Raw genomic sequence first — 72,089 nt, forward strand, 5'->3', positions numbered from 1 at the left:
CTAAAAATAAATTTAAAAATGAATTGAAAAATGAGAAAGAAAAAACCTAAAAAAATCTTTTTTTTTTTTTTTTGTGTAAGAAATTGAATACATGGGAAATTTTTTTGTAGTTCAATACGTGATTTGATAGTTGTTTAAGTTCAACCACAATTCGATTTCCTATCAACGTTGAAAAATCATTGCCTAATATTTACAAGTTGCTAAAGTACAAACATTTTCATTTTGTATTTTTGGTTCAAATTTCATTTTCTTTTAAGTTTTAGATATTAATTTATTAATTTTCATTTGTTTTTTTATCTTCTTCTATTGTTTTTTTGAAGTTTTAAATTGACATTTCTAAGACATCCCTAGATTTAACGAAAAAGAAAGACGGCGTTAGTGAAAAGTATCAATGGTGCAGCACATTGTTAATTTTAAGAACTATAAAATTAATATGAGAATTTATAGACTAAATTAGAGGTAAAGTTCAAAGACCAGCATTACTACAATTAAGTGTTATTTATTTTCCTTTTTTAGAATATTCATGCTCTCTTGTTTTCTCTCATTCCATTTTTACATTTATATCAATCAACACCTTTTTGTCATTGATGGTTTATTGGAGGATAAAGATTTCTTTCTCGGTCAATATGTTGGGGATAAGGATGAAACAATTACATGAGTATCATAATTTTGTTGTGAGTAGATGAAAAAAAAAACACCCTCCTCAGCACATTGAGCCCCCTGATCGAAGAAAACTATATGGAATTTGTAGTTTGGTTGACGATATCCATCACACTACTACGTAGTGTTACTAATACATAAATGTTTAATAATATAAGTGAGCTACAAAACTAATACTTAATGGACATGAGAATATATAGTATTAAAGAATCAATACACGTGTTATAATTAACAAATATTTTAATAACACTATATAGTGATGTGCAGTGGTGGAGCCACATGGAGGTCATTCTGAAATTTCATCCATTTATATATGATGTCTGCTAGCTTAAATAATAAAAAGTATATGGTTCATTTGTGGAGCAAAAGATTAAAGTTTCCATCAAGTGGTTTGAGACTTAAAATCATTCTATAACTAGCCTTTTATTTTACCATATAAGCCTTCTGATACCAACAAGCTTTTGATTTTTTTAAACCAACTTTTTCTTGTCAATTCATATAATACAAGATCCATATAATCTAGAGAAAAAAGTTAGTCATGATCTTAAATTTTTGTTCGAATCTAATTAACCATTTTTTATTAAAGCTCGAAACAAGCTTGTTTCTTTTGATATAATCATCTCAATACAAATTTTACAGCTTCATCAACTTGCTTGATTGAAATTTTCTGACAATACAAAGTAAAAAATAAAACCTTTGATTGTTCTCCAACTAATTATACTTGTAACTATTTTTTCTAATTTATTTCATTTGAAATAATAGCCTCTCCTGCAATGGGTTTATGACTCCGTCACTTGGTGATGTGACATTTACCTGCACTGAAATTTTCTTCCCGAGTTTAGTGGCGTCTACGACAAACGGGCAAAACCTGCAAGAAGAAAGATTGATGGAGAGGTTGAAAGTATTGTGTGAATTAAACATACAAGTCCCGTAAATATGCAGGAAACCCAAAAATGATTGAAGAATTAAACAAGGAAAGTTAGGCATACGAACATGGAGAAATCAATCGAAATTGATCATATAATACCGCATATAATAATGCTTGAAAAGCAAGTTAAACGTGGAAAACATATTTTCGCTGAAATTTGGTTCAACCGCTGTTGGATGGGTGACTAAATTGATACGTGAATGAAGGAAAATCATAGCTAGCTGTAAATGATGTGCTCAGCAAAGTCCATACTGAATGCTAGCAAGGACGATATGATAGTCGGCATGGACATTTAGGGTTATATTACAAGTCAAACACCTTATCTCTGAGGTTGAATTACAAGACAAACAAAGCATGACTATTGATTCATGAAGACCGGTAGTATGAGGACTTTTGGGTAGGTCCAGGGACGAGCAAGAGATTTTGTTGAATAGGGGCATGTTCAAATAGTACAGTGATAAAAAAGATCTAATGAATATGGATAAAAGTCGGACTACTCGGTAGTTTAGGCTATTGAAGACAATCCATCAATATCATCAAATACATCTACCTTTGTATGTAATCATGTGAACATTCATATTTATCTTCCATCTAATTTCACAATCATTCTATAATTTCTTTTGAATCTTTGTATGTGGGCAGTGGGGGTAGTCATTAATCCTGGGTGAGGTGTTAAAAAAAAAAAAAGAGTGGGGCATCTGTGTTCTCACCCCCACCACCCCCCCCCCCCCCCCCCCAACACCACAAATTGAGCTTATAGTAGCTCCGTCAATGGGCATGTTCAATCATTAGGGTTTTTTTAAATAACTAATTCACTTTTCAATTTTAGCAAAAAATTAAAATCAAGACGAATTTATAAAATTCAACAAAAAGTGGCTTGCATTGATAATAGTTATTAAACCAGTTTTTATTTTTTTTTAAGTGTAAACAAAATTAAAACTGAAAACGAAATAATTATCAAACTCATTCTTAACTTGTCGATTGTTGCTGAGAAGTGTAACACATTTAAGGATTTACTCATCGCTTTCTAGTTACGAATGAGTACTCGTTTTTTGGTGGCATTGCTTGTCATTAATTAAGAATAGGAAACATAATATGGATCTCAATTGATTAATTCTACACCAAATCTAGTCTCTAGATGCAAACATGTCTTCCTATTTACGTTTCTTATTGGATTTGGATGCATTTAAACGAATGAGGATTCTCACCGGATTCTCTTTGTGAGGATCCCCAACTCACATTTGTTCATCGTACATCATACGATCAGAAATTATTGTAAATTTTTTTATTTAAAATTGAATATAAACAATACCTGATGAAAACTGATCACATAATATACGATAAATGGATTTGATTAAAGGATCTTTGAAATCCTCACAAAGAGAACTTGACGAGGATCTCCTCTCCATTTAAACTCCTACATGGCTAGCAAAGCTGACTACAGACTAACCAAATCTGCTAGAATTTCGAGTAATGGCCCTATGGTTTTGTTAACAAGACCCACTGTGCCATGAAGCTCTATAGTCCATAGGCCCGTTGCCATGAGTGACTGTTGCTATCGTACTCGTACTAAAATTTAATATTTTATAATTTTCAAGCATACAAATGAAGAGTTTTTTTAACAAACAATATTATTTATACTAAAGGGGGAATGATGAGCTTAGCTTTACAATAAGTTAGCAATAATGTGGTATTCGTCTTTGGCGAGAATCGAATTTACATCTCATTTACAAGTAAAGAGGAATACTATTAGATCATAGTACTAAGTGACAGCACACATATGAAGTGTTAGACACTAACGAATGACCTGGTTATGATTATCTAGATCAGAATGTGAATTAGCCAAAAATATTTCAGCCGCGGCGTTATTGTTGTGAAAAGAATAAAACAAATTACGACCAAGAGGTGCTCTGCCAATTAACCCACAGTAGGCCATGAGAAAACTCAAAATGGCAAAAGAAGACAGAGACTCAATTTCAGTTACCGCGTATAAGCCCAATAAAATTGGAGATAGCCAAAGCCCATTCAACAAAAGGTAAAACAATAAAATAAAATAAAAATCCTAAATTTTATCCACAAAACGCGGCTATTGCCGCCAAAAATACCACCTCGCCAGCGGCCACATGGGTAGTTGCTCGTAGAAAACCAACTCCGCTTTGAAGTCGACAAAGGCATCGCATCACAACATTTTATAACCCACACCAAAGTGATCTATCCAACCAAATTTTAGCACCAAAACCGTCACATCGGAGAAGAGACCACATAAGAACCACCAACACATGCCCGAGCAAGTAGAGTCAAAAACCGAAACAACAGGGAAGGACATGGGGCTAAGGGGGCTTCTAAAACACCCTCGCTTTGGGCTTGGCCCCAATTTTCAGCATGTCAGCTCGGTGCGGAGCCGTGCAGGGAAGGTTTAGATTCGACGACTAAAACAGGTGTGCTGCTCCTAGCTTTGAGAAGGAGTAAATGAAGAAGATGGAAGAAGATGAGTGATAGGGTTTGAAAGAGGAGGATTGCAGGAAGAATGCCACGAAGCGGCAAAAAGTGCTAGGAAATCAAGTCGTGACCGCCCGAACTGACAGCCATGGGCGACGGAAGAAAAGAGGAAAAAGCAATAACAAGGAGGTTGCAGCTGACCCAACCAAAAGGAGTAGTTTGGGGCGGCGAGATGGAACTTTGGGCATGTGCGAGAGAGAAAAGGAAGGGAAGATGTACAAAGCCACCATGGCCGTTCTGTTAATATAAAATTAATAACATTAATTAGGTTGAAAATTATTCTTAATATTTGTTGAAGCCAAATGATTTGTCGCGTACACTGGTGGTCAATGGTAGCTACAATATAATTACTAATTAGACGTGTCAACCGCTAAGAAATTAGATTTCAAACATGAAACCTAAATTGCCTGACGACAATGTTGACCTATGGTCAAACATCCCATGTGACATGTTAGGAAAAGTTCTTGAGCATAAACCTAATCAACTATTTAACTACGTATTAACAGATTAATTATATATCATATGTCCTCTTCAAAAGCAGTAAACACACTGCAACTTTAAGATACAAACAATCACATCCATCACGGACATGCTAAATCTATAAAAAACAAAATGGGAAAAATATATAAAAACAAGATAACAACCAACAAAATTAAACAAGAGGTGTAGGGCGAGAAAAAGAGTGGACGGGTTTCATTTCACTAGTTATAAGGGATGACACGAAGAATAAGCAAGATTATTAAAATAAAATAAACTAAATAATTAATAGGGTATAGACATGTACAGTTCTCCAAGCCTGTGATTTTTTAAGGCTAAATGAAAGAAATTTACAAGTGAAAATTGCATCACTGGCAAAAATAACTCCCTACCCTCCTCTTCACTCTTCCCTTTGCTCTCTTCATTCATATAAATACTTAAGTTTGGTATTTTGATCACATAATTTGTGCAATAAGTTACTCTTCCTCGGATGCTTTGATGCTTTTATATCGATAATGTCGAAAAAGGGCAGGAAAAAGAGAGAGTATACTGCTGAGTGTGATTTAGATCACTCAAAAGTTTGAGTATGTATGAATGTGGTTTTTTTAAGTTTTGTAACTTTTTACCTATGCTCTCTTCTTCTGCTGTTGCAGTAGCTGCTGCTTATTTTGGTACAGCTTTACTAGGAGCTCGGCATAGAGAACCTCATTCCAAGCGTCTGGAACACCAGGAAGGCACCAATGGCTGCAGTCCTGGAAGCTTGTAGGTGATCTCCTTTCTTCCTCGGACAGTTTTTGCTTCCGGTAGATTGATGGGTGGCCATCCTTCCGAAAATCTGTCATTCTTGTAATATTGAGATATGTGACATGGGTTTTCATGTTTCTCAACACCTTCTCCAGTACCACCATTTTGGGCAGGTACGGCCTCAGATACGACTCATTGAAGATGGGAACTGTCTCACTGTCACATTGGCCACCAGAATTCCACTGCCCACCACTGTAGGATGAAAAATAAATACAAATCTCCATTATTTTCATGTACGTAAAGCTTGAAGAGTCACTTAATTTTAACAAATCTCGAAGGAGACAGCAATGAACATATTCATGCACATTTCTTTACTTTTCAATTGGTAATGTTGATGAAATATCATAAGCAATTAAGCATCGGCATGAAAATAAGAATGCCTAATCTCTTTAGTTTGAAGTTGAACCAAATCATAGAAGGCAAGATATACTGCAACGCATTATCACTACACTATCTAGGTTAAACTATGATTGCATCAAGTTTACCTGAAATGGGAAGCAGAATAGCCCCGAAAGAAGACGATACTTTTCTTCGGATCAACTTTGGCATCAACCCATCTAGCCCATGTAGTTAATGCTTTCCGAAACGCCTCAAGAACATTCAGTTCACCATAAACATGGCTACCTTCTTGGTAATAGTCTTTCCTGCAAATTTTATGCTATTTTAGTTCCAATGGCCAGAGTTTAAACAACAAATTTAGATGCTAAAAAAAAATTGAATCAAAATAGTAATAAAATCACCCTTTGGAGGTTTTCTCATGAGTCCACCAGTGTCCGGTGTTGAAGATGACGACATCAGCATCTTTATATAGTTCAGAAGATCTCCCTACCAAGTCAAGACGAAGTGTTTCTCTCTTTGATCCATCTTTTTCCGGCATTTCCCATTCTCGAACTAAGAAGGGAGACACAAAAAACTCCACTGTGCAGTTATAATCCTGCCAATCCATTCGTTCCAAACAGGAAATGGAGCACATAAGCTTCACTAACTTGAGGAAATGTTGCTTCCATCTAATATAAGATTAAGTTGAACAAATGCTTAATCGAATTATCCTACCTTGAATATGAAGGAGTATGAAGCCTCCCCACGAAAATGGGTTCTCCCATTTGCTTCGAAAACCTTGCTCTTATCTTTCGCTGAGTTTCTGAGGATGCAAACCAGAGATTCCCACATATTTCTGTTCAGAGAATCACCAACAAATACCAGGCGCTTTCCTCTCAACAACTCCAACATATGACTTCCGTCCAACCTGGTCATAAAAACCATTTCATATTATTAAGTCTTCGTCAAGCAAAACCCTTATAAGGCTGAGTCATGGATCATTTTCAATGCTAAAACCAGAACCAAATTTCCAATACCTAAAGCCGAAAATCGACAACAGATCAACATGAATTTCGATTAATCAAAACCTAGTTACCCAACAAGCGTCTCAAGTAGATCAAAACGCATTTCAAATACCATATTATTCAAACTCAAAAAATGGTCAAAAAATCAAACTTCCAACACGTAAAGTTACAAATTGATCACATACCTTGGTAAGGTGCAATCCTTAGGCTTCCATTTGTATTTCTGATAATCCTTATCAGGCCTACCATTGAGAATACAGTTGAATTGTTCATCAATCAGAGGACAAGAACCCGGTTTGTACAGCGGGTATGAATCGTCCCTCACCCACTCTCCATGTAACATCTCACAATTCATCAAAGACTTCACCAAATCATCACTCCCCGGCTTCCTCTGCTCCACCGACACGCCGGACTTCGTTTCATTGCTCTGTTTATTCAACAGGGAAGCAGTTATATTCTTCTCCACACCCTTCTCTGCAACGCTCTTGTCCTCCAAACCCGATTTCGGCACCAAATCGGAGCTTCCGTTCCCAGCCACCGGGGTTTTGGGGGCGGTGATTCCCGTTTGATTGGCCGTAAAAACCGTGGCCTTATCAGAATTGTGGGTGCTGCCAGTCTGGTTTTTCGAAAGGGTTGTCGGTGCGGGTGAAGTAGTACTATTCTTGGGTGTGACTAGAGATTTTGGCTCGACGATTGAGGTCTGATTTGGGTTCAAAATTGTGGGTTGCGTTTGGTTTGTCAAAACAGGCGGTTGTTTATTCACAGAGGCAGATTGTGCGGCAGCGGGAGCGGCGGCGGTGGTGTTAGCAGATCTAGACGGCTCTGTTTGCGACGGAGGAGAAAAAAAGGATTGATTTTGCTGCGGCGGAGATGAAGAAGTACCATTGGGGAAGAAGACGGAGGAAAACGAAGAACTGGAACCAGTAGTGGAGGTAGTAGAAGTGGAAGTACTGAAAATGTTAGTGAACCATGGATAAGTGTAGTTGGGTGACGGACTGAAGGCCAAGAAAACAGTAAAGGCGACGAAAGCAAACATGAAGCCATATGCAAAAGCCGCAGTTCTTCTGGTTTTGAAGAGAGAGAAGAGGCTCTTGAGGTCAGAGATCAGAGTTCCGCCGTTGATGGGGAGGTGCTGCTGCTTTGTGACCTCTGCCATGAATGCGGTGGTTGTGTTTGGTTTTTGTGGAATGTGGAGGCAGATGTGGGAAAAGTGGGCGAGTTGGGAGTTTAGAGAGAGAGAGAGAGAGAGAGAGAGAGAGAGAAAGAGAGTGGACAGAAATGGTGCCGCCTATAGAGAGAGAAAGAGAGAGGAGAGGGAGGAGAGAGAGTTTGCGTTGTGTGAGAAGCGTCTAAGTGAATGACACACTAATTAGAGAGAGAAACTAAGGAGGTGGAGTTTTAGAGAGAGAGAGAGAGAGAGAAACAGTGGAGGTGAGTTTTACTATGTTTGGGAACAAGAGCATGCAATGCGAGCTCTGGGGATTATTTAACGACTTTGACCCTGGCATTGGTGAGTAATTACACGAGTGCCAAATCTTCTCTTCAAACTGCCACACAACGTACGGTTCGATTATTCGACCAAAAAATCGTACGGTTCGATTAATTTAACTTGCTGCTGCTTTTGACGCGTGGAGGTTTGGAGAGAATTAATTGAGTAAACAGGAGGGATCTACTGCTGCTGTAGACCAATGAGGATGCGACACATGTAAAGAGCAAGGATAAAATAAAGAGGGAAAAAGTTAATTAACTGAATTAATACGCCGGCCTTCTCTACCATGTTTTGTGGCCTCATTGTTGGGGGTTGCCTTTTGCACTCCAAAAAAGTACATATTTTGTTCCTAATCTTTGAGTTATACTTCTTTTTTTTTTTGAAAAAATTTCCACCATCAAAATTATTATAAAAGTTTCGAACCTTCCATCTCTTTCCTTAATAATGGTAAAATAAAAAATAAAATAAAATACTTGTTTACCATTCATGTTAGTGGTAGATTTGTCTACTCAATTCACTCATCAAGTAACTTGTATGTTTCAATGTCATTATCTTGTATAAGTTACGAATAAGTAAGGTTTAGAATAAATAAACATTGAAGATTGTCGATCAATGTATGTGTTAAAAATTATAAAAGAAACTTAATTGACTATAAAGTGAAATCGCACAACTCAAGTATTACATAAACAAAGCTCACAACTTACTAAAAACACAGCTCAAGCAAAACTAATACATAACTTTTTATTCCTCAAAACTAATTACAGTTAAATTTACGCTTTTTGAGCTCCTTCATAAACTTATGCTTATCTGCTAATCATCCTCCCTCACGACTCAAAATTAGTAACTAATTACATCAAATCTCCTAATAAATCCCAATTCTCTGAAGAGGCCGCAACACTTAATTGTACAATATTAGGCTCTTGTTTTTTCAGAGTAACATATACTTTTTCAATGAAAAAAATTCAATTTTTTCTTGGACGTAAAAACATATTTTCTCATTTGCCATGACAGGAATCTATGCTTTGAACAAGCATAAGATATAAAAGAGTACCTAATTTTTGAATATTTCTTTTTAGGCGACTCATGCTTTTCCTCCATTATTTTGTAGGAACACTGGGACAGGACCATTCATTTTTTTTTTTGTGTTGGGCGGGGTGGGGGGTGGGGTGTGTGCCGGTGCCCACATTGTCAATACACCCATAATTCATAAAGACCTTGACCAATTGGGGGAGAAATAAAACACATAAACTGATTAACAATAATTAAATAAAAATTCAGGGTAGTGGCAGGCACAGCATTATTGAGAAAGATCACAAAATTTGATCCCTTCCAGTTTGAAAGTAGAAATCCCCTCCAAGAGAATGCTAGAGACATGAAAATTTTAAATTAAATTTACAAGTGAAGAGAAATATCATCAGACCATAGTACTGAGTTGCTAATCAACACTTAAGTAATAATAAACATTACGTTCTAGTAGTATTCATCTTCACTTGTAAATGAAAGTCTTAAGTTCGATTCTCGCTAAAAGTGAATTTGAACCACATTATTGCTAGCTTATTGTGAGATTTAACCCACTCTAGCACTCCTTAGAGTAGATAATATGTTTGTTAGAAAAAAGAAAAAAAAAAAAAAGAAATCAATCTTCAACATCCACATATTTAGTTTACAAAATTCGATTTAAAAATTTTATGTTTCTACTATTATCCCTGACCTAATTTTTTATTTTATTTTATTTTTTTATCAAACAATAGATTTGTCCACTTATACCGTGGGTTTGTAAGATGTTAGATTATAAACTAACGGGGTTTGAAAGAACGGGCAACACTTATACTGTCATGGTAAAGGCCCACTTGCATCCCCCTCCTAATTTAAACGTTAATCACTTCCCGCATGGGACCCTCAAATTTTCACTAACCTGACCTGTGGTGAGTGAAAGGTCAATTAATTCTTGTGCGGAAGGGATAAGGATTGTCTGCCCTTTTCACTTCCGATGTCTTTCTATTTGTGTGATCACGGTTAACTCGCGTCAATATTTTATATTACTATTCATTTTTGTCTTATTATCTCTATAAAAAAAATAATATAAAATATTAACATGATTTAACTGTAACCACACGAAATAAGAGGGCATGGAAAGACACCGGAAATGATAGAGCAAATAATCCTTTTCCGTGCAGAAGCCAGAAGGTTTAACGTGACGCGTTTGGATTGGATGGTCCATGAGCGACGGTGACACAGCGGACAAAACACAAAATAGTAGATATGGCCTAGGGCCCAGGGCTTGGATTTTGGATTGGAATCACCGTTGTATGTATAGGGTTTTGAAAATTTGGGGTCCCCAAGGCCAAATGTAAAATGTTGGCTGTTTGAGGAGTTCTAGAAACTTTGGGATCTAGCTTTGGGATCTAGTAAATGGATTTGTGCCTTTGTTTGGAACTAAAATGTCTTAGGCGATGTTGGATGTTTGTACTTTGAAAACTGCTGGAAAAAAATTTCTCAAAAGTTTGTAAGAATTATCTTTCACTTCGTATTTTTTTATAATATTTTATTTTGTTGATATATAAATTGACTTTAAACTGTAATGCCACAAAGAATTCATAAAATGTCACATTTTTAAGATAGCTCCATAACATTTCTTCTTTTCTTTTGTTACTTCAAATGACAAATGTTGTAATATTATTTATGAGGCGGTTATTCACTTTTAGATCAAGGAAACCTTTAAAGTAAGGGATCTCTATTTTTTTTTAAAAATAGGAACATCCTCTTGACCGTTAGATTTGACTTTAATGAAATCATGTGGTTGAGATTTTGTAGCTTGTGATTTAATCTCAGCCACATAATTTCATTGAAGTCAAATCTAATGGTTAAGAGAGTGTCCCTATTTTTTTTTAAAAATGAAAATTCCTTTCCTTAAAGGGCCTGAAATAGATTGATATCTAATAAGTACTTAGTTAAGACATTTTTTATGGAATATTATTTACTACGTGACTATTCATTTTTGGATCAATACTATGATCGGATGTTCACTAACCTGAATTATGGCTGTTCACTTTCGTTTCTCTCTTATTTTATCTTTCACACTCTATTTTCTTTTCAACAACATGCATGTATTATCACCTCTGTGTTCGGTGCTAATAATACAAAAATAGCGTACAAAAAGTTAGAAACTATATAAGTTGCTCCGATGCATCCGAGAAACAAGATTTTTATTCATAGGTCATGTGTCTTTTTTTTCTTTCTTTTTTTGGTTAAACATAGGTCATGTGTTGGATTACCTTCTTCCAAATAACGTTTATAACCACATCTAATAGAAGAATAGACATATGTACTATACGCTTACTATGACGTTTTTACCCTTGACATCATCAGTAAATCACAAATTATCTTAGGGAATGCGAGATTTGTATGCCCTATGGGTAATAGGCCTTTGGGAAACTATCATGTCACAAGTACTTCGGGCCTATAGAAAGTCGACTATTCGAAGTCTCCCCTTGGGTTGGAAGTACGAACGATATAAGTTATAACAATGGTATAAAGAAGGCATATTTGTTGATTTGCCCTCTGAACTTGTATAGAGATGCCAATTTCCCCCTTGAACTTTCATTTTAGCCGATTACCCCCTGAACTTCTATAAATAGCCAATTTCCTCCCTAACGCTAGATTTTAAAAAAATTCATACATCCAATTTTTTATGCATTTTGATCACGCGGACAACACATGACAATGTATTGGGGCAAAAAGAATGGAAAATTGTATGGATGAAAAATTTTAAATCTAACACTAGGGGGTAAATTGGCTATTTATAATATTTTAGGGGGGTAATCTACTAAAGTTAAAGTTAATAGGAGAAATTGGCTAATTATAAAAGTTCAGATGAGTAATCGGCTAAAATTAAAGTTTAGGGAGGAAATTGACAACTCTATACAAGTTTAGAGGACATATCGATAAATACCTCTATAAAGAAACAAGATTACATATACCTTGCATTGCAAAATAGTCGAACCCAACCTCAGGTAATTTTTCTGTTTTAACAGATAATGTAATATAAATAGAAGAATAATTGTCTTTGAAGTTAGCTCAAGTGGTGATGATAGATGAACACATTACTCAATATGATACCTTCTGAACAATGTGGTAAGTATATAAGGTTTGGACATGTTTGAAATGTTTTTAAAATAACTAAATGCGTTTTTTGTGAAAGCTTTTTCGGGTTTCAAAGACATTTCGATTGCTTTTCAATATTTACTTGTATTTTTACCAAGAATTAGATAAAAAAAAGATTTCATTAAATGCACTTTTAGTCATTTTAAAAGTACTTCCAAATACATCTTTGTCTAAGAGCCACTTCAATTTTCGGCTTTTTTTTTTTTTTTTTTTTTGTCAATTACAATTGTTTCCTTTGTGGGGGAGTGGACTAAGCCTCACATTGGACCATAATAATGTGGTTCAACAAATTCGTCTTTAGCGAGAATCAAGCCTAAGACCTCTCACTTACAAGTGAAGAGGAATATTATTAAACAATAGTATTAAGTGACAATCCATGCCTTTTAAAATTGAATAAAAACATTGTTAAAATTAAGAAACGTTAACTTCTCGCTCCTCATCAGTCTCAATGGATACATTATCAGTAAATTTAGTAAATAATGTCGGTTAAAAGTGTCTTACAATTCAAGAGTAAATCTCTTATATTATGTGCAAATTTGTCTCCAAAGCCAAGATATTTAGATTTCCTTGTGATAGGAAGCTTGTGTATCAACCAGTGTACCATAAGTCTAATACAAATACTTCTCCATGAAAGATGAGCTTAATGATTCATCGTGTTCTATCATCAATTAGTTGAGGATATGGACGAGGGGCTGCGACGCAGAGGTTTCAAACCATCCCAAGGTACAAAGCGCTCTTTCTATAGAGTAAGGATGGGCACAGTTTGGTTTGATGCGGTTTTGAGTGAAACAGAAACCAAAACCGAAAGTTTTTGCGGTTTGTTTCGGTGCGATTTTGAGGTTAAAATCGAAATAAAATCAAATCATTTGATTAGGTTCGGTTTGGCTTGAAACGGTTTCGATTCAGTTTTAAACCACTTACAAACAAAATGAAAAAATAGCTTCAAATCTCTTTTCTTAATTTAATTTGCCAACTCCCTATACTCTTTCAATGTCGTTTCATAAGAATACTATCAAACCATGAAAAATAGATTGCTGAATGATTAATTAGCAATGTAAGTTCCAAATTCGTGTTGGAAAATATAGTTTCTTGCTAGACTTGTTGAATTGGAAAGGAGTAAAAGAGACTCCTCATCTACGGGCAGATTAGAAGGAGGAAACACCTTATCTTTCAAATCAAAACAATGTTGTTGACTCTGGAGCTGTGAAAGAGAACTTATAGGCTTACAGTGGTTCATTGTTTGGGGGTGGGGGGTTTAGCCTCCAAGAATCAAAGTTGTTGCGCGGTGAGCGTGAGACAAATTAATTTGCAGATTTTGTTTGTGTAAGGAGTGAAGAACATATAAGAGTTGGGAGAGAAAGAATGATTAGATGAGTGACTGAGAGTTGAAGACTAAGAGAGAGATGAATTTTTAGAATGGTCGAGTCCATACTAAATGTATGGACTTTAACAAACAATCAATTATAACACAACACCTAATATGGGTATTTAATTAAATATTTTATTTTTTATGGTGTAGTTCAGTTTCGGTTTGGTTTCAAAAGGCCGAAACCAAAACCAAATTGTTTTCCTTCACTATGGTTCGGTTTCAAACCGAAATCATTTCAAAACCAAACCGTTCGGTGCGGTTTGGTTTGGTTCGTGTTTTGGTTTCAGTTTTCGATTTCAAGTGCCCACTCATACTATATAGTTATCTTCTCGAAGCATAAGAAGGTTTCAAAACTCCCTACGCGTTTGAAGAAGTCAAATTCCAACATTTTAAATTCATATATTCGATTGGACATGTCACCCCATTTTTTCCTTTCCAATTCCAATCTGTCGAGAATAAATCTTCTGCACTTATTTTGTGTGTGGTTTTTCTAGTGACCTCTATCATTAATTAACTCTCTCGCAAAAAACCAAAGCCTAGGTTTTCTTCAATCTTAGCCATCGACCCCTTGCTTTGGCTTAGGGTCAATGTCAACCACTCCCCACCTTCCTCCTAGCCTCTCCCCTCTCCTAACCCTTTGCTAACCCCTCCACTTCTATTATTCCCTTCACTCCCTCCCCTTTCCCTGCGCCGCCCCCTCCCCCGCAATTCCCCATTTCCCTTACGTCTCCCCTTACCTTCTCTTAGCTTCTATAGCGCCTCATCTCATCCCTCGATAGTTCTTTCCCACCATTTTGTGAGTAGCTCATCCATGGCTTTGTGCCTCTACCCAGATTCGAGCCTTACCCGTTTCAAGGTCCTTTCCTGATTTGAGGTTAGATTTGTGGTTATGATTGGTTTCGTGGCTCCTGGTGGTTGGTTCCACTTTCATCAGCTTGTTTCCATAGGGTAACATTATCCTCAACCAATTAAGTGGATGCACATCCCTTCACACTCAGATTTGGCGGACCTGCGGTATTCAAATTTGTCGACGCTATTGTTTTGTGCATCTGCATTAGTTGACTCTGCCCTTGTGCAACATGATCTACTCATGAATGCAACAGAGCTCACTAGTGCAGTGAAGATGTGGTTTTGGTTCGTGTCCTGTTCACTGAGATGAGCTGGCTAGTGGTCCCTTTCTCGGATTAGTGTTTGATTTTATTGCCTCGCCCTATGAATGTTGTGGTAGCGTGTTTGCAGTGGTTGGATGTTGTCTTACCTTTAAGCGATGAGTTATTGTGGTATAATTTTTTGTGGTCTCGCTCCATTGCGATGACCTTATGTGGCTTCGCACTTCTGCGATGATCGATGTGGTCGTCGTTATAAGTTTGTTGTGTCATTTTGTAGTGTAAGTCAATGCTTGTGATAGCGGTATAAGGGTTTACTGTAGTTTGTTTTGTTATACAAATTTACTCCAGATCAATTTCTTGGTCACTGTAGCTAATGTATACTATTGGCAACCTCTGTATTTGTTTGTGAACATCAATAAAATATCACTCTATCATTTCTTGTAAAAATAAAAAAAATAAAAAAAAGTTGAGAAGAATTAAGTTTATTAACACGTATTAATTAATTATAAAGATCACAAAAAAATCATATACAAAATAAATGCAGAAAATTTAAACTCTAATTCGTCGACCTTAACCTAATGTTCTTGAAAAGTCCACATCCCAATGCTTCCACGTACATGAGATGATGACGCCATGCACAGTTGTACACACATGACCTACCAAAACCATGTAATTTGACTCACTGTCAGATGCAAATGTAAATTATTTAAGAAAACTTGCGTGGATCGCTGATGTTAACTGTTACTACATATCTAGGATTTGGATGACTATCGGTTTTATGCTTTTTCGATATGGTTTATTGTTAATTTGTTATACTGTTTAAGAAAGTGATTTACACGTCAATGTGTTAATTATTCAAGTGATAAATTGTGAGAAGTCCGTACGCTTGGACGTGGACTTGGCTGGACTTATCAACAAGACTCGTCAACTCCGGCCCCAAGGATTTGTGTCCGTTACGTCGGTGCTGGTTTTTTGTTATATATTTTCCTATGTTATATGCCATAATATTATACTATGAAGAATCATATATTATACATAATCTTGTTGCAGGCTATGCTGGATCGGCATGCGACGCAAAATAATTTGCATGAACACTTTGCTTTTTCCTGCCTTTTCCCAAAGCGGTTATTTCACGATGTTTATGAAAACAATGGAATTATTTGGACCACAGAAGAACTACTCCTATACACGGGGGCGAATAAGAGCAGGGATGTGTACAGATTTTTTTTTTGTTCTTTAATCTATGATGAGAGTGATGCTTCAGATTTGGAATTTCTTCCGAAGTATGATTTTGAGAGGAACAATATAACTGACTTGTAAATTAGTTTGTTTGCATGTAGTTTTATGTGCATAAATAAAGAACTAACTCACATTTTAATTAGATCACATGTGGTTGCAATTGACTTATTGACAACATCCCTAATAAGATTATATATGAGCATGCTAGTTGACAATTGATGCGTTGATTAACTGTGACTATAACAATTGAACAATACAATTCATATAACACTTGTAAAAGCTGGAGTAACAACTAGAAAATCCACATCACAAAAAATTAAGCATCGTTGCTTGCCAACCCCACACTACCAAAAACAACTTAAAAATGATACAGCGGATTATGAACTAATTGAATTCACATTGCCATGATTGAAGTTCTTTTGGAATTCCAACTTGGCATGATTGAGGTTCTCCTCTTGTCGTACTTGACCCAGTTGCAAATCCGTTGATGAGGTGACTATTATATTGACCAAATTGACGTTATTTTTTATTCTGGAGTCTTTTTAGCTTGAGGATTCTTAAATATAATAAAAAGATGCCACTATATATCAGTGTAAGGACAACCACTATTTGTTTCACAATACCATCTTTTCATAAAATAAAAAAATAAAATAAAATAAAACTCTTTTTAGCATTTACTTTATTAGAAAAAATATCCTCCAAATTGAGAGATAATTTTCATTGCCCATTTACGTCTAACATAGCTATTAAAAAACTTGGAGAAATAGAGAAAGAGCAAAAGTATAAAAGTGATGTTAGGTAGATCAAATTTTTAATATAAGCTGCTTATACGCATGTAGCACGTCCTAAAGTATAAAATTAAACATGGTGAAAAGAAAACATGATATTAATGCAATGACATGCATACTTAAACGCACGTAGCAGGTCCTAGAGTACGTATAAACTCGTATTTACTTATATTGCTATAGATAGAAAGAATACTTTCTGTATATTTGTTTTCTTAATGAAGAAGAAATTACAACTGAGTATATATACACTTTGCTAAATAAACTTAGTGACTAATGACCACTAGATTAGCATCTAATAACAGGGATTAGTTACAACCAAATTATAGCTGTTAAAACATAAAAATATCTAATGATGAGGTGTCCCTTTACCCTCCCTCAAGCTAAGCGGAGGATCACCGAGAGAAAGCTTGGACTGCAGTAGCTTGAACCGGGCCTTAGACAGTGCCTTGGTATGAATGTCAGCAATCTGATGATGGGTACTGATATGAAGGACCTGAATCAGATTTGCTAAAACAAGTTCGCGAATGTAATGATAGTCAAGTTCCACATGCTTTGCGCGAGCATGGAAAACTGGATTAGAAGCCAGAGAAATGGTAGAAACATTATCACACCAGAGTTTAGGAACCTGCCTAAGAGGAAAAAGGACATCCTGTAAAAGTTTACAGATCCAGGTCAATTCTACAGCTGTGTGAGCAAGGGATCTATATTCAGCCTCTGTGGACGATCTAGCAACAGTGTGTTGCTTCTTTGCGCTCCAACTAATCAGATTGGGACCAAGATACACACAATAACCACTGGTTGATCATCTGTCAAAGGGGCATCCAGCCCAATCAGCACCCGAATAGGCTGTAAGATGTAAGGGACCTGGCTTGAACCACAGACCTTGAGTAATAGAACCTTTGAGAAATCGCAAGATTCTTTTGACTGCTTGAAGATGAGGTTCGCGCGGACAATGGAGAAATTGGCACACTTGGTTTACAGCAAAAGAGATATCTGGTCGTGTCCAAGTAAGATACTGAAGGGCACCTACAATGGATCTGCACTCCTTGGGATTGGGTAGTAAAGAACCAGTGTGATCCAATTTAACTGATCCAAGAGGAGTAGAACATGGTTTGCAGCCATCCATATTTGTTTTAACAAGTAAATCAAGAGCATACTTGCCTTGAGACAAGAATAAGCCAGTGGAGGTTCTGTGAACTTCTAACCCGAGGAAAAAATGAAGAGGACCCAAATCCTTGACAGGAAATAAACTGCTCAATTTGTGAATGAAGGCCTGACAATGAGAAGCATTTGGACCAGTCACAAGAATGTCATCGACATACACAAAGACTATAACCAGAGAGGGCTGTGTTTGAACAAAGAGAGAGGAATCAGATTGTGAATTTGCAAAACCAAGAGAGCTGAGAGCATGAAAAAGTTTGTCATACCAGGCTCTGGGAGCCTGTTTTAAACCATAGAGAGACTTGGTAAGTTTGCAAACAAAGGATGACTGTGATGGATCAATAAATCCAAGTGGTTGCTGCATAAAGACTGCTTCCTTGAGATTGCCATGCAGAAAGGCATTACTGATATCTAATTGATTTAGAAACCAGTTGTGTTGAACAGCAAGTGTGAGCAAAATTCGAATTGTAACTGGCTTGGCAACCGGACTAAATGTCTCCTGAAAATCAACCCCTTCTTGCTGATGAAACCCCTTAGCTACAAGACGAGCTTTGTACCTGTCAATGGTACCATCATGTTTTCTCTTAATCCGGAACACCCATTTACACTCGACAATATTCTGATTGGGAGATGAAGGAACTAAAGTCCACGTACCAGTACTTTGCAAGGCTTGATACTCTGCAAACATTGCTTGTCTCCAATGCTCATATTTGGAAGCTTGAGCATAAGTAGTAGGGACAAAGGTGCTGGTGTCAATAGGGTGCTTGGTAGCAGCTAAAATCTTTGGTTTAAAGATCCCAGCCTATACTCAGAAATCGAAGAATCACCTTTGTGTATGGCATGGAGACGAGAGCGGAGTTGGTGAATATGAGCAGCAGAGACGCCCCCAAATCGATTTTCAAGATTAATCCAAAGATCGTGAGACGAAGTTACACCGACAGTAAAAGGAATGATTTCTTCAGAGAGAGTAGAGTTAAACCAAATCAGAATGTTTTGATCCTTCTCATACCAAGCTTCATAGGCAGGATTAGGGTTTCCAGTAAGACAACCATGCTGATCAAGAAGATAAGGTGGTGGAGGGAGCTCGAAACCGTCAACAATACCGGTGAGCTTGTAGCGCCTGAAGATTGGAGCAAATAGAGCCTTCCAAACTAAGTAATTATCACGCTTCAGCTTCGTAGGCACCATACAACTAATATTTTGGATGGTGATTGATGCAATCGACGAATGAGAAAAATTAGGGTTCATCGCAGAGAAATTGGAGGCGACGAATTCAGACGATGCAGGATTTGGAGGAACAATTTCAGGAGGAGAAGGCGACGATGAGGCCGTCGCCATTGTTGAGAAGAAGAAGCTCGAGATCAAGAAGAACGAACCGCAAAGAAAGGAGGATCGAAGGGCGGTGAAGCAGAGAGGCGAATGATACCAAGATAGAAAGAATACTTTCTGTATATTTGTTTTCTTAATGAAGAAGAAATTACAACTGAGTATATATACACTTTGCTAAATAAACTTAGTGACTAATGACCACTAGATTAGCATCTAATAACAGGGATTAGTTACAACCAAATTACAGCTGTTAAAACATAAAAATATCTAATGATGAGGTGTCCCTTTAGCTATATGTGCATTAGTAATACTAAATATAGTCGCCATATATGGATAATGGATCTATATTTTTATTTATTTTGTAGGACTCGCCATGCAATATATAATTAAGTACTGCCTTTCAGACAAACTATACATAGCGCTTTGAGTTCAGTCTTGCGAAGCCTTATTTTCTCCATTTGGTTTGAAAAGAGGGACGTTCAAGGTTCAACAACTATGTATTCGGGTACACAGTCTAATGGAAGACTTTTGGTCTTCTACCGATATAGATGCCATGGGACCCTGTGGACATGCAGAATATTGTTGAGCCTTGGATGCTAGTATCTAATATCAAAATATAAAAGTTCAATTTGGTTTGCTCATAAAAAGAGCCATGAACCAAGTTGGGAATTATAAATAAGCATTTGAGTGCACAATTTAGAAAGATAACATATTTTTTAGGATATGTCGTCGAGATATTAATTAATGAATTTAAACGTGAGTTGAGCATAGTTAGTGGAGTATGAAACGAATTGTACATGAAAAAATATTGTTCGTTAACTTATTTAAGACAAAAAAAAAAAAAAAAAAGGAACAAATAATAAAAAGGGAAGAGAAAAGGTAGGAGAATGTGAGGAATGTAGAGATAGGAAGAGGAGGAGAAAAGTGTGGATTATTTATTTGTTTATTTTAATTTTTAAATAATATATGTTATATTTACATGGATGTGATGTTAGTGTAAAAATAGTGAAATTTGTGTATTGCGTAATTATTAAATTGTCCACGTTTTTTTATTATTTTTGTTCAGTTCTTGTGAGAGGGTTAGAATAGTTTTTAATAGAGTTTTGATTAACCAACAAAGTTTTAATAATATGTAGTTTAGTTGATACTTTGAAAAACTTGACCATTTTTTAACATTAATTTTTGTTTTTCCAAATATGTATACAATACGTGAACTTTATGTGTATTATTGAAAAATATGTCTTGATAACGTTATTAAAAGTGAAAAGTGTGATTATACATGTATCATACGTTGGAGCTTTAAAAACCGTGTAGTTTAACAAATCATTAAGACATGTACAAAAAATGATTTTTTTTTTTAAATACATAGGCACATGTATAATACGTGAATTTAATAACAATAGAGTTGAGACATCACAACTTCAATCTTAATTCACACTTTTATTTGGATCACACGAGTGTAACACGATTTTGACAAATCCTAAACATTTTGATAAGTTATTTATAAATCTACAAAATCGTTGTTTGGGGGATAAAAAAAGTTTACACAATCTGTGTAAATGGGTTTTTATGTTATGTTTATATATTTTAATACGTTTAAAAGTCAGGAAAACTAATGAAAATGATTTGAAATTTTTAAATTTTAACGATAAAGATAAAATAAAGAGTAAAGTGAATAATACCAATATTGACTTTTTAGTGTAAAAATATGATTTTTCGTTAAAATAAACAGTACCTCGAACTTTTCATTAAAACTCCCTTAAAAGAAATCTAATGCCTTGACAATTTTACAATAAAAAAAGGCAAGTAAAACAAGATAAAGTTGGGAATTGGGGACATATATATTCACAATTGACTATCTGCAGTGCCAAGTGAGATGTCCAGCTGGTTGAAGACAATATAAGTGGTGTCCAGGATGGAACTGAAAAAAGAGTTCCCACGACGAACATCAGGAGTATATATGTGGCTGTCGAGAATCAGAATTTCGCTTTCTACTGCAGTACTGAGAGAGAGAGAGACACACACATATATATAAGAACACCGACACATTATACAATTAGTTCATGAACTACATTGTTGAAGAGAGAGAGAGAGAGAGAGAGAGAGAGAGAGAGAGATCTCAAGGTACCTTGATGTAAAAAAAAATAATGATCACTATTGTAGCTCTAACATTACAGGAACGGCACGATTTAGATTGGATCAGTATTACAACAAACTACCACCAAATCAATTTACAACCGATCAATTTGGTTCGACTCAGTTTCAACAAAAATCAATGAGGAAACCCATCCAAATTTCTTCTAAAATTTGTTTATCCAATTAACAATAAAGGGCAATCATAACTTGTTGCATATTTTTCATTTTCTAACACATTAAACCATCTCAAAATCAAACATATCGGCAAATTTCAAAATTCATTGAACTAATTAATATGTTACAACCTGAATATCAGTAACTTCATAGTTCCACCAAACTTCAAATTTTCATCCTCATTTAGTTATTTACACGTGTAAAATAAAATAATACAAAATAAATACAACGCGAGTCGGTCCAATTCGATATTATTTTCTTGTCCAACCGTCCAATTCGATTTATTGTTGATCACAACTTAAAGCTCAAAACCAAAACCAAACAATTTAGACAGTTTGACTTTTGTCCGAGTCCAAATCACTCAACAAGTTCATCTTCACCGACTGACCTCCCGAACCAATCAAACTTTAATGATCAAAGAAAAAGACAAACTGTGCCATTTGATTTTGCTCAAATTTGGAGAGACATGATGATCTTCTTCTTCTTCTTTTTTTAATTTTTGTCGAAACATGATGATCTCTTATACATTTTGCTCCCAAACGTGACGATAACTAGCTAGAGACGAATACTTCCAAGAGTGATGATAATATCTTAATTAGTTTCTTTTATCTTGTTTACTTCGTAATTAAATTTTAAAAGGAGATAAGTGTTAGAGTTCAAGTTTAATGTCATTCAAACTATTAATTATCTCAACACATTCTGTTTTAGCATTGTAATATATATACATATATACATACATACATACATACACATAACCCCGATTGTAAAAACAGAAGAGAAAAAACAAGAAAACACAAGGAGAAGAGTTTGCAATCATTTTAGTGTCGATGAGATCATTAGATCTTAACATAATTACAACTAAAAAAACTAACTAATGATATCCTCGACATTCCGGCATTGTCAAGTAATTATGTCGATATATTGGTGTAAAGATATGAATATTTGTTCAACCACAGTGACTAGCAACATCTATGCACCTAGTACCAAGTTATTGCAGTTTTAAAAAGTGAGGAAAATTATTAAGAAAGAGAAGTAATTGTAAAGTTTATGGACAAGCAACATCACTAGGCTTTTATGGAGAATTCATAATTTTGATAATTGAGATTAATAATCAATAGTTTGTAAAATAAAATTAAAAAAAAAAGTAAAAAAAAAAAAAAAAGGGCATTATATATATGTAATTTTTTTTCTTTTATTACAGTCGGCACTGCTCTATTTTAAAATGAGGGAGAAGAGTTTGAACCTAGCTAGAACGCAATGAGTTGAAAAAGAATGTCCTAACCACGAAAGACAATCCATAGATTTCATGAACAGCTCAAAACTAATTCTCATAAGTAATTACGAGGAAACAAAAATTTGAAGTGAATTTTAAAGTTTATAAGAAAAGAAATTGGCTGTCCACAAATTGAAGATCCCAACCGACGTCACAGAAAGAAGAAAAACAATTTTTATTGGACATATGAGATGTAATTACGGTTCTATATAAACATCACACTGTTACGATATATGAAGCAACTTTAGCCGTGAGATGGAATCGAAACAAGCATGCAAGAATGCATGGGTCTCTCTGCTGCTATCTAGCTGGGAAATGACATGCAATAATTTAAACTAGAAGATGAGCACACATTCTGTGTGTGAACAATTTCATTTTATTTTTTGTTTTTTATTAAGGAGTGTGATTAGTTTTTAAACTTTAAAAAAAAAGTATGAGACAATGATGATGAGACAGTTTATCTTAATAAGGGCATATTTTTTTTGTCATAGGAAAAATAGGTATATGATTGTCATTTTCTAAAAAAAAAGAGGGTAAAATAGGAAAAATTGGGATATAATTAACAAAATTAAAGCATCTTCAACTGCCGACCTCCTCTACGATCTCCTTAAGTGCAACTGCTTTAGTTCAATCAAACTATCCAAAAAACATTATGATTTCACTTACCTGTATGAAAAAATGATGGTGGGACAATTTCTCTTCATAAGTGCATATTTTTTATCTTATGTAAATATTGTGTATCAAAAGTGAGGGTAAAATAGGGAAAATAGGGATATAATTGTCATTTTCTCAAAAGATACAAAATTACCATTTTGCCCTCCTTATGTAAATATTGTGTATTAAAAATGAGGGTAAAATAGGCAAAAAGGGCAAAATTTTCAAAATATTCAAAATTACTATTTTGCTCTCCTTATGTCAGTATTGTGTATTAAAAGTAAGGACAAAATATAAAAAAATGACAAAAAGTTGACTCTTAATAAAGTATGCATAACAAACGTACAAAAGAGGGAATTTGAATTACTTACCCGGAAAGGTCATGATTTCAGCCGCCCCATGTGAATATCTGAGCACAAAAGTTGAACACTGCATAGCATTTATAGTAAGCAAGCTTTTTAGCTTGCATGCATTATTTCTACTTATATAGTTGTAGAAACGATGGACCATCCACATGGGGACCGTACCCGTTTCTCCTCTAAGTTTGTTGTTGAAGCCTTATAGTATGGTGAACTTTCAAATAATGACTAACGCTTGGGGTACTGCATCTCTAATTTAGACGTAGGATCTAATACAAAAGTGAATATCACATCTGTTAGCAGGGTCGGTCTTTAGATGTCGAAGATTTTAAATAAAATTTGAAAAAGTGAACAACTTCACACACGAGAATGATTTGTTTCATAATTTGTGTATGTGAATATTGCAAAATTAGACATTTTCATGGGACCTAGCAAAAAAAAACTTGTTTCATATTTTAAAATTTATTATTTTCATATGTAAGCAATAAATGAAAACCAAAAAACAATAAATGAAAACCAAAACCGGGTTATCTTCTTATACCTATATTGGTACAAATATTTCAGTGACCAAACAGAAAATGCACAAGTCCAACATGATTGTTGGCATGGTATGATTGTGAGGAGTCCAACCCAAATAAGAATCAAATAGGCCTGCTTTGTTTTGGGTAGCATTCAGCAAAGCATTTCTTCTTCGGGTAGCATTCAGCAAAGCATTTCTTCCCAAAAACGTTACTCCACACGTGAATATTTTGAGTCATAATACTAGAGAGACTAAATGCATAAACTAAATTTTATAAATTAAAAGACATAGTACTTGGTGATTGGATTATTACTTAAGTGTTGATCAACATGTTTTTTTATTTATTGATGACACATCATTTATTTTGTAAATTTAGTCTGCAAATTAGAAGTAATTTTGCTGCTTACCATGCACCTCATCTGTCATGTATCATTTCACTTAACCTAGATTAATTTTTTTTTTTTAATACAGATGATACTTGAGTTCTTACTGGGGAGTACTTTATTTACTGAACATCTTATGTGGCCCAATGATTTTGAAACACTTGTCATTATAATTCTCTTCCCATATTTTGCTATCTCTGGAACCAAACACCTTTGTACCCGGAACCGAACACCTCTCTTCTTCTCCATCTTCTTTTCTTGCCATGCCAGATCGTTCTATCCATCTGTCCTCCGTCGATCTGAACCCCATCCACTTCTCCAAATTCTCTGCAACATCAATCAGTAAGTGATTTCGACAAAAAAATTGGTCAACCTGTAACAGATTTTGATGATAAGGGATAAGAGACATGGGTGGTTGGGCAGACGGAGAACTTTTGGTGGATCTGCCATGGTCGCCGGAGAAAGAGAGGGATTGGGCTGGGCAAGGAAAGAAAATGGATAAGAAGATAGGTGTTTGGTCTCGGGTCCAAAATGTGTTTGGTTACAGAGAGAGCCAAATATTGAAAGAGAGTTGAAATGCCAGGTGTTCTAAAATTATTGGGCCAGATAAAGCGATCAGTAAATTGGGTACTCTCCAGTGGAATTGGGAGAGTACCAAGTATTATCCTATCTTTAATTTTGAAAACACCCGCTTTGTTATTTGAGTACATCCTAGCGAGCACGCAAGTATTATTTTTTTTATTGAACACCGTGGTTAATTTTTTATTTTTTTTCTAAATTGAAAAGTAACATTTAATATGAAAATTAACGAGAATTAAGGAAAAAAATATATGTCAGATGATCAAATGTATCATAAACATACATCATTTATCTATACTATTAAGAGAATCCTCCTTGTCAACATTTTCTCTTTTTTTTGTTTTTTGCTATTTTGCCTGTTTTTTTATTCACACTATTGACAAAAGGAGGGTAAAATAGTAATTTTGTACCTTTTGATAAAATGACAACTATATCCTTATTTTTCCTATTTTATCTTTTATTTTTTATTTTTTTTTTTAAAATGACAATCATATATTTATTTTTTCAATTTTACCTTTTTTTGGATATATAATATTTACATGAAAATGACAAAATAATAATTATGTAACATTAAAAAAATATGCATTTATTAAAAGTTGAGGCCTTTTGGGGTACGGATACCTCGAGACACACTGTTGTGGAGATGGAAGCAATCAACGACTGTGATCAGCTTGACCAGATACTCAGCACAGGAGAGATCCTAGCCCATTGTCATTGATTGCTCTCTCTCTCTCTCTCTCTCTCTCTCTCTCTCTCTCTCTCTCTCTCTCTCTCTCTCTATATATATATGAATTGATGCATGCTAGGCCACTTAAATGTTTTCACATTATTTATCTTATCTCTTAGAAATAAATACGGTTTACTTTCTGGTGGAAGCCTGTTTTAGACTCGCTGAGCGCATCTAAATAGCAAAAGAATTTATATGACACGAGTATATTATCATCGTCGCATTTCATGCTATTATTGTTGATACAATCACACAAAGATATATAAATTTTTGTTCACATAATGTTGCATCATAGGCACGCAACTAATAAAAACAGTACCGTTACATGTAAATTGCTCTCTGGAACAAGGCTAGCTTAGATAAGCAAACTACAAAATTAACTGTTGAGGCAAAGGTTCATATACCAGTCTCACTTTGACTTGTTTTGAGGAAGTCTTAATAGCATTCCTCATTTTGTCATCCATGGAAATGGAAATTCAAATATAAGGTTTCTTGCAATAGGAAGAGGAATACAACTAGATCAAGAGTAAGTTAAGTGAACCGAAATTTAAAGTAAATTATCTCTTACCACTAAATTTGGTGACTTGAACATAGTTTTCCCTCTATCAATTGACAGGATGGCATCTTGGTGCCGCAAATGCATATATTTGAAGCCTAAATTGGAGAAGTTGGCTGCTGAATATGACACCAAGTAATAACTCTCCCTCCCTCCTCTCTCCCTCCCTCCGTCCCTTCCAACAAAAATAAGACTTGCCATGTTTTGAACTAACTGTGAAAACCCTTTTATGTACATAAACATAACAGGGTTAAATTCTACTACGTTGATGTCAACAAAGTACCTCAAGCTCTAGTAAAGCGGGGAAACATCTCTGTACGTCCATCTGCATTTTGAAAGAGACATTCTTATTACACTCCTGATACGCCACTGTGACATCTCAAACCAATAATGTAATGTCATATGAGAACATTAACACAAATGACTATTACGTTATTCATAGAGATACCACTGTCACGTATCGAGGATGTGTAAACCCATCCTTACCCTCATTATTTACCGTAACATTAATTTTTTTTTCTTGTTTCGTTTTCTAAGAAAATGCCAACAATTCAGGTGAGAGTTTCCCTTTTGCGGTTAACAATTTCTGGTTGTGATAAACAACATTGCTAAACTGTTCTAAATGCATTTGATAAATGTATTTGCAGGTATGGAAAGATGGAGAGTTTAAAGTCGAAGTGATTGGAGGGCATAAAGCATGGCTTGTGCTTGAAGAAGTGAGAGAAATGCTCCAACCGTCCAATTCGATTTATTGTGGATCACAACTTAAAGCTCAAAACCAAAACCGAACAATTTAGACAGTTTGACTTTTGTCCAAGTCCAAATCACTCAACAAGTTCATCTTCACCGACCAACCTCCCGAACCAATCAAACTTTAATGATCAAAGAAAAAGACAAGCTGTGCCATTTGATTTTGCTCAAATTTGGAGAGACATGATGATCTTCTTCTTCTTCTTCTTTTTTAATTTTTGTCGAAACATGATGATCTCTTATGCATTTTTCTCCCAAACGTGACGATAACTAGCTAGAGAGCAATACTTCCAAGAGTGATGATAATATTTTAATTAGTTTCTTTTATCTTGTTTACTTCGTAATTAAATTTTAAAAGGAGATAAGTGTTAGAGTTCAAGTTTAATGTCATTCAAACTATTAATTATCTCAACACATTCTGTTTTAGCATTGTGATATACATACATACATACATACATACATATACATAACCCCGATTGTAAAAACAGAAGAGAAAAAACAAGAAAATACAAAGAGAAGAGTTTGCAATCATTTTAGTGTCGATGAGATCATTAGATCTTAACATAATTACAACTAAAAAAACTAACTAATGATATCCTCGACATTCCGGCATTGTCAAGTAATTATGTCGATATATTGGTGTAAAGATATGAATATTTGTTCAACCACAGTGACTAGCAACATCTATGCATCTAGTACCAAGTTATTGCAGTTTTAAAAAGTGGGGAAAATTATTAAGAAAGAGAAGTAATTGTAAAGTTTATGGACAAGCAACATCACTAGGCTTTTATGGAGAATTCATAATTTTGATAATTGAGATTAATAATCAATAGTTTGTAAAATAAAATTTAAAAAAAAAGTAAAAAAAAAAAAAAAGAAGGCATTATATATATGTAATTTTTTTTCTTTTATTACAGTCGGCACTGCTCTATTTTAAAATGAGAGAGAAGAGTTTGAACCTAGAATGCAATGAGTTGAAAAAAAAGGTCCCAACCACGAAAGATAAGTTATAAATTTCATGAACAGCTCAAAACTAATTCTCATAAGTAATTACGAGGAAAACAAAATTTTGAAGTGAATTTTAAAGTTTACAAGAAAAGAAATTGGCTGTCCACAAATTGAAGATCCCAACCGATGTCACAAAAAGAAGAAAAACAATTTTTATTGGACATATGAGATGTAATTAGGGTACTATATAAGCATCACACTGTTACGATATATGAAGCAACTTTAGCCGTGAGATGCAATCGAAAAAAGCATGCAGGAATGCATGGGTCTCTCTGCTGCTATCTAGCTGGGAAATGACATGCAATAATTTAAACTAGAAGATGAGCACGCACTTTGTGTGTGAAGGATTTCATTTTATTTTTTGTTTTTTTTATTAAGGAGTGTGATTAGTTTTCAAAATTTTAAAAAAGAGTATAAGACAATGATGATAAGACATTGGGAGATTATATTCACATACAAGGATTGTCTGCCCTCCCACTTCCAGTGCCTTCCTATTTTATGTGATCACGATTAAGACACGTCAACATTTTATATTGTTTTTTTTTATAGAGATAATAAGACAAAAATGAATAGTAATATAAAATGTTGACGTGGCTTAACCGTGACCAGACAAATAAAAGGGCACGGGAGGGCAGACAATCCTTGTCCTATATTCACACACCCCAAATTACTTATCCCACACTCTTTTAATTTTTTTAATATTTTTCTATCAAGTGTTAGTGATGTGTAGAAAATATTAAAAAAATTAAAAGGGTGTGAGAGAAGTAATTTGGGGTAGACCTAGCAATTTCTTACACGATCCGTTAACACGACACGAAAATAACGGGTTTCGGATCAACACGATAACTAATCGGATCATTATCGGGTCATAGGATAATAACCCGTTAATAACGGATCGTTAACAGTTTTACACGAGAGTGACACGCGGATAATCTGTTTTGACACGATAAGAAAAAAGTTATTTTGATTATTTTAATTTTTTAAACTACTAAAAAAAACTTACTATAAAATACAATAGATATAATGAATATGTATATATATTGTTTATTAATTATTATTCTATATAAATTTTAAAATTTAAGTTTTATTTATTTATTTATTTTTATAGTATATTATAGACAAAGATTGAGATTAAAAATCATAAAACACATTAAAAATAAAAATATTAAGTAATTTAAAAATACCAAACACATTAAAAAAATTATAATAATTAATTTACATGTGTGAAAAATATGAAAAAATATGTAAAAGCTCGTAATCGCATCATCTACGCTTTTGAGGATGGGTATATGATTGTTTGAATTTTTAAAACCATAAAAACTCTCATGAATAGTATTTTTAAGGGAGTTCAAAATAAACAAAATTCATAATCATTAATGGATAAGTCTGAAATATGTGAAAGCATAATAAACGTTCATAATTGTATCATCAACGCTTAGAAGATGGTTACATGGTCGTTTATATTTTTAAAACTGTCCAAATCTCATGAATATTATTTTTTATTTGAGCGCAAAATTAATAATAATTATTGTAGAAGTGTGAAAAATGTATTCACTTATAATGAAAAACTTTACAATTTTCATGAAGGGGTCAACTCCAAAATTTAGTATGTATTTAGTAATTCAGTATTATGTTTTACATTTTTTTGGGTCAAATTATGTTTTTCATTTTCATTTTTATTGATTTAAAATATATTTTTCTTAACAGGTAACGGGTCGGGTCATATTACCTGATAATATTAACGGGTTGATTTTGGGTCGAGTCATATTACCCGTTTACTTTAAAGGGCATTACACGACACAACTCGTTAAGCTATAGGGTATGACACGAAAACGACACGAACACGAGAAACACGACACGAATGCCAGGTGGGGTGTGTGAATATAATCCCTCTAAGACATTTTATCTCAATAAAGGCATATTTTTTTGTCATAGGAAAAATAGGTATATAATTGTCATTTTCTCAAAAAAAATGAGGGTAAAATAGGAAAAATAGGAATATGATTGACAAAATTAAAGCCTCTTCAACCGCCCACCTCCTCCACGTTCTCCTCAAGGACTTATCTGTATGAAAAAATGATGGTGTGACAATTTCTCTTAATAAGTGCATATTTTTTATCTTATGTAAATATTGTGTATCAAAAGTATAGGTAAAATAGGGAAATAGAGATATGATTGTCATTTTCTCAAAATTACCATTTTGCCCTCATTGTGTAAATATTGTGTATTAAAAGTGAGGGCAAAATAGGCAAAAAGTTCAAAAGATAGAAAATTACTATTTTACCCTCCTTATGTCAATATTGTGTATCAAAAATAAGGGCCAAAAAAAAAAAAAAAAAAAAAAAAAAAAAAAAAAAAAAACTTGACAACAAGGATTTTCTTAATAATAGTATAAATAACAAACGTACAAAAGAAGGAATTTGAATTACTTACCCGGAAAGGTCATGATTTCAGCCGCCCCATGTGAATGTCTGAGCACAAAAGTTGAACACTGCATAGCATATATACTCAGCAAGCTTTTTAGCTTGCGTGCATTATTTCTACTTATATAGTTGTAGAAACGACGGATCATCCACATGGGGCACGTACCCGTTTCTCCTCTTAAGTTTGTTGCTGAAGCTTTATAGTATGGTGAACTTTCAAATAATGACTAACGCTTGGGGTACTGCATCTCTAATTTAGACGTACGATCTAATACATAAGTGAATATCACATCTATTAGCAGGGTCAGTCTTGAGATATCGGAGGCTTTAAATAAAATTTAAAAAAGTGAACTTCACACACGAGAATGATTTGTTTCATAATTTGTGTATGTGAATATTGCAAAATTAGACATTTTCATGGGACCTAGCAAAAAGAACTTGTTTCATAGTTTAAAATTTATTATTTTCATATGTAAGCAATAAATGAAAACCAAAAAACAATAAATGAAAACCAAAACCGGGTAATCTTCTTATACCTATATTGGTACAAATATTTCAGTGACCAAACAGAAAATGCACAAGTCCAACATGATTGTTGGCATGGTATGATTGTGATGAGTCCAACCCAAATAAGAATCAAATAGGCCTGCATTGTTTTGGGTAGCATTTAACAAAGCATTTCTTCCCAAAAACGTTACTCCGCATGTGAGTATTTTGAGTCGGATAATACTAGAGAGGTTAAATATATAAATTAAATTTTATAAATTAAAAAACATAAAAATTGATGATTGAATTATTACTTAATTGTTAATTAACGTGTTTTTATTTATTTATTGGTGACACATCATTTATTTTGTAAATTTAGTCTACAAAATTAGGAGTAATTTTGCTTACCACTATAAATCAAGGTGTATGCTTACCATAAATCTAATTATGTCCTTTCATTGAACCTAGATTAATTTTTTTCGAATGCGGACAATACTGGGGAGTACTCTAATTACTGACCATCTTATGTGGCCCAATGATTTTGAAACACTTGTCATTATAATTCTCTTCCCATATTTTGCTATCTCTGGAACCAAACACCTTTGTACCCGGAACCAAACACCTCTCTTCTTCTCCATCTTGCCATGCCAGATCGTTCTGCTTCATCCCAACCACCCGCCTCCAACTTCTTTCCTCCAATAGTCGACTCCATCTCCGGTCCCTTCTCCAACCGTCAGCCCAAATCTCCCAACCGTCTACCGTAGCGGCACACCTCCACTCTATCCATCCCTCCTCCGTCGATCTGAACCCCATCCACTTCTTCTCTGCAACATCAATCAGCAAGTGATTTCGACAAAAAAATTGGTCAACCTGTAACAGATTTTGATGATAAGGGATAAGAGACATGGGTGGTTGGGCAGACGGAGAACCTTTGGTGGATCTGCCATGGCATCAACAGAAGTGAAGCCATGGTCGTCGGAGTGGTCGACGGAGAAAGAGGGATTGCGCTGGGCAAGGAAAGAAGATGGATAAGAAGATAGGTGTTTGGTCTCGGGTACAAAATGTGTTTGGTTACAGAGAGAGCCAAATATTGAAAGAGAGTTGAAATGCCAGGTGTTCTAAAATTATTGGTATTTGAGTACTTCCTGGTGAGTAACAAGTATTTTTTCTTTTATTGTACACCGTGGTTAATTTTTTTTTTAATTGAAAAGTAAGATTTAATATAAAAATTAACAAAAATTAAAAAAAATACATGACAGATAATGTATTATAAACATACATCATAATTATTACGATGAGTAAAAATATTCTGTATGAATATATTGTAACTAGACTTTATCATTTTGTGTCTCACTTGTGGATAAGCTTTCCACAAACGTTAACCATTTCCTCCCACTTTTCGAATCAAGATAAATATCCTAAAAAATAAAATGAACCAAACTGCTCAAGTGTCAAAATATCCAACATAAGAAAGCCACCATTTTCTGACCCATCATCCTAAAACTCTCACTTCCTCCGAATCAAAAGTCGTATGTTTTCTTCTTCTTCTTCTTTGTAATAGTTGATACTGTAACAGAGAGAGTAGGAGTACTGGAGTAAGATGTCTGTTTTGGCAGCCAATTCTCACGTCCTGTGTAGCAGAGAAGTCCATCACAGAGAGCAACAGCCACAGTTCTGGAGCAACGGCGGCGGTTTCTTGCTGTTGCCAAAAGCTTCCGGATTAGGGTTTTTGAACAGAAACAGAGATGGGAACAGGACGTTGAAGATGGACTTGAAAGTTGAGGCCTTTTGGGGCACGGATACCTCGAGACCCACTGTTGTGGAGATGGAAGCAATCAACGACTGTGATCAGCTTGACCAGATTCTCAGCCAGGCACAGGAGAGATCCCAGCCCATTGTCATTGATTGGTCTCTCTCTCTCTCTCTCTCTCTCTCTCTCTCTCTCTCTCTCTCTCTATATATATATATATATATATATGAATTGATGCATGCTAGGCCACTTAAATGTTTTCAAATTATCTTATCTCTTAGAAATAAATACGGTTTACTTTCTAGTGGAAGCCTGTTTTAGACTCGCTGAGCGTATCTAAACAGCAGAATAATTTATATGACATGAGTATATTGTCACCGTCGCATTTCATGCTATTGTTGTTGATACAATCATACAAAGATATATAAATTTGTGTTCACATAATGTTGTATCGTAGGCACGAAACTAATAAAAACAATACGGTTTCATGTAAATTGCTCTCTTGAACAAAGCTAGTTTAGATAAGCAAACTACAAAATTAACTGTTGAGGCAAAGGTTCATATACCAGTCTCACTTTGACTTGTTTTGAGGAAGTCTTAATAGCATTCCTCATTTTGTCATCCATGGAAATGAAAATTCAAATATAAGGTTTCTTGCAATAGGAAGAGGAATACGACTAGATCAAGAGTAAGTTAAGTGAACCGAAATTTAAAGTAAATTATCTCTTACCACTAAATTTGGTGACTTGAACATAGTTTTCCCTCTACCAATTGACAGGATGGCATCTTGGTGCCGCAAATGCATATATTTGAAGCCTAAATTGGAGAAGTTGGCTGCTGAATATGACACCAAGTAATAACTCTCCCTCCCTCCTCTCTCCCTCCCTCCGTCCCTCCCAACAAAAATAAGACTTGCCATGTTATGAACTAACTGTGAAAACCCTTTTATGTACATAAACATAACAGGGTCAAATTCTACTACGTTGATGTCAACAAAGTACCTCAAGCTCTAGTAAAGCGGGGAAACATCTCTGTACGTCTATCTGCATTTTGAAAGAGACTTTCTTATTACACTCCTGATATGCCACTATGACATCTCATACCAATAATGCAATGTCATATGAGAACATTAACACAAATGACTATTATGTTATTCATAGAGATACCACTGTCACGTATCGGGGAGGTGTAAACCCATCCTTACCCTCATTATTTACCGTAACATTAATTTTGTTTTTTTCTTGTTTCGTTTTCTCAGAAAATGCCAACAATTCAGGTGAGAGTTTCCCTTTTGCAGTTAACAATTTCTGGTTGTGATAAACAACATTGCTAAACTGTTCTAAATGCATTTGATAAATGTATTTGCAGGTATGGAAAGATGGAGAGTTTAAAGCCGAAGTGATTGGGGGACATAAAGCATGGCTTGTGCTTGAAGAAGTGAGAGAAATGCTCCAAAACTTTGTGTGATAATTCGGTTTTCTGATCGCTCTGTTTCCTCTCAACTTTTCTTTTCCGGTAGGCCACAATACTTGCATATATGTATTCGTCAATGAAAGAGCAATCTGTACAGTCAAATTTACTTCTCTTCTCTTTGTCTTGTTTCTTAAGATGTTTGTAATGATGAACTCCATTTCCGAGCTTGATTTTCCGTTCTTCCGAGGCCTCATCGGACGGAAAATCTTGTGTTCGAGATGAAATATGCCAGAACTCGGCCTTAGCTCCATATCTTGCTGGATTGTGCAAGGTTGTTTCATACAATGAGGTCATTTCCAAAGAATGGCCTCCTTGGTAAAATAACATGAAAAAATAGACTACTTATATAAAGGTTTTGGCGGATTTCACCTTTCTACTTATAATCAAAACCTTTCATATTATATTTCACTAGATTATAATTAAAGTCATTTAGTCAATTAACTGTAACAACTAAATAATTCTTCGCCCCTTGTTTCAAAGAGAGGAGGACGGGTTATTCACATTTCATTTGATGGTTAGAGGTGAATTGAAAGCTAAGCAGTGGTAATTCTAAGGATTCCCCCCCCGAGGAAAAATAAAGATGTCTCCTACGTTACCCTAAACCCTAAACCCTAAAACTATTTCTTTATCTCCCCATGAATCGTATGTTTGGAACAACAGGGAAAGAATTTTCTCAATTCCAATCGACTAGGCGTATTGTGTCAATTCTTTTGAGTAATATATCTGAAAATGCCCATTGATTCCTTATTAGCACGATTTCGAACGCAACTGTGTACATTCCAAAATAACCGTTACTCAGACATCTTTACCCTTAGCCTTACACCTCCTTTGGTTTTTGATCCATTCATTGATAAGAAAAAGAAAAAACGTGAACGGTGATTGGATTGATGATAAAATAGAATCCTGGGTCTCGAACAATGATTCAATTGATGATAAAGAAAGAGAATTCTTGATTCAGTTCTCCACCTTAACGACTGAAAAAAAAGATTGATCATATTCTATTGAGTCTGACTCATAGTGATCATTTATCAAAGATTAATTCTGGTTATCAAATGATTGAACAATAGACATATTTTAGTTAATAGTCGTATAGTAAATATACCAAGTTATCGCTGTAAACCCTGAGATATTATTACAGTGAGGGATGAGCAAAAATCTAGGGCTCTGATTCAAAATTATCTTGATTCATTCCCCCGCGAGGAGTTGCCAAACCGGAAATGATTCCTCTTTACGACATTAAAATCACAGGATGACTGAATCCCGAAAGATAATTTGCAGACAGATCCATATGGGGTAAAGCATAACAACAACAGAAAGGCCTAAGTTTCGCACATCCGGTGGGGAACGGAGCGCAGCTTGCTGGAGGCAAACATCGTATCAAATACAGAAGGAGAAGATTCATGGAGCCGTTTAGTTTCTGAAGACTGCAGGGTTCCTCACTCTCCACTTCTACAAGGAAGTACACTCGATTGTTTTTGAGCCAAATGAATCACTGTCAAAAGACTTCACCTAACTGCGACCTCTGCAACTATGTATACTACCCCTAATCTTCACTCGCATTTCACAACACTTAACTACAGCTAAAAGCAGCACTGCTCTCAAGCAGGCAGTTGTACAAACACACGGTGCGGTGAACAGCGTACTAAAACTAACTGATACAGGCATGTCTGTAGATATTACCTACAGTCGAGACCTGCATTCAATCTGTGTGGTTGTAGGGTCTAGTAATGTAATGTACCCATCCCTCTAAAAAAATCTTCGCCAGTATTAGTTGTGAATAAACCATTAACAAGCTACAACACAACAATAGCATAGGTTCATTTCTAACAATAAAATCACACTGCATGATACATACACCTATACAATAACACATGATTAGAAAACATACCCTTATCAAATCCAATCTTCAAGCTTTCGCATTCACATATGGCGTCAGCATAACGTGATAAGCCCCTCTAATAACCAGTTAACAAGTTACAAGAAGTTAACAAATTAACTTTATGTTCATTTGCTAACAATGAAACAAGTAACAAACATACTCGTAAATGACGTTTATTTGCCATATGTGTCAAAAGCACAAGTCTTCAGCAAAGCATCAAGAGACAAACCTATTTTCCTTGCAGTGATGAAAAGCAAAAACGGTTCGGAATAAAAAGCAAAAATGGAAACAAGAAAAGAAACACAATGAGACCAATCTAACTCTTCCTCAATCATACTAACACAAGAAGTTTAGTTATTAAAGTCTTGAGAGGACTGACAATTCATTACGAAGAAAATCTGCTTATCAATGACAGTGCACAACATTATAACATTGGACTCAATGTCTTAGATTCAAAGCATTTAGACCCGGTAAGTTAATTCCAAACATTGAATTCACGCTTCCAAAACCATCAAATTCTACAATTCCAAGAGAAAACCTACTTGAATATCTTAAATGCCAAAACCAAAAACTGCCCTTATCCGCTGGAAGATTAGATCCCGCCATCCTCTCTCCGTATTCTCCACCACAGTCGCATTCCCATATCTGCATTACCAAACACATAAAAACCAGGCAATCAACTTTCCATCCAAGAAAACAATTCAACTCACAAGCTCCAATTCAATCAAACTCAATTTGTTTTCGAGAACAACCCATTAACCGAAAGCTTAAACAAAACCAACCTGTCTTCCTCAGGAACATTCGTATGTGTTAGCTTAACAACAGTGAGACCAGGTTCAGGTTCTTCAAGTGTAAGCCTCACCTACAAAATTCAAACATAACACTCAATCCACAAATCACAAAACCAATTAAAACTACCCAAAATAACACATTCAAACACGAAAACCGAATTTCAAATTCCACATACCGTCGAATCAATCCCATCAGGCCAGCTCCCAAATCTCCACTTCTGCACAATCAAACTCCCATTCTGCAACTCCAAATTCGAACCGGTCACCGACCCATCAAAAATACTGATCGGCCCTCCAACCTCCTTGCTTATCTTCGCATTGCTCTGCGTAAAACCCTTCCACCTATTGTCATCCATCAAAATCTCAAACATATCTTTCGCCCTGCAACTGAACTTCTCTGTCAAACTAATCGTCTTAAACCCTTTCTTGCTCTCCTTCTTCGCCTCCTCTTTCTCCACAGCTACCTCCTTCGCTGCCGCCGCAGCCACCGCCGCCGTCGAATTACTCTTCGGCGCAATCTTCTTAACCTCAATTTCCTCCTTCGCAGGCCCGCCCTTCGCCATACTCTCCACATAGACCCTAACCTTTTCCAAAATCAAAGGCTTCCCCTTCGCCACCATCGCCTCCTTAATCCTCCTCCCAACCGGCCCCTCATCCTTCACCGAAATCTTAACCTCCGGGTCCTCGTCGGCGTTCTCGTCTGAAATATAAGGAATCTCCACAACTCCGTCGACCTTCAGCAGCGATTTCCCGTCGCCGTCCTTCGCCTCCCCCTCCCACGACAGATTGAGGCTGATTTCGTATCCCGGGATGATCTTCCCCTTCCGGACGTTGACGTAGGCCTCGCCGTCGACCTTGTCGACGGTCTTGGTCTTGAGGTGGAGGTTGCCTTCGCCATCGAGGATGGTGAGGTTGTTGAGGAGCTTAGCAAGGAGGTCACGTGACCAGCCAAGGCAGTCGGTCTCCGCCCAGTGCCAGTTGTGGACGTTGGCTCCGTCGGGCCTGTCCTCCACGATCCACCGCTTGTCGCCCTCGCCGTACTTCGCCATTGATTCGAATCAGGAATCACACTCAAAGTTCTAGAGAGAGAGAGTGAGGGTTTGGGATGCGGAGAGGAGAGAGAAATAGGGTGGGGGGAGTTGTCTGGAGTGTTCTTTGGGGGAACTGAGGGGTGTGGAAGGGTCTGGAATTTTGAGGGGCGGCCCAATAAAGTAGGAGAATAGAAGGGTCTGGAAGAAATCCTATTTGGGCTTTTCTTTTGCAATTTCTGTGTTGTTGAAGTGATTGAGCTGTCACTGCAGACCCGAACTGGTTTTTGAATCAAAAGTAGAAAAGAAAAAAAAAACACACACATGAAAGGTTTTAGATTCGATTTTCATGTAAGGCGAATTTGAACCATATTATTATTAATCTATTATGAGGCTAAGTTCATCTCTCCCTTTTTAGTATAGATAATATTTTTTGCTCAAAAAAAAAAAAAAAGCCACCTCATTGATTTGACTTGAAACCTATATTCTTGAAGAAATTCTTCTCTCGTGCAACTTGGATTTAGTTTTTACATTTTGATGTCTAATAAATATGTATAGGAAACTGTTATTAACACTCAAAAAATCTTATTTTACACTACTCACAAGTGTATTTTTCTCTCTAATTATAAAAAGTTTGAAATGCAAAATGAGTTTTTTGAAGTACTAATAACAATTTCCATATGTGTAACGTGTTTACAAATTATACTAAAATGAATATCACGTGATAAATTAAAGAACGAGATGAGCTCTTGTATTTTTGAACCATTCTACAAACGTCATTGTAGAGTTTTTAATGATGTAAAGCTCCCAGTATAGGGTTTAATTTAGCAATTAAGAACCATTCCAAGTAGGGTACGAAAAATTGATTACATATACTCTAACTTGCGCATTAAAAGAAATTTGTGAAATGACAACAAAAAAAAGAGTCACTCAAAAATCCTGTATTTTTTTTTAACAAACGAAATTATCTACACTAAGGGATTAAGGGAAAGGACCGAGGAGGGTAGACTAAGTTTCACAATAGACTAGCAATAATGTGGTTCAAAATCGTCTTTGACGATAATTGAACCTAAGACCTCTCATTTTCAAATTATATTGAAAGTTTAAATATTACATACCAATATTGAAGATCTTTAGTGTCTTTCTCGAAAGTTGTTCCAACTGTTAAGCTAGAGAAAGAAACATATCTCGTATATGAATAGAGAGAGAAAGAGAAGATTCACAGAGAAGAGAAAGAGAGGCTGAATATTTCTTTGATATATTATTTCTTAGTAAGTAAGAAATCTCAATACAAGTATTTATAGAGAGCACAAGATTGCAACTAATCTAACTACCTAGCTAATCTTATGTCAAGTGTCATAATCTTAAACGCACACATAATATCTCTATCATCCGCCCTCAAACTCATGCTAAACTCATGCTTGGATGATCCTAGCATGAGATTTCTACAATGTGTATGAAACAAAGGGGCACTTAATCCCTTAGTTAGAATATCTACAAATTGTTCCTTGGAAGAGACAAACTGAACATGGAGTTAATTCTTGGCAACCCGTCCTCAAACAAAGTGAACATTAACCTTGACATGTTTTGTTCTTTGGTGTTGAACGAGATTGAAAGATAAGGCGATGGCCGACATGTTATCATAAAACAGAATTGAAATATAAGGGACTTTAATATGCAGAAAACCGAGAATTTGCTTAATCCAATCAAGTTCTGCAACTGTAGAAGACAAGGCCCTATACTTGACCTCTGTGGAAGACTTAAGACAGTTTGTTGCTTCTTTGAGACAGTTTGTTGTTGCATGGACAACTTAGAAATAAAATCCTCAAGCAATGATGAATATTCTTTTGATAGTGCATCTAAATCTTGTCCCATATTCCAAAGAAATTCACTAGCACATTGCGTGAGGGTTTTCCTACCTTCACTAATCCAGGATCCAGACTCTAACGACCTATCATTTGATCGCTTTTTTGCTTTACTCTTGTCTCGAGAGGGTAAAGAGGATTCCATGGTTCTGCAACAAACCATCCAAGACATTAGTTTATGAAGAAAAAAAAAACAAGGACTGAGGTAGCAGTATTTTGGTTCACAAATAACTGTGATCATACAGAATGAAGAATACCTGGCTTGCAACTCATTAATCCTTTCAGACAATCGATCTGCATGACTTCGGAATTTCAATATAAGATCAATCAAGGCAAAGAGTGAATCATAAAGGGTTTGGGAACGTTCTCCAATGAGGGATTTCTCCAAAATGGAATGAAGGTACTTTTCATGTACGGCAAGTAGAACATCGAGGTCCTTAGCCACGTCTATTTCATTCAAAAAATTGGACCAAGACACCTCCAAGACTTCAAACATAATATAGTATTGCAAGTTTGAGACAAAATGATTCATTTCATCCCAAAGAACCTGGTATCGTCTCAAAGTTGAAAGTAATTGCAACTTAAATGCATTCGGGAGGTTCATTAATGAACGTGAAGTGATACAATTTGGCTTCATTGTCTTCCAAATACCAATAAGGGCATGCTCTACTCATCAAAGCTTCCATAAAAAATTAAAAATTCTTAAATACTTCGTCATCACAGATTCTGTAAAAACAGTATCTAAAGGAACCTTTGCATCATATTCCAATGAAAACACATCCCAGCCCCTATCTCCAGTTCCATGTGGCATCATCTTTACCTTCAACCTATCCAATATGTCACGATCATCATACTGAGCATTAGATGCTCGAATTGTAGTTTCCAACAATCCAGCTAGCTGAAAAGAGCTTATTGTGTTAGCAGGTTCAGAAAGCTCTAGCCCAACTATATCTATTAGATACCGAACGAAGTCACCCTATCCGAGGAGTAAATACCGCTTTATAGCAAGACAGTGCTCCTTGAACTTGTGCTGGTTGTAAATAACATCCAACAAATGCTTATCAACTCTCTTTGCTGCTCCATCAACCAAAGACTCAAGAACATCAGTTTCACCATATCCAAGACCCCATCTTCTTGTTGTGGTACCAACAACAGATGCATCTTCTATTGCAGCATCAGCTCAACCACGATCCTTACAACAAACATGAAGGAAATTGATTGACTTGCTTGTCATCAGAATGCGTTGAGCAAGCGATTAAGAAATAAAAGAAGGAAGCATTCCGGCATGAAGCATGTAACCTTCCTTCCAAAGAGACTCAGCTTTCACTGACTGGTCTATTACAAAGAATTTTGCAAAAACATCGTCTAACTCCCTTTCCAAAACCTAACTCCTCACCATCTCAAATAGTGGAGAACATACCCTCCGAAGTAAGCGTCCCATGAACTCGTGCACCAATGGGTCACCATGTTGGACATGTAAATGAATAGCCCCAGCCATTGCCCCACCCCTTAAAACCCTACATTTATTAACCAAAACAGCCATTAACCTCATTTTCACCATTGGCTCCGCAAACCAAATAGACAATCTCCTCAGAGAAAGATAATTCTCTAAGCTCGCAGTCTCTGAAACCAAAGGAATTGGATTCATTGATTGCACTTCAAGAACAGCCAACAACTTATAGTAATCGGAGAGCTCATCTTGTAACGCAACACAAAAGGCTTGCCCAACGGTTCCAACATTGTCATATGGAAACCCATCCATACTCTCTGAAATATACCCTTTAACCTTCCTAAACAACCACCCCAATTCACAAAGCTTATGAACCCTAATGCAGGTTGCTCTAGGCACCTTAATCAAATCCGATAAAGCATAACCATCAGCTCTACTATCAAATTTCACATACTTGCCATCAATTCCTTGACAGGCATACAACACCTCTCTCACCAAAACCTCTTCAGAAACCTCATTTTCTTCTTTAATCAAATTCACAAACTCCCTAAAAGCAATTTCGCGGAGATTTTCCAGGTCTTTAGAAACCAACAATACCTTATTGTTCCAACCCTTTTCCTTATTCTCCCTACCCACCAAAACCCTCGACTCCTTCCTCGATTTGGCATCATTTAACCCCAAATTGGGCAACAAAACCGAAGAATCCAACTGGGTTTTCCCATTTTTCCGATCATCCGACACAATTTTGAGCAAATAAACGACTGCCCATTTGTTATTTACACTCCCGGGGCCAGTTTTCGACACGAATTTGGTATAAAGGCCAGCGAAAGTGAGGGCCTGCGAGGACTTACCTTGAGTGGCGAGGCAGCACTTGATGGACTGGGCTATGGCGGTGGCGTCGGGAGCGACGGATAGAGTTAATCGACTGAAGATTGATGAGTATATTTTATATTATATATTTTACCCTATTCTTAGTATATTTTGGTTAATAATTTGGAAGAATTTTGATACTTTGAATTGTATTTATAATATAGGACTTTCGACTTCTTCTGGAGCAAAACATGGTCAAATAGACGAATTTTGGAGTAATTCCAATTGGAGGACGTTCGTGAGTTACTTAGCTTGATCATGTCAAAATATTAGTTTTTTCTACCAAGCGATGATTTTCTGGCAATAAAATAAAGGAGCCATGCGCAGTGCTGGAATAGTGGCGTTTTGGGCTTGAATGACGTTTTTGGAGCCCAAGATGACCTCGGATGGGTTTGTGGCCTTCTAGAGATGTGTTTAGAACGTCCTGATCCTTAAAACAAGCTATTATAGGCCAGATTTGGTGGAGATTTGAAGTTAAAACGTGGCTGGACAAGTACTTAGCAGATTCTCCTAGTTTAATTAGGGTTTTATTTTCTAAGATATTTTATTATTATTTAGTTTCCTAGTTGGAATATGAGACCTATGTTTTAGGGTTTGTGTGATGGCTCAGTAAACATATTGCTTGGCTGTTTTTAATCTTTGCAACGCTTTCTTTTATGCAACTTTGGAGTCATAGAGTAATTGCTAGGGTTCTTGGAGATTTTCTACTTCAAGGTGTTTTCATTCCTTTTATTCTTAATAATATTTTCTATGATTTCAATTATGAATATGCGCAACTAATTCCTTTTGCTAGGGCGAAGCCTTAAGCCTTAGCATGAATATGTAATTTTTATTTAATTGCTTGTGATTGATTGCATGCATACTTTGAATTATTGATCACCATGATTAAAACTATCTAATTGTCTTAATACCTTATCACCATTAGGATCTTTAGAAAAGTAATTCAATGCAGTTTTGGTTGGAAGGTTCCTTGAAATTGACGCTGACTTCTTGTGATTAATAATTGTAATTTCACTTAAGATGATTACCACGTCTTAAGGGTTGCATGGTTTTTCAAAAGGTTTTCATAAAGCATAATGAGTCTTTCATGTTCAAATTCGATCCGAACGTCCGGACGGGTTGCATGTTAGATATACGTTCTATGTTGGAGGTTCCAAGTAGAATATAAATTAGGAAAACCTAACCTTCAAAGTGGCATGTGTAAATCATAAGTAATTGGTAAAAATACATAGAATTGCTAAGTGATGGTGGAATCCTAGTGCTTTCTTAATTTGATTTTTCCAAAACCGTTTTCTTTCCCCTTCATCTTTAATATTGCATATTAGTTTATTTTTATTAATTAAATTCGTTTTAATTTAAGTAGATTATAAAACCAATCATCTCAATTTTCTTCTTTACAATAATTAATTCGAATTTGATTTGTTTCAAATTATTTAATAATCCCTGTGGAGAACGACTTTGCGAGAACCGTTTATACTACAACAACCTTGTCATTCTTGCAAGTAACATAGGAGTTTTAACCCGTTTGCGTGTGTGGTAAAATCTCTATCAAAGATCAAGTGAAAAGCATAGCAGAGCGAGCTCTGGAATTCCTGGGAGTTTGGAGTCGGCGGGTGAAATTTGGAATTGGGGTTTTGGGAGCAGAGGCAGATGACGAGCTCTTTGATCAGATCTGCAGCTTTTTGCTGGTCTTCTTCCTCCATTAGTGAGAGATGAAGGTCGAAGTAGGAAGGGAGAGTGGGGATCTTGCGGGAGTGTGGGAGTGATTTGGTGAGGGTGAGACCGCGAGAGTGTTGAGTGTGACTGCGGGGTTTTTGATTTTTTTTGTTGGGCGCGAAAATGGGGTTTTTCTTTTTCGTTTTAGAAAAAGAAAACTGCATTATATTCTCTGCTAATCAATAAAACGCTCATTGTAAATCAAAATTATATGAAATTACCAGTTTATCCTTCTAATTAAAATAGAACATGAATAAGAAATATGGGGCATAAATGTAATTTCACACAACCAAATTTTGCTTTTTTTTTTTTCTAAAACGTCATCTACATGTAATTCTAACATATCTCTAATTAAAATAAAAAAAACTTCTCACTCTCACATTCTTTATCACTCTCTTCATCTCTCATTCTAATTCAAAAACAAAAATAAAAAATTTTCTCACACACTTTGTGTGTGTCCATATGCTAATACTATTATTGGCAAAACCCTCTTGGTCAACCTTTTTTTCCCTTTTTTTTCCTATTTTGCCTTCACTTTTGATACACACTACTGACAAAAGGAAGGCAAAATAGTAATTTTGTACCTTTTGACAAAATAACAATCATATCCCTATTTTTCCTATTTTACCCTCTTTTTATACTTATTTTTCCAATTTTACTATCACTTTTGATACACAATATTTATATAAATATGACAAAACAGTAATTATGCAATAATAAAAAAAATATGCACTTATTAAGAGAAATTGTTCACACACATAAAGTGTGTGCTCTCTGCTAATTATCATGAAGATGAACACAAAACTAATAATTCTCTCACATTATCAAAAAATTTCCAACTAAAAATAATTTTTCTTAAATTATTGACTAAAAATGTTTTTCTCTTGAGCTGATTTTAAATATTTTTTGTTCTACTAATTACAGACGAGCACAATCAAAAAAAAAAAAAAAAAAAAAAGAAGGTATTTGTAGATAGTCGAAAAAAAATTGCTTCACAATAAATAAGATCCAAGAAACTAGATAATGGAGTCGATGACCAGTTTCAAGTCACCTTCAACCAAAAGATCCCTAAACCCTTTGGCCTAAAGTTGAAGGTATTCCTCTAAGCAAACGCCTTAGCCACATAAATTATATTAATTTCAATATTTCGAGCTCCTACAGCAATAGGAGAACCAAAAGAATCTCCAATGACAAAGTCAATGGTAGTTTCATTATTTGCCATAGAGCCATCAAAGTTTATTCTGTTGTAGTTTTATTGAGGTGCCCCAATATTACCTAAAATTAGTAAAAATGTAAGCTAGGAAGACTAAATTTGCAAACTAAATAACGTGTCACCAATAAGAAACAAGCACGTTAATCAACGCTAGTATAATTGAATCATCAATTTTCATATCATTTAATTTACAAATATAGTCTTCGTAACATTACACTTAGTAAAATGTCCATGCATGTTTGAATGATCACATTTTGCTTCCTTGTGGGTTAATTGCCAATTTAAGCCCAACAAAATGTATCCAACAAAGCCCACCATAAGAAAGACAATGCGGCCCAAATCAAGGAGCCTTGTTAAGAACAATCTACACTGTTGGATAATTGAGAAATTAGTGGAGTTGGGCATAACACTTAATAAGGTACTTAATTTATATGACTACATCTAAATTCTAATGATGGAGAATGGTGGATTTGAAATAACAATATTGATGACCAGGTGTTGGCAAATTAGTTCCAGTAGCCAAGTTTACGCTATTTGTTAGTAATTTTTCAATATCGCTTCTAATTCCTCTTTATGTTAGAATATCGCTTTTATTATAAAAAAAAAATGCTAATTACACTTTTCACCCTTCTACTTTAGGTTCAGTAACAATTTTGGTCCAAGACCAAGTCTATGAAAAATTGACACTTTTCAAGTACTTTAAGTTGTGGATTGTCTTTCTTCCGAAAAAATTGTTACTTAAATCAAACCACAAGGGCAAATTATCCTATATTTATTCTTTTGCAAGACCTAGCGTAGCCAAGTTGATTAGATCAAACAGTGTGATTCCCCCTCTAAACACAATTTTATTCTAACTCCCCAATAGATATTTAGGAAAATTAGTCAAAGTGATCATTTCAAAGCCCTATTGTCGAAGTCATCAGTTTTTCAACATGTTGGCGATATTTGATCACTACACACATCGTCATTCTCTTACCATCATGTTATCGATATTTAATTTTGCCCAGTTCATTAATTAAAATTTGATATATAATCATTTTATCCCATTTCTCTAAAAACAATTTAGGAAAAATCCAACCAACCTTTCTGATATTAATTCCTGTGGGCTGTATGCTATGAAATGACTATTTTGGTTTTAAGTAAGGGTGTACGTATGAAACTGACTTTCCACTGCGGGCATTTATCGAAAACATTCATATAATTCGGTGAAACTGAACTGCAAACGCAGGTAAGGCTTTTAAGTTTTTAACCCACTAGATCTGTGTACTTTTCATTGTTTACATACGATGCAAACGACACAACGTTTGGCACATCATAATCGCCATCATTGCCGTATTTATCATCTTTGTTTTGTCAGAAATGTGGGGAATGTATGTACGCGTAAATATGCAAATTTCAAAAGCTTCAATTTTCGAAATTCATATTGAAGTTGTTTATTAGAATTTTTTGTACTCATAGTATCAATGGTATTGATTCCTCCATGTTTGCTAATAAAGAATAAGAATTAGAATAATTTTTTGTAAAAAAAATGGAATCATTTCACTCATTTAACTTTCTCATGCGTTTACTTACACATAAGAAAATTAAAAAGTATAAGTTTTCTCTTGAAAAACGTAATTAAAATCTAAAATTCAAGAATCATCTCGATACGGATACTAGTTGAACCAATTCCATTTCCTTCTCATATTTCTAAATTCTTTCATTCTTCATTTTCCCATTTCTAATAAGTAAACATGTCCATATGTTCGCTAAATACAAAATTACTCCGTAATCAAAATCTGGCACCTTTGATTCCGATTACGAATTGATAAATGCCATAAGAACATTCACCTTCGTACTCAATTATTATGTTTAAATGCTCATCCAATATCATTTATATTAAAAAAAAAAATTCAAAAACAGAAATAGCATAAAATCGACATATGCTTGTGAACACAGACTCCCAACGTGTGATCGCCGGTCGCATTGACTAGGTTTAGTTGCCCCCAATGTTTAAAAATAATAGTGTAAACAAATTTGTCTTGCATGCAGATTATAGTTAAGATTATGATTAAGTGCCTTAATTAAATTAAAATCAAGTCTTTGATTCAAATTATGACAACCATATGCTACCAAATGGAACAAATTTGAAACCATTGCCATACATAATGGATGGTTTACCTATCCATTAACCCATTAATTTTTTCCTTTTTATATCAAAAGGGTTACCTAATATTCTCATTGTTATATGCTTGATGCAGATACTCGAGTAGGAACAAAAGATATGCCAAATTTTTGTTAATATTAATGCCCAACATTCATATTATTATAAGATTAATGTTTGGAACTTGCTCGAATCTAATAATTAAATAACTATCGTGTAATTAACGTTGCTTTAACATCCAATATTTTGGATTTATTAGCAAATTCTATAATTTGACGGTATTCTTCCTTAAGTATAAGTCAAATATTTCAAGTTCGACTTATGTGGATGACGGACATATAATATTTGTATTGAGTTGTATACCGTATTGTAATTGACTCATTGTGTTGCTTAATACAATATGTTTATACAAAATTCAACATATAGTTTTCACTGTCCCATTGTTTTGCTTTGTGCAATTCTCCTCTCCTTAATCTAAAGTTCAAGAAATATACATGTGAAGATCTTTGATGATCATCTGAATGTTTGGTATGAGTCATTTTTGTGCTCACCAAGTGTTTGATGTAATGCATACTAGGCATATTTCGACTGGTTGTGTCGATAACACTAGACATATACTTTCGATATCACTCTTCATATTGCTTCGACATATGTTGATATTTGTTGACATATGTACAACATGGTTTGGTTGACGACAAAGACTACCAAGTGTTTAAAGAACTGCCTCAGTGAATAAACTGATTTTTTTTTTTTACATACTTCTAGCTAAAAACCTTGAACCTTTTAACACTGAAACTCCCAAGGTTCAAATCACGAATCAGCCATTGTCCTTAATCATGTCTCATCTCCTTATTATTTCTCATGTTTTTTATACTTCTTTTATTTTTATTTATTAACAAACGATACTATCTACAGTAAGGAGGATGAGGTGAGCTTAGCCTCACAATGGGCTAGCAATAATGTGGTTCAAATTTGCTTTTGGAGAGAATCGAACCTAAGACCTCTCACTTACATATGAAAAGAAATACCACTAGATTGTAGTACTAAGCGACTTATTTTTTATATATTTAGAACAGTGTTATTGTAATACCGCTTATACATAATAAATAAAGTAAGATATTGGTTTTTTTTTAGTACAACGATATATTTTACACTAAGGGGAGGGGAAGTTCGACTAAACCACACAATGAGTAATCTAATTTGGTATCGAATTTGCTATTCACGAGATATTGTAAAATAAATAATAAAAATATTTGATGGGTCCAATAATCAACCAAGGACGTGCCGAGGTGGTGTGGTCCATGTTTCTGGTGAATTCTGAATACAATTAAACTTGTTTTTTTTGGTCAAAAGCACCAATTAAACTTGTTTGGTCATTAAATATTGTAGGCATATGGTATGGTTTCATGTGTTTTTGACAGGACCACCCTCCAAAACTCCAAAAAAAATGTTTGGATGCTTGCACCCCAACAACTTTGGTCTCACAAGACAACAACACAGCTCCCTGTCTAATTACTATTTTGAGGCAGGCTCTAGTAAGAGGTTATCTTACCTACCTTCCTAGCTTTACCCAAATTGTAAAAATTGAAAATATATACAAACTTCCAAAGTTCCTAAAACCATTCAAACTACATTTTGGATTATATTTCTCTTGCTTAGAGGTTGGAGCAAAAATATTATATCAAATTAATCATGTTTAAGGAATATTTATGTATGAAATGCTTTCTACTATGTGTATAATATTTGGATGGTTTGGTATTGACGTGCTTTAAAAAAATGTATTTGATGTGCTATAGAAATAAGTAGTTAGATGTTTGGTAGATTTGTAAAAATTCTTTGAGTCCAAAAAACAGCGTCAAAGTGTTTTGTAAACTTTTATATAAAAGCGTTGTGAATCTCAGGGTAGTTGAGTGGTGGCGGAAAGCTTATACATTGTTTTAAAAAATGATGGTTTGGTGCTTCCGTTTAAATGGAAAATTCATATGAAAGCTCAAACATTCAACACGATGAAGATCAGAACTTGGAGGAAGGAGAAAGGGAGGGCAAGATGGCCATTTTGAAAAATTTATTTAACTGGGACTGTTCACTCATGTTTAAAAAAAAAAAAAAAAAGTAGATTTTTCAAAGTCGTTATTTGCTACTTCCGCTTTTTGGCTTCGAATGATCCCTAATTTTGAAAAAAAAAAAAGGTTTGTCTAGTGTTCACCATCCTTTCCACTCAAATTTGAATTTATCTTCCCATAATTTAAATGAACTTAGTGTGATTATCTTATTGTTTAGACTTTTGATCAATTAGAAAATTATAAAAACAAAACAAACAATACCAAATACACTTCTAGAAAGATCATAAGTGCAAATAAGCAAAATAAAGTGTGAAGGGTGCAATTTGCTCATTAATTTGAGAGGGGATGAACATTACCATTACACTAATTGTTGTTGAATGGTTATGATTCAATTTCTATGTAAAGAAATCTTGAATTAAAAGACATCTAATGGTAATTAATAGGATGAAATGCTTACTATGTGATCAGCAAGAAAGAAATGTGTGACATCCCATCCCGAAATTATTTAAAACGTACGTGTGAATTGTCAACTTTGCCCCTAGTTCGTTTCTTTGACCTTATTGGTTGTTTTGTGTGTTGTGGCATGTGTTGGGCCACACACACACATGCACACTCACTGTCTCTCTCTGTCATTTCTCTGTCTCTGTCTCTCATCTCCCTCTCCATTCCCGTTCACCTTAAACGTACGGACACACACACAACTCACATAAATCATCACAGATCGAAGGAACCAATTGCACCTTCAAACTCGTGAGACTGAGAGGAACACATACGTACCATTTTCAGGTAAGGAAACCACGATTTTCACGTCGATTCGAGGTTTTCCGAATTGAGTACTATTCATGCAAACATTGATTTAGCATGTTTTTGGATTTTTGAAGCTCATAGGTGTCTTAGTGAGGTCCCAAGGAGCCTCGGAGTGCTTCGTTGGAAGTGTTTTGACGTCGGGATCGCCCTGTTCGAACTTGACCGATTTTGGAGGTTGGTGACAGGTAAGTTTTCGTAGGTTTTAGCCCTTAAAACTTGTTTGGACGTGTTCTACTAGTCTAGGGCTTCATTTTGGTGTTAAATTCGTGAAAAACGGTTGAGAAACGAGTGAGAAAACGTAAGTTGCAGGTTTTCCAGTTTTCCGGCGCCGGCGACGGCACCGGAGATTGAACGGGGAAGAAGACGGAATATTCCGTCAGAGTTGACGGAATATTCCTGACGCCGTTGACGGAATCCGTTAGAAATAACGGAATATTCCTCACGGCGTCAGTTGACGCCGTCCGTGTGCGCCGCACGTGCCTGCGCGTGGCCGGCGCATGGGGGCGCGTGCGGCGGAGGAAATTTTTTCTAAAAATATGGTTGTGATCCTGAGGTTGTGTAGATCACGTTGGTATATTCATTTGTCCATTTTGAGCAATGTATGAGGAGTTATTACGAAAGTTAGGTTATGTGCTTTAAAGTTAACGTTTTTATAGTTATTTCGCATATAGGTGACACGTATTCCGAGGACGAGCGTGCGCACTCGAGGCAGGGGGCCTACGACTAGACCTGGCAAACGGGTCGTGTCTGTCGTGTTCGTGTCGTTTTCGTGTAACACCTGTTATCTTAACGGGTCGTGTCGTGTCACACCCGTTATCTTAACGGGTCCTTAACAGGTCGTGTCACTTTACCCAACGGGTAAAGTGACCCGACCCGTTATGACCCGTTATGACCCGTTAAGAGAAAAATATATTTTTTTTAAAATTTGCACATACCACACATTGCGACATAAATATTACTTGAAAACATTAAAACATTTCTCGTTCAAGTACTATATCTACACTCGAAAATGAAAGCCTAATAAAAAAAATAATACATACACTACTAATCTATTACAAATATTAAATGTGCAAGGATAAAGAGTTTTTGTTTTTAAGATTGACTAACACTTAGAGTTTATTTATACTTTTATTAAGTATAACATAAGATTTTGTGGTATCCACTTGTGTAAATATTTTAAATTGAAGATCGAATTCATTCATTGTATTCATATAGGGTCAAGGAGTGTAGTTATAAAAAATCATCAAAATCGGAGTTAAAATAACCGTTAAATCGTGATTTTTCGTTTATAACCATTGAAAAGCTTTGTCCCGTTACTTGATCTCTGAATGTTTTTTTTTTGTGATTTTTTGTTGATGTGATCTCCAAGCATATACAAACAATTTTGACGGTTTGGATCGTTGAAATTAGTTTTGGAGAATTCGTAAAACGATAGATTGACTAACGCTTAGAGTTTATTTATACTTTTATTAAGTATAACATAAGATTTTGTGGTATCCACTTGTGTAAATATTTTAAATTGAAGATCGAATTCATTCATTGTATTCATATAGGGTCAAGGAGTGTAGTTATAAAAAATCATCAAAATCGGAGTTAAAATAACCGTTAAATCGTGATTTTTCGTTTATAACCGTTGAAAAGCTTTGTCCCGTTACTTGATCTCTGAATGTTTTTTTTTTGTGATTTTTTGCTGATGTGATCTCCAAGCATATACAAACAATTTTGACGGTTTGGATCGTTGAAATTAGTTTTGGAGAATTCGTAAAACGATAGATTGACTAACACTTAGAGTTTATTTATACTTTTATTAAGTATAACATAAGATTTTGTGGTATCCACTTGTGTAAATATTTTAAATTGAAGATCGAATTCATTCATTGTATTCATATAGGGTCAAGGAGTGTAGTTATAAAAAATCATCAAAATCGGAGTTAAAATAACCGTTAAATCGTGATTTTTCGTTTATAACCGTTGAAAAACTTTGTCCCGTTACTTGATCTCTGAATGTTTTTTTTTTGTGATTTTTTGCTGATGTGATCTCCAAGCATATACAAACAATTTTGACGGTTTGGATCGTTGAAATTAGTTTTGGAGAATTCGTAAAACGATAGATTGACTAACGCTTAGAGTTTATTTATACTTTTATTAAGTATAACATAAGATTTTGTGGTATCCACTTGTGTAAATATTTTAAATTGAAGATCGAATTCATTCATTGTATTCATATAGGGTCAAGGAGTGTAGTTATAAAAAATCATCAAAATCGGAGTTAAAATAACTGTTAAATCGTGATTTTTCGTTTATAACCGTTGAAAAGCTTTGTCCCGTTACTTGATCTCTGAATGTTTTTTTTTTGTGATTTTTTGCTGATGTGATCTCCAAGCATATACAAACAATTTTGACGGTTTGGATCGTTGAAATTAGTTTTGGAGAATTCGTAAAACGATAGATTGACTAACGCTTAGAGTTTATTTATACTTTTATTAAGTATAACATAAGATTTTGTGGTATCCACTTGTGTAAATATTTTAAATTGAAGATCGAATTCATTCATTGTATTCATATAGGGTCAAGGAGTGTAGTTATAAAAAATCATCAAAATCGGAGTTAAAATAACCGTTAAATCGTGATTTTTCGTTTATAACCGTTGAAAAGCTTTGTCCCGTTACTTGATCTCTGAATGTTTTTTTTTTGTGATTTTTTGCTGATGTGATCTCCAAGCATATACAAACAATTTTGACGGTTTGGATCGTTGAAATTAGTTTTGGAGAATTCGTAAAACGATAGATTGACTAACACTTAGAGTTTATTTATACTTTTATTAAGTATAACATAAGATTTTGTGGTATCCACTTGTGTAAATATTTTAAATTGAAGATCGAATTCATTCATTGTATTCATATAGGGTCAAGGAGTGTAGTTATAAAAAATCATCAAAATCGGAGTTAAAATAACCGTTAAACGTGATTTTTCGTTTATAACCGTTGAAAAGCTTTGTCCCGTTACTTGATCTCTGAATGTTTTTTTTTTGTGATTTTTTGCTGATGTGATCTCCAAGCATATACAAACAATTTTGACGGTTTGGATCGTTGAAATTAGTTTTGGAGAATTCGTAAAACGATAGATTGACTAACGCTTAGAGTTTATTTATACTTTTATTAAGTATAACATAAGATTTTGTGGTATCCACTTGTGTAAATATTTTAAATTGAAGATCGAATTCATTCATTGTATTCATATAGGGTCAAGGAGTGTAGTTATAAAAAATCATCAAAATCGGAGTTAAAATAACCGTTAAATCGTGATTTTTCGTTTATAACCGTTGAAAAGCTTTGTCCCGTTACTTGATCTCTGAATGTTTTTTTTTTGTGATTTTTTGCTGATGTGATCTCCAAGCATATACAAACAATTTTGACGGTTTGGATCGTTGAAATTAGTTTTGGAGAATTCGTAAAACGATAGATTGACTAACGCTTAGAGTTTATTTATACTTTTATTAAGTATAACATAAGATTTTGTGGTATCCACTTGTGTAAATATTTTAAATTGAAGATCGAATTCATTCATTGTATTCATATAGGGTCAAGGAGTGTAGTTATAAAAAATCATCAAAATCGGAGTTAAAATAACCGTTAAATCGTGATTTTTCGTTTATAACCGTTGAAAAGCTTTGTCCCGTTACTTGATCTCTGAATGTTTTTTTTTTGTGATTTTTTGCTGATGTGATCTCCAAGCATATACAAACAATTTTGACGGTTTGGATCGTTGAAATTAGTTTTGGAGAATTCGTAAAACGATAGATTGACTAACGCTTAGAGTTTATTTATACTTTTATTAAGTATAACATAAGATTTTGTGGTATCCACTTGTGTAAATATTTTAAATTGAAGATCGAATTCATTCATTGTATTCATATAGGGTCAAGGAGTGTAGTTATAAAAAATCATCAAAATCGGAGTTAAAATAACCGTTAAATCGTGATTTTTCGTTTATAACCGTTGAAAAGCTTTGTCCCGTTACTTGATCTCTGAATGTTTTTTTTTTGTGATTTTTTGCTGATGTGATCTCCAAGCATATACAAACAATTTTGACGGTTTGGATCGTTGAAATTAGTTTTGGAGAATTCGTAAAACGATAGATTGACTAACGCTTAGAGTTTATTTATACTTTTATTAAGTATAACATAAGATTTTGTGGTATCCACTTGTGTAAATATTTTAAATTGAAGATCGAATTCATTCATTGTATTCATATAGGGTCAAGGAGTGTAGTTATAAAAAATCATCAAAATCGGAGTTAAAATAACCGTTAAATCGTGATTTTTCGTTTATAACCGTTGAAAAGCTTTGTCCCGTTACTTGATCTCTGAATGTTTTTTTTTTGTGATTTTTTGCTGATGTGATCTCCAAGCATATACAAACAATTTTGACGGTTTGGATCGTTGAAATTAGTTTTGGAGAATTCGTAAAACGATAGATTGACTAACACTTAGAGTTTATTTATACTTTTATTAAGTATAACATAAGATTTGTGGTATCCACTTGTGTAAATATTTTAAATTGAATATCGAATTCATTCATTGTATTCATATAGGGTCAAGGAGTGTAGTTATAAAAAATCATCAAAATCGGAGTTAAAATAACCGTTAAATCGTGATTTTTCATTTATAACCGTTGAAAAGCTTTGTCTCGTTTACTTGATCTCTGAATGTTTTTTTTTTGTGAATTTTTGCTGATGTGATCTCCAAGCATATACAAACAATTTTGACGGTTTGGATCGTTGAAATTAGTTTTGGAGAATTCGTAAAACGATAGATTGACTAACACTTAGAGTTTATTTATACTTAGATTCACCACTTCTATTAATTTTCATTTTTCCCTCTCTTTTTTGTTTCCTTTTCAACTTTTTCTTATCATTTTCACTTTTCCCTCCAACATCTTTCCCTAATTGAATTCCCTCACTTTTTTGTTTTATTTTCAACTTTTCTTAACATTTTCATTTTCCCTCCATTTTTTTTTTCAAAAAGGGCGGCAAGTTGGCAAATGGCAATGGCAAGAAATTGATTATTGAAATTTGAGAATGGAAACAAATCACATATGAGTCCTGACGCATCAAATTTCAATGGATGCAAAATCATGCAAATATGCAATGCATGATCATGCATATTAAATTATTAATTAATAATTATTATAGTTTTTATAAAATTTAATATATATATATATATATATATATAAAATTAGTATAGATAGACTTAATATTTTGGGGGTATAATTATTATAGTATATATAATTATTATAATTATTATAAATTTTATAGTTAATTTAATATATATATATATATATATATATATATTTATTATAATTTTTAGGGGTATAAAATTGTAAAATTAATGTATATAATTATTACAGTATTTTTTGAGGGTTATAAAATTATAAAAATAATATTCTGCTTATCGTGTATCGTGTTTACCCACGTGTATACCCGACCCAACCCGTTATCTTAACAGGTGCTTATCGGGTTACCCGATAAGACCCGATTCGTTATCGTGTCGACCCAAACACCTGTTAATTTCGTGTCGTGTCGTGTCGGGTTATCGGGTCGTGTCAGAAATTGCCAGGTCTACCTACGACCCTTCCACATACCAGTGAGTGGGCTTTTGTTTTCCGTATATACCTATATACATTATTTTCCCAGAAATTGTTTAAAAAGGGTTAAGTGTTTTATGCCATGCACCATATTATTATCGTTTATGCATCATTGCATACATTAGTAGTGGTACACATATACATATGCATAGTTGGTGCTGTGGACACACAAGTAAGTGCCAGGTAAGTGGTATACATGTTTACATTTCAGTAGTGGTTTGAGATGCTTAGAGAGCTCATAACCTGCACCCCCGGTGTTAGTGCTTCTGCCCAGAGTAGGGCACAGTCCTTCACGTGATGTTCACCTCCCGCACCACACGCTCAGCTTGGATCCAAGTTAGCTGCACAGTCCTGTCGTACAGACCACTTTAGGTGGTTCCGCCTTATAGGTGACCCGCGATTATTCGCACAGTCTTCACGTGATCGTAGCACTAGAGCGTATATATGTATTACACCCAGGCCTGTCGTACAGACCACTTTAGGTGGTTCCGACTCGTGGGCAGGTTCAGTTATTGAGTTGAGATTTGAGCTCTATATGCAGCCGTACAGGTCACGTTAGGTGACTCCGGCTGCCAGATGTTATGCTATTGATGTGATTTATACCTGAGCACTTGCATTTCATTATGAGGCTTTGACATGGCACACTTTTGAGCATGATTGTTATACCCTTGAGCATGTTTGGCATATCTATACATACGTATATATGTTTATTTTCTGGGAAGTATATAGGTTTTACGGCGAGGGGTTAGAATGCATTTTGCTAAATGGTTTTCAAAGAGCTTTGTTTTTGCCCACTCACGCTTTTGTTTTGCGCCCCTCCAGGTTCTAGTTGCTTAGCAGTTTCGGTGGTCTCCCAGAGGGTTCTTCCAGCTTTTCTGACAGACACTCACCAGCGTAGGGTCACCTTCGAGTGTACTTATGTCGCAACTTTTCTTTTGGACTGCTGTAGTCTTGCTCTGAATTTGTATCTCACTTACGCTAGCACTTGTTTGAGTACTTTGTATGCTAGTTTTTAATTATTCGTACTTTTATACTACTATCTTATTAGCTTCCGCACGTGCACATGGTTACGTCACTTTCGTGTGACGGCCAGCACGCCCTGATCTCGGTCGGGGTGTGTCAAAATGACTTTGCGCAACCTGTTTAATTACGTCTCTTAATTCTCCTTTGATTTATTTACGCAATGTTAAATACATGGGAAAAAAAAAACAATGTGCATAAATCACTTCTCTAGAAAAAATACGCCCTTGTAATAAACATTTTTTATTTTCTAAAAGTGCTTCTAAACATTCTACAAACATTGTTTTTAATCTCAACAAACACACCTCCAAAGAGGCATATTTTGTTTTTGTTTCATCAAAGACTTGATAGGAACTATGAGCTAATGCTCTTGTTTGAGTTTTGATTTCCTTTCGTAACCCTAACCAAAATCAAAAGAGTAAATTATTTAATTACAAGATACAAATTGCCAAAGTTCTTGGAAATAGTCAAAGTAATTTTAGATATTTATTTCTCTTACTGTGTACATTGATATTGCAATATCACAACGTGTTGACGTGGTATTACAAATCCACAAAATTACACGCACAACCACTGATTTTCTAAAAACTTGTTTGGTACCTTCATTTTTTGAAAATGAAAATTATAAATAAAAAACTGAACAAAAAATAATAAAAAAAAATAAGGACAAAAACTAAAAACGAAGGTGGCTATCAAACGAGGAGTTGTGACTTGTGAGCTGTGTGAACTGAGAAATTCAAATTTTCATCCTTAGAGAAAAATACAAATAAATAAAATACAGATGTCCATCCAGAAAATTTAAAGGCGTCAACGTGCTTGAAAAAAGTAAAAAATACAAAAATACAAAAAGGACTGGAATATATTCAAACGTCGTGTGCGGGTGGAGGCACTGTTGGTCCACTCGTTGTGGTAAAATTAAATTTAAACAAAGAAAACCATTCATTTTTTTTTCTCACAAATATTTTTTTTAAATGATAATTTCTCTTTGGAGTAAAACTAAATTTAAACAGTTGCTTATTATTATAGTTTAGTGATATTTTTTTTTTTTTTGCAAGTGAGAAGTCTTTGATTTTTACTAAACACAAATTTGAACCAGCAAGCTTATTGTAAGGATTAGTCCATTCTCATTTTATTAGTACAGATAATATCATATATTAAAAAAATAATTCTTGAATTAATAATCTAAAAGAAAACCACTCACTTTTAAAAATTTATTTTTTTCCGAAAATGATAATTTAAGAAATCATGATTAAGTTTGAACACAGTATAATAAAAAAAATTGACTGCAATTATTATAAGTTTAATATGAGTTGAATTGAAAAGTCTTAATTTATTAGCAAAGTTCACCATTAATTGGTATTATTAGGTGATTTTTAAAATTATTTTACTGAAAACACTTTTCATTATGTTAATACACTTTCTAAACGAGTCAGTAAAGTCAGACAAACAGGGATCAAATCTTTTACTTAGAAAAAAAACACAAGAAACACAAGAAACAAAAAGACGATAAAATAAAAACAAGAAAAACAAAAGCACATTTCTTGAGTGATTCTGAAGCATAGAGACAACGGAGGCCATCGATGGCCAGCACCGATACGAGCAAGGCACTCCCATTTTCTTCAATTTTACCTATCCGGGTAATCCGCGTGTGTTGCTTCTAGGCTCGCTTTTCGATTCTCTTTTTGTTTTTGCTGTTGTTTTTTCTTTTGATCGTTGATTGGGTTTTTGGAGGGGAATGGGGATTTTTTGTTTTCATTCCTTTTATCGTGCCTGGATTTATTTGCACTGCTATTTTAGATGAAGGGAAAGTTAGTTTTTGGAAACAACCCAGTTTTTGGTTTGAAATTTGGGTATCGGGGTTGAGATTTTTGTTTGAATTTGTCTGCTATCTCTCTCTAAGGTAGATATTGGGAAGCTTAATTTGAACTTTTGTTGGGTTTCTGGTTGCAATTGTGAATCGGAGTATGCTTTTTGTGCCACTGTTATGGTGTTTTTTTTTTTTTTTTTCCTGATTGATTGGGAAAGCTGGTTGCTTTTTAATGTCTTCTGTGTAAATTTTTGAACTTACTGTTTTTAGTGCAAATGAGGAATGTGGGTTTTAGTCAAAGCATAGTTCTGAATTGATCTGGGATTGTTCTTATCTTGCTGGATATCTTATAAATCTGAAATTGCCTATGTGATGATCAAAAAGTTGGAAAAGGAAAATCCATATGTTCCTTGTTTCATCTCTTTTGAAGTTGAAATTCTTTGCGTATTTTAGTTGAAAATGTTTGCATGATGCATGTTTTCTTCCTCAATCTCCATAATTTCCTTGCTTCGTATTCTTATGAACTCTGTTATTGCTACCATAATATTTGTGCAGTAATAAATTTTGGATATTGATTTGTAAACTAAGGTTTAAAAAAAGCATAGTGATGTTGTAGTTGTGGGAATTCATGATTTACCAATAGTTTCAAGAGGGTCTTTACTGTGCCTCGGTGGTATGGATGTCCACCAATCTTGGAATACTCACCGGTAAAACAAATTCCAAATTTTATCCCAATAAGCAATTTGGTGGGATTATAAAAGCTCGAAGAGCATTTTTGAAGCTACTGTGGAAAAGTGGAGATATTTATAGGTGTAGCCTTGTAATGTCGACTATAGGAGATTGAGAATCTCCTGCTGCCAAGCAAGAATCTTTTCCAAGTTCTTTTGATATGGCAAAGCAACTGAAGTCTAATCTGACCTGCCTATACCTCATAAGCTTTCTAAGCGAATTGAGCTGAACAACTGTTTACATTTAATGAGAACTTTCCTTCTTGTTATTTGTCTTTTGTCTGGACTTTGGACTCGAGTTTAATAGTACACTCTTTAGAAATTATTTCATCCATAGCATATGATATAGTTATATATAACTCTTTGTTCAACTTGTTTTGACAGAGGTAAGCATGTGTATAGAGAATTGATAGCGGAATAGAGGGCAAGTAGAATCCTCCTGTCTTATGAACCAGAATTTTGTTCTATTTGAATCACTCGTGGCTCCTGGGGGAATTTTATAAGAAGATTTTTAAAGATTTGAAACAGTCCTGCTCCCGGGGACACTTTGCGAGGGTGTTCTTGAGTTGGCAGATTATGACATGGCAATCGCAAAGTCAGAGACAGGTAGTAATAGTATGATTAGTAAGACAACCCCTGGTTTGGGTGGAAAGCATGGTCTTTATTCAACCAATGGTGTGCATGAGTTGCTTGAGTGCCCTGTCTGCACGAATTTGATGTACCCTCCTATTCATCAGGTACATTTGCAGTTAGGACATATGTTTCACCTGAATCTTCTGTTTCTAAATTGATCCTACAATTATCACAAAATCATGCAGGCTATAATCTTTGAAAATTTATTAGCCTTGCCTTTGTGCTTGCTATGGCAGAACATTCAGTGCTTGCAATCGTACTTGAAAGTTTATTAGTCTTTTCCTTTTCTCCTTTTGAATTTCTGGGATTGACAATTGGGACTACGCCTGGACTCATGATCTTCCTATATTATCTTAGTATAGTTCTCATAATAGTTCTGTGTTGCTCTGCTTTAATTTATTCTGAATATAAATGTATGAAACTCTCAAGCCCTCCCCCTTTCTCGTTTTAAATGCGAAAAATAAGATTGTTATGCCTCTGTATATGTATTATGTTGTGAGTCTTGTGACCCCCTTGTTTTAGTTGTTATTGCCAACATGATTTAGTTAATTATATGTATTATTGTTCATGCTATCCACAGGCTACCGCACTACAGTTGATCATTTAGTTTTATTACTCTTAATTTTCGGGTTTGCTGAAGACTAAATTGCAATGGCTGTGTTCCTTTTATTCAAGATAAAATTATTCGCTTATTGACTTTTGGGGTTCAGACTTCCTTGAACCCCTTGAAGTGATCAATCCCTCACTTTCTTGACTCTAATTTTACCCTCTTCTTGTAATTGAACATGGGGTATTGTCCTGTCAATATGGAATTACATGTTCTTTAGGACTCAGTTCTTTTGTTTTAAAATTCTTGTTTTGCAGTGTCCTAATGGCCACACAGTATGTTCTGACTGCAAGATAAGGGTGCACAATTGTTGCCCCACTTGCCGCTATGAGCTTGGCGATATAAGGTGTTTGGCTTTGGAGAAAGTTGCTGAATCATTGGAACTTCCATGCAGATACCAGAGTTTAGGATGTCATGATATTTTTCCTTACTACAGCAAGCTCAAACATGAACAACACTGTCGATTTCGTCTATATAATTGCCCTTATGCTGGATCTGAGTGCTCTATTACAGGTGACATCCCTACTCTCGTTGCTCATCTTAAAGAGGATCACAAGGTTGACATGCATGATGGGTGCACCTTCAACCATAGATATGTTAAAGCGAACCCAAATGAAGTTGAAAATGCAACTTGGATGCTTACTGTAAGTTTTTTAATTTTAATATTCTAAAGTGTTACAAAAACTATAAATTTGTGTAGTTAAACCCTGTACCTTTTTTAATTTTTCATTTTTGGTGCGTGTACAATGTTTAGTAGCAATATTCATATTGATTCTGCTTGTAAAATTTAATTTTTTAATGTGTACTACTGACCGGCATATTGAATTATGTTTTCTCCCGCAGGTCTTCAATTGTTTCGGAAGACAATTCTGTTTGCACTTTGAGGCTTTCCAGTTAGGAATGGCTCCAGTCTACATGGCCTTTTTACGATTCATGGGTGATGATATTGAGGCTAAGAAATTCGGCTATAGTTTGGAAGTTGGTGCAAATGGCCGTAAGCTAATATGGCAGGGGATCCCTAGGAGTATCCGCGACAGTCATAGAAAAGTCCGTGACAGCCAGGATGGACTCATTATTCAGAGGAATCTGGCTCTCTATTTCTCAGGTGGGGATAGGCAAGAACTAAAGTTGAGGATTACTGGCCGTATATGGAAAGAAGAATGAGATCTGGATAGATGATTGGTGTTTAGGTGTACAGTTAAAAACTGAGACTGTCTAGGGTAGCTCCATGTTGAAGCGTCAATGTGTTTCGCTTTGTTTTCTTCGTTTGAACTTGAAGTTGAAGTGACTGAGCAAGAGGGTATTGTGAAAACTTACTTGTCTGCTGACCGCTGCCTCGGTAAGATCAGAGCTGCAGCTTAGCGTCAGAAAACGGATATTGGAGTGATTTGATGGGTTTGAGTGTTTGTGTGTGCTTTGCCCTCAAAAGTGACACAAAGTCCTTGGCTTCATATGTATCTAAATACACCTATTGCCATGTATGTTTCTGATGTAATGTGGCCATCAACACCATATGGTCTGAATTTATGAATCCATTCAAGCGATTTCTTCTTTTTCTCGGCCAGGTTGAATCAAGCTTCTGCAAAACTAGTATTGTTGGCAAATTAGTTGGGCATAAATGTTCTCATGGTCACCGTATGACCAAGTGATATGTGGTTATTTACCCTTTGATTTGATATCATAGGCGGAGAATAATTAGATGTGCTATTCGTGTAATTGTGTGTTAATCTCAACCTTTAATATTAAATTCAAAGGTTAGTGGCGATGAATCTTTGGTCACTTGGTGAGCAAGAGAACGGGACTCTTTTGTTTTTTTGAACAAATGATATTATCTACACTAAAGTGGAGGGAGAGTATGAAACTCATTAATTGAGTATGATATTCCTTCAAAATAGAGCAGCAGCTGCTCCTTTGGGTTGGAGTACAGCCTAACTCGATCAATTCATACCAAAAAAATGTGGCAGGAACATGACGTGATACATGGCAACCATGTGCTTTAAAAGAGGAATGTCCAAGCGACACATTTGTGAAGCAATAATTTGAGTCACCAATTTGTTCATGCCAATGTTTTATTATTGACTGATGTGATATTTTTTTGTTTTTGTGCATAGATCAAGTCTCCGATGAGTTCAGATAAGAAAAAAAAAAACAAATAAAGCACTGTCACATTAGTTGGTATCATGAAATCGGCATCTCAAGTATTGTGAAAATATGGACTGTATCTAGAATTCTGGAAGTGATAAACCAGGAATAATTGCTGCTTTCACAGAAGAATTTCAATAAGGGTTTATAACTCAAAGACTAACTCAGAAGTGATGAAAACAAGAGTTTTCTTATACTTTTTAGCAAATCAAGGTCACTGAGCAAGTGAGCTTGGCAGCATATATACTGTATCAATTGTATTAACAAAGCAAAGGTAACTTTCCATACTTCAAGTGCCAAACTTCTATGACATGAGTACACCGGTCATTTTAGCATTCTGTGTTATGGGTACAATACTGTGAAAAAAAACTTACACATTAACTTTTTATTATTGGCAAGAGACGCCACTATAGCAAAATACGCGAGACTGTAATGATTTGATTCACTTGATGGAAGTCTCAAATTTGCAGGAAACATTTTATCTGCTGTATGATTCTTTTGCTGAGACTGAGATGAGCAACGTCCAGACGTGGATGAGCGCCATGCTTACCGATGGGAGACATGTACGGACGTGTTTGATGACGTGGAGGATGGGCCCCCCAAGACCGACGTGTCGAACCGGGTGGAGAATGTGAAGAAGGTGACCAGCAATGCCGTCACGCTCGTTAATAGCGTTGCTGAGCAGACAAAGTCGAGCCTCCATCTCTGGTTTGTTGGATATCTAATATTATAATATAAAACTAATATATGGGCACACATAAAGTGTGGGAGAAATTTTTTTATTTTTATTTTTGAAATAGAAGGAGAGAGAAAGAGAGTGATAGAGAATGTGGGAGTGAGAATATTTTTTTATTTTATATTTTTTAATTAGAGATATGTTATAATTACATGTAAGTGAGGTTTGGAAAAAAAAAAAAACAGCAAAATTTGATTATTTGAAATTACATTTCTGCCCCATATTTCTTATACATGTTCTGTTTTAATTAGAGAGTTAAACTGATAATTTCATAAGATTTTGGTTAACAATTAGTGTTTTATTAATTAGTAGAGATTATAATATTTAATATTAGTTTGAATGAAAAAAATTAGTTTGTGAAGTGTTTCATGCAGAGAATGCAACACTTGCCATGTAGTATTCAAAACATAATAGTTGTAACCTTTCCCTAATTTACTTACGGTTATGTCATACTAATTTAATTACTCTTGAGAAATCGGGTTTTCCCACTCTATTTCTTTCATTCTTCGCTTGTCTTCCGAGTCGTGTCTTGAGAGTACGGAATATATAAAGTTCATCAGAGTCCGAAGATTGAAGTGCTTTGACTTTGGATTATAGATTGTTGAATCCTGGGAGATGGACACCTATCAAACTACAAGCACGAGAGTAGGGGCGAAATTCTGTCTTTAGGACATTGCATTTATCCAAGCCTCAGTCTCTAAGTTTGTTAGTATTTCTAACTTTCTATATATAATTGATGTTGTGAATTTCTTTATGATTATTATTATTGGAATTCTTGTGTTATTTTCATATTTTTTTATTGAGTGATGTTATTCCCATCCCAATGTCTTAACTTCCCACCCACATTTTAATGATTTTTTTAATTACAAATTTGCCCATTTGCAAAAAGACTGATAAAGGCATTAATTATCTTGTTTTGCTTAATTTTTTATTTTTTTAAAGTTTGGGCGTGGGAGACGATTTGTTTACCTTAAACCCTAACTCATATTTTCATCTCCTTTCATTCAGAGAAAGTAACAAAATATCAACGGACTTAGAAGATGACCTTTTCATTGAACAGGTGGAAGTGACGCTTCTACAGAAGAAGTAGAAGATTATGTTTCTATTGAAAAGGTAGAAGAGTAATTTGTGTGTAGATTATTTGAATTTGTCCATCGTATTTTTGAATTTGTTGTTGTCGAATTCTTTTGAATTTGGATACCTCTATTGTTTCCATTGAATTTGCAGACCTTAGTGGTTTTCATTTAGATATTATTTGTTATATTTTTTAAGAGACAATTTTATAATTTCATATGTATGTATATATTAAAGGTTATTTTGGGAATAATAGTGGATGGAGAAATAGCATTTTAATTTTTTAACTTTTTAAGGTGTGTGAGAAAATAAGACAATGAGATGAGTCTGGTAGCTCTCTTTTTATTATTACTCCAACACGGTTTTAGTAGTTTTTGACCGTTGGCGTTGGAGTTGTTGATTTAGTGAGTTAATTAATGAAGATTAGTAGTGATTTAAGTCCCACTTTATCGTCAGTGGGAGCAACATAAATAGTTGGTTTGTGTTGCTTTTTGTACAGTTGGACTCCGTTTTCTTCTTCTTTTTGGGTTTCATTGCATGTTAATGTTGCTGTAATATATATCGGTCTAATTGGTGATTTGGTTTCCAGTTGCTCTGGTCGTAGTTTATTAGGGTCCATAAACAAAAAAGAAGAAATTAATCGGGGAAGAACTTTTTTTAGGGTTAATTTATAAATTAATACTACTCGAAAAATTATTGGAGAAAATAAATTATTATTTTTCTTTTTTCAACAAGATTTGATTTGATTTGATTTCAGGCTCCATTAAAATTGTTTTTTTTCCCCCTAAAATGAGGTTTCTTTCCCCTACCACATAAACCCTGCCACCCCCACCGCAGTACATGTACAACCACACATGCATGCAATCATGAACAATGCCTAACGCACGAGACGACCCAGTTTCTCCTTTGTCTCATCTTCCTCTTTGCATTCCTCCCCCACCCAATCCCAACATTCGGATCGCCATCCTATGAAACGGATCAGCTCGCCAAGGACGCTCTTGGCGTCGGCCTAACCGGTGCCCAGCGTATGGCCGACTGCGTCTCCGGCATCCCCTGCCCAGCCGACCCGCGCGTAGTGGCCACCCCTCACGACTAGGTCGAGTCCTTTGGCACCGCTGCAGGCCGCATTCGCATCTCTCTTAAGCAGATGATCCTGCCCAGCTCCCCCAGTTCCCTGTCCCAGGCTCGAGATAAATAACGTGCTGAAGTGGAGATCCGGTGTGATTGACGACGCGAATACCTGTACGGAGGGATTTAAGGAGGCGGCGGGGGGGGGGGGGGGGTCCCCTGAAGACCGACGTGTCCAGTAGAGTGGAGGATTATAAGAAGGTTATTCAAAATATGCTTGCACTTGTTCGTAAAGTTTCCGGAAAGGAGGCGCCGTGATCAAGCCTTATCTGGTGCCAGTAGTTTTTTTGTTCGTTATAGGAGAGAAACTTCTCAACCTGTGCCGACTCCCGACACTCTCTCTCACTAAACAATTGTTGGAAAGTTTAATTATTTAGCATTTTGGGTCAATACATTTGAGGATGGTTTCGTATTTTAAGCGTTAGGTTTTCTTGAGGGTTAAGGATTTGGATTCCGCACCTCCGCCGGTTGCTTTTGGGCAAAGGAATGGATTTCTTGTTTTGCCCTTCAACCTTAAAAAGGAGCTCCAACGATCCAAATCCAAGAGTGCAATTGGTGAGAATGCCAAGCCCACTCAAATGTCACAGCAATATAAGCTCAGTTTGTGCCAGCAGGCAAGACTTACGTGAGCATGACGTTAGTCACTTTTTTATTTTTTTCGCGTGCAATATATGCGTGAAATTAGGGTTAGCTCTCTATAAACAGGTTGTTTTGTTATTAGTTAATATAAGTAAGTTGCCCTATGTTTATAGTTGTCGTGACAATCTTTTGTAGTTAATATAAGTAAGTTACAATGTAGCCCTATGTTTTCAGTTACTAAAATTATACTCGTTTATAGTCAGTTTTTTTCTTCAGTTTGTTAATTAGTTAGTTTGTTATTCATTTGTATGTTCGTTAGGCGCTTTGATATTTAAGATACTAATCTGGATACTAATCCAAATAGAGATAGAGAGAATATACAAGTAAGACATAGGTAAGTTATTGGGATAAAGATGTGCTATTAATTCTTACTCCATCTCCTTGGTGTGGCCGAGAGATTTAAGGCATCTTACCAAGCAAAAAATTTTCATTGTACATGTTTCTTCACAAGTGAACAATTGAAATTTAACTAACCATTCATATGAGGCCGAGAGATTTAAGACATCTTACCAAGCGGAAATTTTTCTGCATACAATTTTCTTCACAAGTGAACGGTTGAGATTTAACTAACCATTCATATGTGAAAAAGAAATATAGGGGGGAACAAAGAGTTAAACTAAACATGGTATATACCAAAAATATATATGACAATATTTGGGAATTTCTTATATGTTCATTAATCTCTAAAGTGGAGTATATATAGGAGTTACAATTGGTATTATATATGCACTTCGTTAATGTGGCACAACAGACTCCTATTTACACTTTAACTAATATATAACTCGCAACACTAGTTGGAAAACACACTATTAGACACATTCTTAGTAACCAAATCAGCGAGTTGATCTTCAGATCTCACAAACAGAAACATAATAATTTCAGTATCCAATTTTTCCTTAATGAAATGTCAATCAATCTCCACATATTTTTTTTCGATCATCTTGCACTGGATTATGAGCAATCTCAGTAGCATCCTTGTTATCACAATGGAGTTTCATAGCACCCTTGGGTTTTAAATCCAAGATCTCTCAACAATTTTTTTAACCATAACAACTCACATACACCATGAGACATACCACGAAACTCAGCTCCAGCACTTGACCTAGCCACGACTTTTTGTTTCTTGCTTCTCCAAGTAACTAGATTACCACTCACAAACGTAAAGTATCTAGATGTAGATCGCCGTCAGTGATAGAACCTGCCCAATCTGCATCTGTATACCATTTGACATTCAAATGACCATTTTTGGAGAAAACCAAGCCTCTGCAAGGAGCCATCTTCAAGTACCTCAAAATACGGATTACTACATCCACATGAGCTTCACTGGGTGAGTGCATAAGCTGACTTACCACACTAACTGCATAAGCAATGTCAGGGCGAGTGTGAGACAAATAAATTAATCTTCCCATAAGCATCTGATATTGTTCCTTATGAGTAGGAACTTGATCCGGAAATAAACCTAGACGATGATTCTGCTTAATTGGAGTATCAATAGGTTTGCAATCTAACATGTATGTTTCAGCTAACAAATAAAGAACATACTTCCGTTGAGACAAAAAAAATACCATGTTTAGATCGTGCAACCTCAATTCCAAGAAAATAATTCAATTCATCCAATTATGTCATCTCAAATTCAGTAGCTAGGTAATTTTGAGAGAGTTGTATCTCTTTCTGATCATCACCAGTCACTATCATGTCATCAACATAAATAATCAATGTCGTTAGCTTACCAATTGTCACTTTAGAAACAAAGTATGATATGAATGACTCTAGACATACCTAAACTTCTTCATTGAACTTGTAAACCTCCCAAACCACGCTCTAGGAGATTGTTTCAAACCATACAAAGTCTTTCGCAATCTGCACACAACACATTTTTCAGGAGATATTTTGATACAAGGTGGGATATCCATATAAATTTCCTCATTGAGATCACCATGAAGAAAAGCATTTTTAACATCAAACTGCAATAGGGGCAAATCCTGGTTTGCTCCTAAGGACAGAAGAACACACATAATATTAAGTTTGGCAACATGAGCAAAAATCTCCTAATAGTCCACCCCATAGGTTTGAGTATAAACCTTAGCAACTAATCTGGCTTTGTACCGATCAATAGAACCATCTGCTTTATGCTTAATAGTGAACACCCATCTACATCCAATAACCTTCTTCCTGTTTGGCAAAGGAACCAAACCCCAAGTGGAATTCTTTTCCAAAGCTTCCATCTCAACATTCATGGCATTAACCCACTTAGCTTCCATCTCAACATTCATGGCATTAACTCACTTAGGGTCAGACAAAGCATCATGAAATTTTGTTGGAATAAATACACTAGATAACTGACATATGTAAGATGCATATGGTTTCGACAAACGATGAGTAGACACATACTTGTTGATAGGATACTTGGCTTTGGCATGCATATCAAGCTCATATTGTACTTTAGGTTTTCCACGATTAGGTTGTGGAGGCAACTGATAAGTAGAAAAATCATCAGAATTTACCTCATGTATGTCACCATCTTGTACCAAACTGTTAGAAGAATCATCAATGGATGAACCATCATCAGGCAACTCGTTAGACATACCAGCAGTAGGCAACCGGTCATCAGAAGGTAATTTGTCAGACATACCAACAACAGGCAACTCGTTGGGCACATCTAACCAATTGTCAGTAGAAATAGTCTTGGGAATGATTGTTGCTTGATCACTATCTATAGCCGACTGGTCAGTATCACACAACATAATAGGTTATGTCCCCAACTCTACTTGTAACACATCATTCATACCATCTCTTCAAATCTGCATTTTACTCCCTCTCCCCTTAAAGTGGAGAGTTAGAAGAGAGCTTCACAAAATATGAAACTTCCTCGTGGAATGTGACATCCATGGTAATATAGGTTTTCTAAGTTGGAGGATGATAACATTTATAACCTTTCTGATTCTTAGGATACCCAATAAATACACATTGGAGAGCAGATGCATCAAGTTTACTCTGCTGATGAGAGTATACATGCACATACGCAATACACCCAAACACTTTTAGAGAAAGTTTGGATATAAAAACAAGAGAAACATGTTTTTGTAGCACATCAAGCAGTGTCTGAAAATCAAGAACCTTACTTGGAACACGATTTATCAAATACACAGCAGCCAAAACATCATGACCCCACATATGATTAAGAACACATTTATCCAACATCAAGGAGCGACCAACCTCCATTATTTGACGATTCTTCCGTTCGAACACCATTTTGTTGGGGTGTAAACAGAGTAGTCGTCTAATGAATAATACATTGGTCACGAAAAAAGTATGTCAAAGTGTGATACATATATTCTCCTCTGTTATCAGACCTGAAGACCTTAACTTTAGTTAGAAACTGAGTAGACACCATTGTACAAAATTCTTGAAGAAGAAAGGGACATCACTCTTATTCTTCATCAAGAACACCTAAGTTAATCGAATACAATCATCAATAAAAGTAACAAACCAACAGAATCCATTAGAAGTAACCTTTGCACACCTAAGCATGTATTAAATCAAATGGCAAAGTAGCTTTAGAATCACTTATGGGAAAGGAAGCACGATGACTCTTAGCCATGACATGAACTCTGAATCACTACAAGTGCGCAACAAAGAAGGAAATAGATGCTTCATATAACTGAATGATGGATGTCTCAAATGTTGATGCCACAACCAAATTTGATGTATGTCATCCACTTTAGCACTTAGAACTTGATGATTATTTGAACCTAAAACAATAATATCCTCCATAGTCAAGATGTACAAACCCCTAATTCTTTTACCACGACCAATTATCTTCTGAGTTTGAATGTCTTGAAAATAACAATACATGGGGTAGAAGTGAGCGGAACAATATAAGGTATCAAGTAGTCTTCCTACCGATAAAAGATTGCACTTAACATTGGGAAAAAGTAAAGCATGGACCAGTGATAAGGTCAGAATAAGAGAGGTAGTGTCTTTACCTTCACAGGGGAAGATGCTTCATTTGTACTAGTAATATATGGATCACGAACATAGTCACGTAACTCTTCAAGAACTCTTGGGTTACCAGTCACATGATTAGTGGCTTCAATATTAATTATCCATATATCTGTTCCACCAAGATGCATACCCACACTATGATTGTACTGAGCCATTTTGCTAAACCACGAACAATAAAGGCACAAAAGATAAGCAGCGAAATTAAAACAATTTACTAGAACACTGTAGCACGGATTGTTCATTATACTGTTCACTTATTTTATTTCATTTTTTGGACGAAGGAAATCAAGACAAAAGTGGGCACAAAATTAAAGCACGCAGGTCATCGAGAGCGAATTGGTTTGATGCCAAGTTAAACTAAAGATGGTAAATACCAAATATATATATATATATATATGACAATATTTGAAAATTTCTTATATGTTCATTAATCTTCAAAGTGGAGTATATATAGGAGTTACAATTGATATTACATATACGCTTTGTCAATATAGGACAACAAATTACTATTTACACTTTAACTAATGTATAACTCGCAACACCAAGTTCCCTTACCAAGAAGCCCCAAGCTTCATTCTTATTGATCCCTTGTTTTCAAGTAATAACATGTGGCAGTCAATTTACTTTATAACATGAATAGTATCTTCATGGAATGATGATTACAGCCGTACAAAGACACTAGCACTTGCCCTATTCTACCAAAAAATTAAAAAGATTGAAGATCTGACTGATAGAATCATAAATCAAATAGAAAAAAACTACAAAAGACAAGAAAAGAGATATATAATTTCAGATAGAAATTTGAGTTCTACCAAAATGAATTATGATGATAAAAGATTGGAATCACAAAAAAATATTTGACAAATATTAAAAGGAAGAACTACTCGATTAATCGGTAAACATATTATTTTATAAAAAAATTCATTGAAAAGATATACATAGATATCAGATAATGAAACAAAAAAATTTACATCTAAATATCAGCTAGAACACGGCAAGCGAATAGTTGAGAAGATACTCTCCAATTGACCTTTAAAACTTATGATTGTCAGCGTGTATTTTTCTAATTAACTATTTTTTTCTCATGTGTACGAGCATTTTTATTCAAGAAGTGAACACATAAGAGCAACTCCAGCGTTGGAGCCCTCCCCCCTGGCAATGCACTATTCAATCCACCTAATGAACAGTAACTGCCCTTAATGAACAGTAAATAGCCCTGGCAATAGAATTTGCATCTCCACCGTTACACTTCAATAGCCCTAGCAATAGGTAATAAAATATTAGTATTTTTTTTATTTATAAAATAATACAAAATAATTTTAATTGTAATATCGGATAAGATTTTTAATCGTTCTCGTTGCGCCACGTGTCATTATCCGAAGTATTATTAAATAATACAAAATAATACAAAATAATACAATTATTGGTGATGGATTTCTGATAAGATTATTAACCAATCACGTCGCGCCACGTGTCATAATCTGTTCACA

At 35.0% G+C, this 72,089-nt stretch overlaps 5 protein-coding genes and 1 pseudogene across 6 annotated transcripts; 3 read left to right on the forward strand and 3 right to left on the reverse strand.

The window, feature by feature from the left end:
• Positions 1-4,822: 4,822 nt before the first annotated feature.
• On the reverse strand, positions 4,823-8,149 carry LOC137745012 (protein trichome birefringence-like). The gene is made up of 5 exons (XM_068484859.1): positions 6,897-8,149; positions 6,422-6,614; positions 6,109-6,302; positions 5,854-6,012; positions 4,823-5,560 (listed from the first exon to the last, which is right to left on the reverse strand). The coding sequence occupies exons 1-5, from the start codon at positions 7,865-7,867 to the stop codon at positions 5,191-5,193; spliced, it is 1,887 nt and encodes a 628-aa protein (XP_068340960.1). The 5' UTR covers positions 7,868-8,149; the 3' UTR covers positions 4,823-5,190.
• A 17,116-nt stretch (positions 8,150-25,265) lies between these two features.
• On the forward strand, positions 25,266-27,517 carry LOC137744528 (thioredoxin-like 3-1, chloroplastic). Its single transcript, XM_068484324.1, has 7 exons — positions 25,266-25,295; positions 25,406-25,441; positions 26,039-26,147; positions 26,759-26,855; positions 26,969-27,035; positions 27,258-27,275; positions 27,368-27,517. The coding sequence occupies exons 1-7, from the start codon at positions 25,266-25,268 to the stop codon at positions 27,515-27,517; spliced, it is 507 nt and encodes a 168-aa protein (XP_068340425.1).
• Positions 27,518-32,854: 5,337 nt separating this feature from the next.
• LOC137744902 (thioredoxin-like 3-1, chloroplastic) lies at positions 32,855-34,860 on the forward strand. 2 transcript variants are annotated; one of them, XM_068484716.1, is made up of 6 exons: positions 32,855-33,295; positions 33,916-33,990; positions 34,104-34,170; positions 34,396-34,413; positions 34,506-34,652; positions 34,746-34,860. In XM_068484716.1, exons 1-5 carry the CDS (start codon positions 32,988-32,990, stop codon positions 34,602-34,604), a joined length of 567 nt encoding a protein of 188 aa, XP_068340817.1. In that variant the 5' UTR covers positions 32,855-32,987; the 3' UTR covers positions 34,605-34,652; positions 34,746-34,860. The 2 variants fall into 2 exon arrangements, with proteins under 2 accessions (XP_068340817.1, XP_068340816.1); XM_068484715.1 differs by having other exon boundaries at positions 34,506-34,860.
• A 1,935-nt stretch (positions 34,861-36,795) lies between these two features.
• Positions 36,796-38,458, reverse strand: LOC137744901 (uncharacterized). Its single transcript, XM_068484714.1, has 3 exons — positions 37,457-38,458; positions 37,272-37,351; positions 36,796-37,134 (listed from the first exon to the last, which is right to left on the reverse strand). The coding sequence occupies exons 1-3, from the start codon at positions 38,327-38,329 to the stop codon at positions 37,041-37,043; spliced, it is 1,047 nt and encodes a 348-aa protein (XP_068340815.1). The 5' UTR covers positions 38,330-38,458; the 3' UTR covers positions 36,796-37,040.
• Positions 38,459-39,802: 1,344 nt separating this feature from the next.
• LOC137744529 (gamma-tubulin complex component 3-like) lies at positions 39,803-44,196 on the reverse strand (annotated as a pseudogene).
• A 14,381-nt stretch (positions 44,197-58,577) lies between these two features.
• Positions 58,578-62,432, forward strand: LOC137744980 (E3 ubiquitin-protein ligase SINAT2-like). Its single transcript, XM_068484818.1, has 4 exons — positions 58,578-58,737; positions 60,020-60,372; positions 61,133-61,519; positions 61,719-62,432. Exons 2-4 carry the CDS (start codon positions 60,217-60,219, stop codon positions 62,037-62,039), a joined length of 864 nt encoding a protein of 287 aa, XP_068340919.1. The 5' UTR covers positions 58,578-58,737; positions 60,020-60,216; the 3' UTR covers positions 62,040-62,432.
• The last annotated feature ends 9,657 nt before the right edge of the window (positions 62,433-72,089 follow it).

The sequence above is a fragment of the Pyrus communis genome, chromosome 9, assembly GCF_963583255.1.
Source record: "Pyrus communis chromosome 9, drPyrComm1.1, whole genome shotgun sequence".
In the NCBI taxonomy this organism is placed as follows: Eukaryota; Viridiplantae; Streptophyta; class Magnoliopsida; order Rosales; family Rosaceae; genus Pyrus; species Pyrus communis.

Excerpts from the sequence above, each read along its gene's own strand:
- LOC137745012 (XM_068484859.1), bottom strand. The coding sequence starts at position 7,867 with ATGGCAGAGGTCACAAAGCAGCAGCACCTCCCCATCAACGGCGGAACT. Across the intron at positions 6,615-6,896 it reads AAGGATTGCACCTTACCAAG|GTTGGACGGAAGTCATATGT; the intron begins GTATGTGATCAA and ends TTTTATGACCAG. Across the intron at positions 6,013-6,108 it reads CATGAGAAAACCTCCAAAGG|GAAAGACTATTACCAAGAAG; the intron begins GTGATTTTATTA and ends TAAAATTTGCAG.
- LOC137744528 (XM_068484324.1), top strand. The coding sequence starts at position 25,266 with ATGGGTGGTTGGGCAGACGGAGAACTTTTG. Across the intron at positions 25,296-25,405 it reads GGGCAGACGGAGAACTTTTG|AGAGAGCCAAATATTGAAAG; the intron begins GTGGATCTGCCA and ends GTTTGGTTACAG. Across the intron at positions 25,442-26,038 it reads AAAGAGAGTTGAAATGCCAG|GCCTTTTGGGGTACGGATAC; the intron begins GTGTTCTAAAAT and ends TTAAAAGTTGAG.
- LOC137744902 (XM_068484715.1), top strand. The coding sequence starts at position 32,988 with ATGTCTGTTTTGGCAGCCAATTCTCACGTCCTGTGTAGCAGAGAAGTC. Across the intron at positions 33,296-33,915 it reads CAGCCCATTGTCATTGATTG|GATGGCATCTTGGTGCCGCA; the intron begins GTCTCTCTCTCT and ends ACCAATTGACAG. Across the intron at positions 33,991-34,103 it reads GCTGCTGAATATGACACCAA|GGTCAAATTCTACTACGTTG; the intron begins GTAATAACTCTC and ends TAAACATAACAG.
- LOC137744901 (XM_068484714.1), bottom strand. The coding sequence starts at position 38,329 with ATGGCGAAGTACGGCGAGGGCGACAAGCGGTGGATCGTGGAGGACAGG. Across the intron at positions 37,352-37,456 it reads CTGATGGGATTGATTCGACG|GTGAGGCTTACACTTGAAGA; the intron begins GTATGTGGAATT and ends TGAATTTTGTAG. Across the intron at positions 37,135-37,271 it reads AATGTTCCTGAGGAAGACAG|ATATGGGAATGCGACTGTGG; the intron begins GTTGGTTTTGTT and ends TTGGTAATGCAG.
- LOC137744980 (XM_068484818.1), top strand. The coding sequence starts at position 60,217 with ATGGCAATCGCAAAGTCAGAGACAGGTAGTAATAGTATGATTAGTAAG. Across the intron at positions 60,373-61,132 it reads TGTACCCTCCTATTCATCAG|TGTCCTAATGGCCACACAGT; the intron begins GTACATTTGCAG and ends CTTGTTTTGCAG. Across the intron at positions 61,520-61,718 it reads ATGCAACTTGGATGCTTACT|GTCTTCAATTGTTTCGGAAG; the intron begins GTAAGTTTTTTA and ends TTTCTCCCGCAG.